The 72,089-nt window shown below is 42.6% G+C and overlaps 1 protein-coding gene across 4 annotated transcripts; it reads right to left on the bottom strand.

The window, feature by feature from the left end:
• Window positions 1–29,737: 29,737 nt before the first annotated feature.
• TPD52 (tumor protein D52) lies at window positions 29,738–70,020 on the bottom strand. Of its 4 annotated transcripts, none has more exons than XM_076329508.1 (8): window positions 69,934–70,020; window positions 41,663–41,778; window positions 39,836–39,984; window positions 38,845–38,946; window positions 37,798–37,824; window positions 33,852–33,893; window positions 32,392–32,440; window positions 29,738–31,272 (listed from the first exon to the last, which is right to left on the bottom strand). In XM_076329508.1, the coding sequence occupies exons 1-8, from the start codon at window positions 69,953–69,955 to the stop codon at window positions 31,156–31,158; spliced, it is 624 nt and encodes a 207-aa protein (XP_076185623.1). In that variant the 5' UTR covers window positions 69,956–70,020; the 3' UTR covers window positions 29,738–31,155. The 4 variants fall into 4 exon arrangements, with proteins under 4 accessions (XP_076185623.1, XP_076185620.1, XP_076185621.1 ...); XM_076329505.1 differs by lacking the exon at window positions 69,934–70,020 and adding an exon at window positions 47,764–48,101; XM_076329506.1 differs by lacking the exons at window positions 37,798–37,824; window positions 69,934–70,020 and adding an exon at window positions 47,764–48,100.
• Between the last annotated feature and the right edge of the window lie 2,069 nt (window positions 70,021–72,089).

The following is a 72,089-nucleotide window of genomic DNA, read 5'->3' as shown; positions in this document are numbered from 1 at the left end:
GAGCAAATTTTGTGTGAAAGGCCAGGTAAGTGTTCATGTTGACTAAACAAGATTATGTTAATAGGTATTTTAGTAAGTTACATAATTCCTGCTTTAATTATATATAAACGAGCAAAAATTATATATATAAAACTTTGCAAAAGCATTATTAGAAGGAACGTATCACATACTGCTGCAATACGGCCACCTCTAAAACATGGTGACTGCTTAAAAACACACAACAAAACTGCAAATTCTAACGGTTCAGTGAGAAAATATTGGTAAAAAGGTGAGCAACAATATGTAAGCTAAAAAGGCTTCCTAACTTATATAATACTGAATAGATATAATAAGATAAAACTATAATTAATTATAAATGTAACTACATTATATTTAAATTTGAAATACATATTAGCAATCAGTATTGGAAAAAAGAATACAGAGAACAAGCCTGGAAGGGGTACAAATAGTTAACAACAGAGCACATGAACAAGGCAATGACAGCAAAAGATGATGGAAGGAAGGAAGATAATGTATTCCCTGTAAGAGACCGGTTACACATTTTCTTCATCTTTGTAAGAGTTTTTCTACAGTGTGGTTACTACTAGAAAGACTTGTGACAAAAAGACTGATCTGTTGGGAATGAAAACTACAGCAGAAGAAGGGAAGCAGCAAAGGAGGAAACCACCAATTTAATGCCGATGAGCTAACAGCAACAATTTGAACACATAAATAGAATGAGAAAATGCTGCTAATATAGTTACTGTGTTCATTCTCCTCACTTACCAAAAGTGAGGAGAATTCCTGAACTCCTGAATTCCTCAGCAGACCTTGAGCCTTTTCTAGGCAAGACTACACCACGGAAATCAAAAGCAATTTTGCACGCCGACCCAGCATAGTGTGCATTTTATCAGTACCTTCAACATGCATTAATAATTAAAAAAAAGTTACTAAGTTTCTATAGGTTTTCAGTCACTTTCATATGACCTGTTTTTTCTGCATCTGCACAAGTTTGAAAATTGTACTTGCAAAAGCATCATTCGTATCACTTGTACTGCTGGTTAGCAATTTCCTTCTTTCCCTCGAGTATTACACATTACGGATAGATGCTATTTTGCTAGCAACGGACAGTAAAAAGGAAGTAGACCACTGTAAAAACAAACATGTAAAACTAAAATCAGCATTACTGCAGCAAGAAATGTTTCCTTTCTATATCACACTAATTACCTTTTTTTTTCCGCAGTAATAGTTCCATGAACATTCAAAGTTTGACATGAAAGCTGTAGGATGCGCCAGGCTGCCAGAACAGCACCGCTCCAGTCAGTGGCAGTACAGGATATGGAAGAAATACACACTCTAAGGAAAACATCGTTAAGTCTCTCCACTGCCACCAGATCTGTATCCTACAGGTGGCCCATACTGCTACTCAGAGACTTTGCTCCTAGTTAGTCACAGACACCAGGTTAAGCATTAATTCGATGCTTGTGATTCCTCTGGCAATGAAAGAGCAAAGGCCCCGGGGAAGGAAGCTGGCTGCTGGGTCTCTCCATCGGGCCAGCCTCCTGCCTGTTGTCTGGTCTTTATTTAGTTTTAAAGGAAAGGGTTAGAAAGGTTATGTCTTTAACATCATCTCTCTAAACCTTTCCATAGCAATCTTGCACCATTATATACACAACAGTCAGGGAAACTAGGGTTCAGCAAGCAAAGGGTGAATTTACCACACACTGACATATTCCCTTGTGCAAGTATCTTCGCCGCACACTGAGATCAAGGCAGCTTACTCAGTGCTTTGTGTGAGTTTGTTTTTGCATTCTGGTTGAAAGATGCACTAATTGTTCAAGAAGCATATCCACATAGCATCAAAATGGAGTAGTTAACTCCAAACTCACCCTCCAGCTTAACGCGCAGTGACTTTGTTTAATACACAAACTGGAACTAAACCAAATGGTGTCTTATTGAAATCCCCCGCCCTGCAGAGCATCTCTCTCCATGCACCTCTGTTTTTTTCAGAAATTGTTTTTTTTAATCTTACAAGATCTTTTAAATAGTTTCACCTATCACTATTAACTTAAATTTAAGACTGTCTTAATAAAATGGATGTGCTAGAAAACAGCCAGCTTTAGTCACCTTACATAGTCTAAAAAGATACACTATTTTTAACTGGATTCCATCCTGCCCTTATCTATAGAGTATTTTAAAAATAATACAAAAAGAGAAGAATTTAAAATGTTTCCCAGATAAAATCCACCCTGGCAACCATTCAAACAGCATAAATATTTTGATACAATTTACAGAAATAGCATTAGGTAATGTTTTATGATGCTCATTAAGCTGTCACGTTCTAAATCACAACCAGCATCAAATGATTTCTTCCCTTCTCTACTATTTAAGTTTGGCAAATATGCACTGTATAAAAGGTGTCAAGTAAAATTGCCACAGGATATACTGGAAAACCCTGCACCAGCTGCATACTCAAACATAAAGGAAGTGTCTGTCTGATCCTACAGCCTGATAATACTGGAGTTGCTGGAGGGTTACAGCAGTCTTTGAAAATGAAGCTTCATTACACTGGCATGGAGAGGTGCAGTTTAATCCTCTTTGGAAGCTGGTCCTGCAATCCTACATTTTAGAAAATTGCTGAAAGCCATTGTGCTTTTGATGGGAATTGGTCATTAACAGTACAGGTGCAGACCATGCAACAGGCAGTGTCAGCACAACCCCTTCCCACATTTTCTGCTTCTTAGGAATTCCATCTGATAATGGCAGAAGCAGGTTGTAACAGCACCTTTTTGCCATGGATTAAGTTGTTGCTCATTTGGAGATCTAAGACAGACGCTTTCCTCTTTAGGACTTCACTTCCTCTGCATGTTAAAAGAAAGAAAAAAAATACACCACTTTCTTCCTATAGCTGAAAAGTTACTTTACCCTTACTTCCCTACAGACCCTCTCTCATTTGTATAAACTCTGGATGCTTTACAGAACTGCTACATGTTGCTGGCATAAAACACAAATTTAATACAGCATTTAAGTCAAAGCGTATCAAGAAACATGTTTTTACTAATTACAGTACATATTTAATAAGTACAGCACATATTGAATAAGACCTTGAAATCATAAGGGTAATAAATACTCCTGTCGCATTAAACAAAACCCAAATAACAAAATGCTGTTGATATTTATAACCAAATACATCCTTGCCTGGTCCCAGTGAGATTTTACCAACAATACCTTTGGTCTCTTAACTAAGCTGATGCATCCTTCCAATCTCAATACCATCAACGCTGATAATGAAATATATTTTTTGCAATCCTATGAAACAGCTTTCCCAAAAAGGATAGGAAGAAGGAAAACAATCAGCAAAAACCAGAAGAAAATAGCTAGCAGGTTCTTCAAATGTTTATTCAATTTAAATTTTGTATCATTACTGTTCTAAGGTTTCTTTTACTTAATAGTTTGTGGTGGTTTGTTTGTTTGTTTTTTAAAGGTTGAAGTTTACTTTAGAAGAACTGATGGAAAAAATGTATTTATGTAGCTACTTCAAATTTTCCAAGTGAGGGACACCTTTTTTGTAGTTGCTTTTTTACTCAAGACAATCTTGAGGGTGGAATCCTTTCTTATGGCCACATGGTGGTAGCACTACAGGGTCTTTCACTTGGACATCCCAAGAAATCAGAACTGTTAGGATCAGGACTGAGCAATTTCCAAGAACAAGCTTTACAGACAAGAACCTCTTGTAGGATTTTTTTCTTTCCAAGTAACTTCCAGCACTTTCAAAGAGCAAAGTACATTATATAAGAAAATAAAATTGCATTATACTATCATGAAAATAATTAAGTTCTGGTGAGAAAAATTTCTGACCAAGGAAATACCGAAAGCACATGTCCTCCTGGAGATACTTCCTTACATAAATGGCAAGAGAGAGGGTTTTCTCCTTTAAAGATGCTAAACTAATATTTTGGAGGAGTTGCCAAATACCTGAAAAGACAATGCAGAAAAACCAAAGATCAGCATCAGAACACAGGTACTTAAAGAGCCATACTCTCAAGACTGACTTCATAAAAATGGTGTCACATGAATTTCTGTGTCTGAAGATTGAATCTGGTTCTTGTGTCCTGAACTGAGGCCTTCAAGAAATCATCTGCTATCTGTAAATTAAAATGCCCATTCTTCTCCTTGGCACAAACAATAAACATTTTGCAAACAAAACAGTAAACAGTTCTACTGATTACATGGCACATACAATATGGTGATAAAGTCACTTTTGTCAGCAAGTGAATTAACAGAAATAACAGTAACAAAGTCTTACTGCAGTCACCAGCGTAAGCTGGTACAGATCTAAATACACACTGCAAGTTCTACCCAGTTACTTTCAAGCTTTGGTAGAAGATACTCTAGCACTAGTTTGACCTTTATTCTGGTGATCAAAAGCAGTTACTGCCTTCCAAAGAGAAGTCAGCGTCCATCGAAATAAGTCTTCACACTTCCTAAGAGGCCAGAGTATGAAAAGATTATTTGTTTTGATACGGCAAACTTTACTCCGTAAATCAATAAGCTGCTGTCTTTACTATGCAAGCAGACCAAAGCAATTGTACAAGCAAAGACGTAAGTCTTCCCACTACTTTTTAATAAGCAGGGAGATCCAAACTCAGCAGCACCTGAATGCTATTGATGACATACACAGCTAGCTAAGATAGCAGTTTTCCATGTTTATTTTTGATTCCATGAGTACTTTGCAAATTTCCTGTTACAAATCCCAGTTAGAAATGAACTGGTACAACTATGTTACATGACACAGCACCTTATGACAAGCTACAAGCTAAACAACAGAACAAAAGATTGCCTGTGACTGCAATTTTTTGTAAATCCAGGTAAGTTTTAGAAATTCCAAATCCAGAAACACAATGAATTGAAAAGGTGGCAAGATTTATTTAAATTATTTATTTTCTTATACAAATATTTTTATTTAGAGGATTAGGACCATGTAGCATTTAAACGCTTAAGAAGTCAGAGACAAATTCAGGTTCCTGGACAGAACTGAGGAGAAAGCGGATTTGAATCAGTCACCTACACCTCAAATAAATGCTCTAAGTCCATTAGATATAGAGTATCAACACTACTACTTCCACTGCCACTACACCCTCAATGTTGTAAATGCTGCCTGTATCATTTTGTGAACTACTACCTTTAGGTCCAAATTTTATTTCATTAAAAATGCCCAGGCTGTTAATTTCCCTCTTTCCACTCACACCCAAAAGCAGTGAGAGGGAAGTATAAACAAGCCTTATGTGGATCTGCTTGTTTATATCATAACAGGCAGCCAAAAATATAACTGGTCTAGACCCTCTCAGCCCCAGGCGTACGCTCCCAGCATTCAACAGACAACTGACTCACTCCGAAGCATCTGCTCCAACAATAGTTTCCTTCAGCCTCGTTTCCCACTGTACCACTGCAACACAGAATCATAGAAGCATAGAATCACTGAGGTTGGAAAAGACCTCCAAGATCATCGAGTCCAACCGTCGACCCAACACCACCATGCCCACTAAACCATGTCCCTAAGCGCCTCATCTCCTCGTCTTTTAAATACTTCCAGGGATAGGGACTCAACCACTTCCCTGGGCAGCCTCTTCCAATGTTTAACCACTCTTTCAGTAAAGAAATTTTTCCTCACGTCCAATCTAAACCTCCCCTGGCGCAACTTGAGGGCATTTCCTCTCGTCCTATAGCTAGTTACTTGGGAGAAGAGACCGACACCCACCTCGCTACAACCTCCTTTCAGGTAGTTGTAGAGAGCGATGAGGTCTCCCCTCAGCCTCCTTTTCTCCAGGCTAAACAGTCCCAGTTCCCTCAGCCGCTCCTCAGAAGACTTCTTCTCCAGACCCCTCACCAGCCTCGTTGCCCTTCTCTGGACACGCTCCAGCACCTCAACGTCCTTCTTGTAGTGAGGGGCCCAAAACTGAACACAGTAGTCGAGGTGCGGCCTCACCAGGGCCGAGTACAGGGGCACCATCACTTCCCTACTCCTGCTGGCCACACTAGTTCTGATACAGGCCAGGATGCCATTGGCCTTCTTGGCCGCCTGGGCACACTGCCGGCTCATGTTCAGCCAGCTGTCAACCAGCACCTCCAGGTCCTTTTCCGACAGGCAGCTTTCCAGCCACTCTTCCCCAAGCCTGTAGCGCTGCATGGGGTTGTTGTGGCCGAAGTGCAGGACCCGGCACTTGGCCTTGTTGAACCTCATACAGTTGGCCTCGGCCCATCGATCCAGCCTGTCCAGGTCCCTCTGCAGAGCCTTCCTACCCTCCAGCAGATCAACACTCCCACCCAACTTGGTGTCATCTGCAAACTTACTGAGGGTGCACTCGATCCCCTCATCCAGATCATAGATAAAGATATTGAACAAGACCGGCCCCAAAACTGAGCCCTGGGGAGCACCGCTTGTGACCGGCCGCCAACTGGATTGAACTCCATTCACCACAACTCTCTGGGCCTGGCCGTCCAGCCAGTTTTTGACCCAGCGCAGAGTCCACCTGTCTAAGCCGTGAGCCGCCAGCTTCTCAAGGAGAATGTTGTGGGAGACGGTGTCAAAGGCCTTACTGAAGTCCAGGTAGACCACATCCACAGCCTTTCCCTCATCCACTAGGCGGGTCACCTGGTCATAGAAGGAGATCAGGTTGGTCAAGCAGGACCTGCCTCTCATGAACCCGTGCTGGCTGGGCCCGATCCCCTGGTTGTCCCGCTCATGCCTTGTGAGCGCCCTCAAGATGAACCGCTCCATAATCTTCCCCGGAACCGAGGTCAGGCTGACAGGCCTGCAGTTCCCCGGATCCTCCTTCCAGCCCTTCTTGTAGATGGGCGACACATTGGCAAGCCTCCAGTTGTCCGGGACCTCCCCCGTTAGCCAGGACTGCTGATAAATGATGGAGAGTGGCTTGGCGAGCTCCTCCGCCAGCTCCCTCAGCACTCTCGGGTGGATCCCATCTGGCCCCATAGACTTGTGAGCGTCCAGGTGGCGTAGCAGGTCATTGACTGCTTCCTCTTGGGTTACGGGGGGTTCATCCTGCTCGCCGTCCCTGTCTTCCAGCTCGGGGGGCCGAGTACCCTGAGGATAACTGGTCTGCCTGTTAAAGACTGAGGCAAAGAAGGCACTGAGTACCTCAGCCTTTTCCTCATCCTCGGTGACAATGTTCCCCCCCGCATCCAATAAAGGATGGAGCTTCTCCTTGGCTCTCTTCTTGTCATTAATATATTTGTAAAAACTTTTTTTGTCGTCTTTAACGACAGCGGCCAGATTGCGTTCTAGCTGGGCTTTTGCCTTTCTCATTTCTTCTCTGCACAACCTAACGAGATCCCTGTACTCTTCTTGAGTCGCCTGCCCCTTCTTCCACAAGTGGTAAACTCTCCTTTTTTTCCCCGAGTCCCAGCAAAAGCTCCCCGTTCAGCCAGGCCGGTCGTCTTCCCCACCCATTCTTCTTACAGCATACAGGGACAGCCTGCTCCTGCGCCTTTCAGACTTCCTTCCTGAAGAACGTCCAGCCTTCCTGGACCCCTTTGCCCTTCAGGACTGTCTCCTAAGGGACTCTCTCAACCAGCGTCCTGAACAGGCCAAAGTCCGCCCTCCGGAAGTCCATGGTTGCGGTTTTGCTGGCCCCCCTCCTCACTTCACCAAGGATCGAGAATTCTACCATTTCATGGTCGCTAAGCCCAAGACGGCCTCCGACCACCACATCTCCCACCAGTCCTTCTCTGTTTGTAAACAGCAGGTCGAGCGAGGCACCTCCCCTGGTAGGCTCACTTACCAGCTGTGTCAGGAAGTTGTCTTCCACACACTCCAGGAACCTCCTAGACTGAGGTACTCCTAGTTGAGTATACAAATGCTCTCATAAAATAATATCACAAACTTGCGCACAAGCATGTGATTATTTCTGTTAAATTATTATTTCTATTAAATTATTATTTCTGTTAAATCTTTTTTAAAAAAAATCAACTATTTCAGAACTGTTTATCACAGGAATCATGTTTAATGGTTTAGACACAGTGATCTTGCAGATTAACAAAGATGCTTTTCCTTTCTCAAGGAAAAAGGAGGGAAAAGAAATGGACAAAAATATTCTGATGTTATGAATTCAAAAACATGGTATTTTACCTACATATTAAAAACTAAGTGTTAAAGCAACTGGGAGACAAATTAAATAGACAAGATATTTTTGAATAATACATAATCATAAGGTGCTAAAGACAGTTTAGAAAGCTTATAAATGCTATTTCCACTAGAATTTGTTTCTTGCTTATCTTTTAGCTCTTTAACTACTGCATTCCCCAGCACAACTGTTCTAGTTCCACCACAGTTGTTCTAGTTCAGGACACACAGTGAAACTTGCCACCAGAATCTACATAAAATCTTCTACAATATGGAATATTCGACCACATTAGCACTGATCATCTATTATGAACTGTATTGTCACAAATAACGTGTAAACTCCCCAGTACATCACCTCATGTATATACATTTAGCATAAATAGTTCCTGCCTAAGGAGGCTTACAATTTACATGGGATTAAAGTTCCACATTCACAAAACTCCCAAGTATGTCAATAAATAGTGCCTGTTTTAATAACTCAGATGATAACGATTTCCCCTTTCCTCAGTGACAAAACACCCAGTAACTTTGGTCATTGTAAGCTGGAATAATGTAGACAGGAATAATGCAAACTTGCAAAGGAATGTGCATTCAAGACAATGATGTCTGAGCTACGCAGATCTGTTTGTGATCATACTTTGGTTCTGCACAATATGTTAACTTCTACAGTTTAAACCACAAAATTCATACAAACTACCCAAGCTCAGTCCAGAAGATGGTCAAGTCCCAGTAGCTAAGCATTTCAGTATGTCGTTCACATACGTTAATCGCTTACCGTAGGTTTATTACTTACTTTCCATCTACTTCTGGTCTTTTGCACACACAGTGAAACTTGCCACCAAAATCTATATAAAGATCATCTTCTACAACATGGAATATTCGACCAACGGCAATTTTATCTTTGGCAGGTCCCATCTGAATTAAAGGAGAGCGTCTCAACATGGATGCAAAGGATTCTGATTTCTCTGAAGGAACCTACAGATAAATAAATAAACAAAACATTTCACAAAACATACTATCTGAAGAAAGAATTAAATAAAACTTGTAACATACAAAAAGGCTTTATCCACTAAGTTACAGGTAAAGATTTCATGTGTCCAGTGCATTTTTAGTTAGACTTCTAAGAGGGCATCCAGTATGTTTCTCTAACCCCAAACATTTTGCACATTAAAGATAAAGCTTTCATTAATTCAGTCACACAAAAACATACCACTTTGCATCTCCTGAAAACATCTGCTAGTTCTACTATTGGTTAGGTAAGCTGATTTAAAAATGCATTCCCAATATTAGGGGATACTCCTGCAAAGAACATCTCTTATCTCTTTGTTATCTCCTCTGTGAAAACCAAAACAGAATTAGTACCTTGCACATATTCATGCAACTATTAAATAAAATAAAGATTTAAGTATTATTAATTAAAGAACTAAACCATTTTGCCAAAGCAGCAAAAGTAGAAAGCATGCACAGGACTGATCTAACACATGAAAAAAAAGTTTGAACCATCACTTCTCTCATTTTTCACTCTACAATATCAAAGGAAATATTTTAATTCAGTAACTAAATAAATAAAATGCCAGTTTCTTCTCATAGAGCTTTGGGAAAATGGGAAAACATAAATCCTCCTGCTCTTCTTCATGGAGACATCTCTGTTCTGTGATCTGAGAAAGCTGACACTCACAGGCTTCCCATCATATAGCTGGGTATTTTCACCTAGCATATCAAAGTGAGACTCATTCTCACATATGCTTTCTCTGATATACTAAATTTGACCACTTTCTAAAGATTACTGCCTTTGAAATACAATTAGTAAGAAAGCCTTCTTGCCAGTAACCAATGAAAGGGGAGATGCATTTTGGAAGCAATATGTACCTGAAATCTGAAAGTGAATCTAATTAAATCATTTTATAGATGGATAAATAGATTCACAAAAAGAGAGCCTATTAATTTTCCCCTTGCATTTAGCAGTAATTAACTGATATAATAATTACTTCATGCAAGATTTCAGACTATTTTCAAGCCAGCAGAAGAACTAAACAGAACAAAATAATCATGCAATTAAAGGTTGAGAGATCTGTTGGCTTCAACAACACATGTTCCCACTGACTACTTCAAGTGGATGCTGAAAATCCATCTATATTTTATATGGACAGAGAATAATGCCATCATTTTCCACTTGTATATTTGGAAACTTTTATTCTTGGGGAAGTCAAAACAAGAGACAGTTTTGAATTCCAGCTCTGCTGGAAGGCACAAACAGCGTAGGTTTTTCTGACGTGACATAGCCTCAGGAATGATAAGCTAGAGATCTGACACCTGGTAAATTTGCTGCTTCAGAAACAGGAACTGTTAAATGTACCATCCCAAGGATAAAGGGCTGCACAAAGTGCAACACGCACACACACACCACAAAAAGAAAGCGGCTGGTGATGGTAAACCACAAACAGAGCAGTAGGATTTTATACAGGAAAGCTAATATCAGATAAGGTTCCAAACATAGGATTGTTTGAATTCCACAATGCAGTTTAAATTCAAATACATGAAAATTAATTGTACAGGATGCATTTATAAGTGCTCCAAGAATAAATGCAAAATAGTGGAAGCAATAAGAGGAAGTATTTAAATGAGATTTATCATATGAGTTGAAGGAGCAGCAGCAATCTAGATGCAACTTTAAACTGATTTACAAGCCATAAACTAAAAGTAAACATTTCAAAATTAACATTCCCTCAGAATTATTCCATCCAGGCAGGAGATTATAAATCAATCCTCATATTGAAATGCCAAAATCTGTTTTAAGGAAAACTGAGGTACAACAAGGTGCAAAATTCAGGGGTGTTCCACTGACTTCCTCACTATGAACCCACTAGAGTTTGCAGAATCACCCAACTGCCTTAGAATTCAACTGCCTGCCCCTGTAAAGTGACAAACACTTTTCCATCATCCTGAATACTCATAAACATTGTTTTCAAAGATGATACATCTCATCCTATTTATACCTTGTCATTCAATACCAAGTTACAGCAGCCAAATGCAACAAAACTCCACTGTCAACTACTCTATCCATTGAGTTGATTGTTCAATTCCCTACTTCCCTAACCAGCATTATCCCATTTCTCCATCCTTCACTCCTGACCTAACTTGATTTGTCTGAGGAAGATGATGCCAACGAAAACAATCATCCAGAAAGTGATAGCTGGAATGCTTACAGTGGAGGATTTTGAGTGGACATTCAGTCTCTCAGATGGAGCAGCTGAGTGCTACATACGAAAACAACTTTCCCAAGTAAGAGTTAACATTATCAAGGGGAGATGCCTGCAAGGACTTAAGAAATACACATAATGTAAATACAGAAGGGCAAGCATACATGATACTGAAGAGACAGACACAAGAACAGTATCATCAGCTGGCAGAGATGCTGGCTTTTACAGAAAGTGATGTTTTGGAATACATCATGCTTCCAAATACTTTACCTGCTCCATCTATGAGACTGAACATCTGACAAAGATCTTTCTGGGGTCCTCCAAAAACTCTGTTAAGTCTTCTTAATTTAGGACACAGGTCTGTAAGTGTTTAAACTAACCAAGCTAGTACTGCCATGCCTCATTCTGCCCTCTCCACTCCCTCCCAGACAGAACTTCTGTCCCCTTATCCCACCACTGAAACTTGTCCTAACCTGGAGTAAGCCTGTTTCAGGAATGTAACAAACAAAAGCTATTTACTTTCCTGTAAGGACAGTTCTCTGTTGGTCTAGTTTCCAAACTAGATCACCAAAGGTCCAAGTGAGTATCAGGATGAACAAATGAGAGTGTGAGTGTGCCCACAGACAAGGGCAAAGATAAGAGCATGGCAGCAACATACAAACTCAGGATGATAAGGACTACTATCACTTCATCCCAACATATTTTCAGTTATCCTTCACAGCAAGGCAAACTAATAAGAAAATTGGTCTAGGAAAAAAAACCAAAAAACCCCAACAAAAACAAACACCACAAAGAAAGGCAGATGTTATCATTTGTAGGCTAACACATATATACTCCACAGCTAAGTTCAGGTCTCAGGTAAAGAGCAGCTTTGTTTTCATATTTCAACAGGATGTAAGGAGGTCCACCTATGGTTTGGATTAATTTAATGAATGCTAGTGGAATCAGACACTACACTAGATGATCCGTTTCCAACAACTGAACTGCCTTTTCTTACATGTAGATCATCTGGAAAAAGCCTGAGCTAGTAGAGAGGATCAAGAGAACTTCCGACTTTGATTTGAAGGAGATTTTCCTAAGTTATCTAGAAAGATTGCATTAGTAATGGCCATTGAACACACTGAGCAACACTGAGCTTTTTTTAAGCAATAATACAATTCACAGTAAATTCCTTCATCTCTTGGCAATTACACTCACCTCATTCTTGTTGCCTTCATACGATGGCGCACACAGTAAGCTCTCTACCCTAAAAAAACTTGTTGCTTGTGAAATTTTTATCGCCACATCGTGAAGATGGGTACACTAACATTCTATGGATTTCTTGGTTTTATCACCTAAAAATGGTTCATTCTAGTTAATAACATCCCTCTCCTTTATCTCCCTGGCAGGAAAAAAATACAGATACAAAATTCTCCCATGTGCAAACTTGCCTGTGAAATAGTCTCTGTACACAACACACAAGTGCTATCTTTACACACTGACAGATGTGCTCATTCCTTACTAGAACAGAGATTTAACTCCCTAAGATACAGATGCTAAGGTACAAAGAAATCCTTGCCCATTCTTCATTGTGGACAGTTTTCCAAGAAGCCACTGGGAATCTGTTTGAATTCTATCACAGGTCTACAAGTCTGCAGTGTTCTCCATTCTGCTTCCTGGAGAGGAACTTCAAGAGCACAGATATCTAATTTACATATATGAGAATCCTCAAGAGACTCCGCTGGTTACTGCCATCAAGGATTCTTTCGTGGACAGTCTAGAAACAGTGTGAGCTAAAATACAGTATTTTCTCCAGTTTTCTGCATAACCTAAAGGAGATCTCATTAAACAGTAATTTATCTCAAGCGTTTAAAAAGATTTAATGACATTTTGAGTACTTTCTCCACAATTTCTAAACCTCTAACTGGATTCCCCACGGTAGCACTACAGAAAAACAGTAAGACAGTAAGATAACAGGGCAATGTACTTGATTAAGCATTCTACTTTTCTGATTCTCAAGGAGTGTTGGCCATGCAGCTGTAATAGAGCATCAATAACACATCAAGTTGCAAAAATTTGAGAATATTACAAAATTCAGAAGCACAAAAGGCACATTCTTTTCAAGTACCTGAAGTATAAAGGTGGTTTTTTTCCTCCTCCTTCTTAAATGCCTAACCTGTTTGATTTTCCTTCTAATTTCTAGGTTTTAAAGTTTTTCACAAATATTTGGATGCCTTTCACTTTCTGTGCACATAGTTCAATATAAAACAGTAGCTCTTTCAATAACAGACTTCTCTGCAAGATGATATATATTAACCAGGGAGTGGAAAAAGTCATAGATTTAAACCCCAGTAAGATCCAAACGAAAGAAGTAACTCCAATGGAGGAATTTAACATACTATTTCTGGAGCAAAGCCTATGACTGTACAAGCAGGGTGGTCCTATCCCACCCACTGAGCAATATGTCTTTAAAACCCTAGCTACGTGTTTTATGTTTACTTGCAAAGGCAAGTAACTTGCATGTGTGTTGGAATGTGAGAGATATGGATGAAACATGGAGAAGTGAGATGGGAGATTGATAATTTGACTGCTACAATTAAGGGGTGAATGACATATTAACATCGAGCAGCATGCAAAGAACACAACCCTCCATAACTATCAGATTTGTTTTCCTCAGCACTGTCATCCATAGCTAGAAAGATTTTTCTGTCCAAAGTTAGTTACACAAAACAACAAAATGGGAAAACTGATTTGCAGTAACAAGTTAGTACAATGCCACAATAGCTAAAGGCCCAACGGCTTGGAGATACTCAAAACTTGACTGAAAAAGGCCCTGAGCAACCTGAACCAAGTTTGTCCTGCTTGGAGCAAGGGGTCTGAACAGATGACCTCCTGAGATCACTTTCAAACATGCATTATTTTATTTAGGAAAGAGAAAAGACTGGGAGCCTGCTATAAAGAATATTAAAACAAAACCAAATACATTAAGCTGCTCTCTGACCAAATATATATTGATAAGGCACTTATTTCAACCAGCAACTTAAAAAAACTTTGCTATCTACTAGCCCACCAGACCTTAATTTTCCATACCTTGTAACTACTAAAAGTGTGCACTGTTGCTTAGATACAAACCTAAATCCCAGGAATTTTTTAGAAGTTGTTGTAGGCATTACTAGGGTAACAGTTCATAGTGATTCACACAGTTCCTTTACCAAATTCCTCTCTAAAGTACTTTTACTATTTTTTACACAAATGAATGCAACAAGCTCTATTTAAGTCAAAACTCCATTGTGCAGAAGAATATCACCTTAAAGGCAACAGGACCAACTCAGGCAATATACCGCAAAACCTGACATCCAACAGTTAATGGCCTTCCATCCAGAAGCAGCGCAACATGCATTGCCAACTCGCGAGTTCTCCTAAATTTATCAAAGAACAAGCATCGAGCTTTGTTTCCACCACCATGGTTTCCCTGCATGCTGAAATTCTTCCAAGAAATGAGGGTGAAGACTCAGGAAGAGCACTGAGAGGACTGATATATGACTACAGTGACTGAAATTTCAACATACAAGCTATTACAGCTCAAAGTAATTTCTCTGGGTGCCACCTTCTTTTTATCCATTAAACTATTTGGTCTAATGCTGAAGACTCTTTATTGAGAAGTTGAATATATCTTATTCTAGTCTCAGAATATAATCACTCAAATTTTAGGCCTCATGCCTTTAACTCATCTCAAACAGAGATGTACAGCTCTCAGTCTCCCCTCAAGCAAATAAGTTCAAGTACTTTCTATACCTCCAACTTTGAACATGTTCACAACTTTGTGCCTAGCAGTAATTAGTGATTTTAGAGCTTTCTCAAAGCAGAAACTCTGCTTCCTGTATTAGTAGGAAAGAAAAGTTTAGAAAAAAATATTTTAAGAGTTAAGAGCTGACACTAACGTTTATTACTTATTTACTTTACAAGACTGTCAACCTCTAGTGCCTAATCTAGATTTCTTACAAACCAACCCACTCTTGCATCTTCAGGGTCATTCCATTGTACAGCTATTGTCTACCAAGACAGCATTCCCACTAAACCTGCAGAGCCCTCCAAACCTCCTGCAGTCACAGATTTTTTGTCTCCTTTTCTAAAGTAGCCCTGCACTGGGCAAAACGCCCTGCACTGCCCACCTCAGGTCTCTACCACTCACATCTCTACCCAAAGGACAGGCTGACACAGAATTGTTCTTTTTCTTCCTTCAAATTTTTTAAATACTGTCCCACAGTTTACATACATCCCGAGATGCAGAAAACATTATCGGTAATTGCCTCAACATATAGCACTAACTACAGTATTATGCATCCTACTCCTTTGCAGAAGGCTTGTGCCTACCGTTATTTTTTCAGACAACACAAGCTACAGCTCTGCAGGCCAGGGGTTCGCCTACTTGTTTATTATCAATGGATATGTAAACAATAAATAGAAACAAAACCTGATAAATACTTGTACTTGTCATATACAGTACATGACTTGCTCATATTTCGTAGTACTGGGAGAAATCAGAAGTCTAAGACGAAATATGACTCCAGAGCATCACTTGGACTTTCACGTGAACAGTAATGCAAAGACAGGAACCATCTCTTCAGTCTGACACATACCTGCTCATCTCCATTCTACCATTTGAAAGAGACATTTGCAAAAATATCAAATTACTAGTTACCCTCTTGTTCGCAAACAGCATTCATCTGAAGTAGTATTAAAGAGGACAATTTGCAAATTGCTAGCTAATATACATTGTTCACACATGAAGAATACATACCATAGACACCAGCTTGATGCTCCAGTGACTAGAAGATGTAGAAGACTATTTTAGCCTTTTTTGAAGCCTGATTTTTAATTCTGCAGTAAGTACCAAGGCAAATATTAAAATGCTGTTATTTAAAAAAACCCAAATGTTTATGGATAAAGCAGACGTGAAACTATGCACACAGTAAAAAACAGGGAGGTTATTCTTATAAAGCTCTGCATAATGCAAACTAGGACACAAGTTTTAGCTAGTACACAAGTAATTAAATACAACTGCCACAAAATTCACCTACTAAGGCTCGTAAGTAACAGCACATCGCCCCACTTACAGCACACAGTTATAATCAAAGACAGCATGAACTCAAGAGTTTGTTCTTTTAAAGTCCACTGTCTGTTTTGCATTTTTTCCCCACCATAACATAGCTCTTTTTCCTCCCCGATTAGCAGCCTGAGGTTTTGTCCTATTAAAAAAACATCAGACAACTGAAGTTCATACTATTTCCCAACAGATTCAACTTACAACCCAAATTAGGCAACCACAAAGACAAGGAAGATCTCTTCTGTTTCCTTTAAACAAAAGACTTTTCCATTTTATTCCATACAGATAAAAGTGAAGAACTAATATAAAATTCTTGCTAACAAAGGGTTTTGAAGATTAACTACTGTATAAAGCTGAAACAAAAGCAAGATTTGTGTTATTTAATAAAACTACCAAAGGAAAATAGTCCAAAGAGAAAGCATAAAAGGAGGATCGGTGATGCAAAGCAGAAATAAAAGCACTGATTTAGGAAAAAAATTTAAGATTCATGACTCCAAAGTCACAAAGGAGAGCTCTGAAAGCAGTCAGGGGAAAACTGGAAGCTTCCCTGCTAGTAAGCAAGAAGATATTGATAGAAAAACTTCATATGAATCACTTCCTATGAGAAGATTGTTACAAGGCCCAATTTCTGCAAAGACAGCACTTGCACACCAGCTTACACTATGATGACCTGAATTCTTTAAGATAATTATTTTAGTTATAAGGATTCTAATATATTCTAATATTAATTATTTAATATCTACAGTCCCATAGAAGAAATATCAGTATAACTAAAAATTCTAGCAGATACCATCTTCGTTAATTTCTGCCCATAACCAAGTAATGATTTGAATTGCACCCTCAGTGGCAGCAAACCCCAAATTACATAGTTTTGGAATAAACATAAATAGTGTCTGTACCCATCTTTTTAAAGGTAAGTTTTGAAGAAAGCAGGAGAGGGGAGTAGAAAACAGAACCACTTTTTAATACAATATGGTACTACAAAACCAGCATTCAAGAAGAGCATGGTGAGCACTAAAAGTTTTTCCTCCAAAACTTTATAATTTGGAGGGAAAAACCTCAGATTTTTATGATCAGAAAAAGCAAAGGAAAACAGCTCTTTTTGGTTAAAAGAGGATGAGAGAAGTTGACTGCTATATTTTCATTCTTACCTTTATTAAATCTTTATTAACTTTCAAAAACCTTGCATACTTAGGGTTTTAATCGTCCAGTTATTTCCCATCACAACCTTAAAACTACAAGCACCCCCAAAGAACCACCAGAAAGCAAAGCAAACTTCTGCTGTTTCAACCAAAAGAGGAACATCCATACATTCTCCTCAGCACAGTGAAGAAATGTGGTTTTATTTTAGAAAGCAAAACAAACAAAACTCTTCAGCCAAAAAGGCTGGAAGTAAAAAACTGAAATTAGGCACTTAAGCATCCCTTGGTGAGAAGTGACGACTAAGTATTTTGGCAAAGCATCATTTAAATTTCACTGTAGATATTAGCATTTTTGGCGACTAAATTACTGTGCAAGTCTAATAGTATTTTGTAAAGACGTATTCATTAAAATCCTGACTTTTTTTTTTTTTAAACACTGCAGGATTAGGCTTTAAGGAGCATAGGTACAGAAGCTAAGGTATCTCCATACTCACCGCTAACTTGAAGGTAAAATCTGGCAGTGACTTTCCTGCATACAATGTGCTAGAAGTCTCAGTGTCCCAGCACGACTTGGACACCTGAACTGAAGTCTCTGGAGAAGAGCACCCTCTCCCCAGTGGAACATCTGAGAGCACGATCTGCTCCGTAAGCCTTCTATGCAGCTTGGACAAAACAATCTGATAATATTTTAAACCTCAGTTGTAAACCAGAGAACTTAAAGCTGCTCTTGCCAATCCATTTGAAACCAGCTGAGCTATAAGCTCTGGAAAATGAAGAATATCTTACTTTATTTTTCAATTTAACCTAAGTAAACTACAGTAATACTGAAAAAAAGCCTCTAGGAAATCCCAGTTAGATAGTTACATTAAGTGGATATCCAAGCTGCCCTCATAAGGCAGAAAACACCAAAAGTAATACTGGAATAGAAACTGATGTTGCTTTCTTACATGCATGTATGATTGACACTTTTTTCATAGAATGGTTTGGGTTGGAAGGGACCTTTAAAGATCATCTAGTCCAACCCCCCTGCCATGAGCAGGGACATCTTTCACTAGGTGAGGTTGCTGAAAGCCCCGTCCAACCTGACCTTGAACACTTCCAATGATGGGGCATCCACAACTTCTCTGGGCAATCTGTTCCAGTGCCCCACCACCCACACCATTCTTCCTTTTGTCCAACCTACATCTACCCTCTTTCAGTTTAAAACCATTGCCCCTTGTCCCATCACTACAGGCCCTGGTAAGAAGGATGGAGACAGACTTTTTACAAGCCCTCTAAGTATCGAAAGGCCACAATAAGGTCTCCCCAGAGCCTTCTCTTCTCCAGGCTGAACCACCCCAACTCTCTCAGCCTGTCTTCATAGGAGAGGTGTTCCAGCCCTCTGATCATTTTCGTGGCCCTCCTCTAGACCCGCTCTGTCTTTCTTGTATGGGGGTCCCCAGAACTGGACAGAGTACTCCAGGTGGGGTCTCACGAGAGCAGAGTAGAAGGTATTTATTTATTTTTAAGTCCACAAATTTATCTGAAAGACAAGCTTGCTGGGGTAAGTGCAAGAGTCTCTGACTGAAATTCAGTGCCTTATGTTAGTCAAAGTCAGTCTAGATGGCCACAGCGATCCTTTCCAGCCTAAAAATCAATTGTTTAATCATCATTTACATAAGTACATGTTATACTTTCAACAATACAGGTACCATTTTTCCAACATCCTATGCAAGCAATAAAATCTTCTGGCACATAACTCCTAAAGAAGATCTGTAAGAGCTGTACTGCTTCATTGACTTCCACCTAGGAAGAACTGTGACTAATTAAGAGGCTAATACACAAAAATATCTACAAAGCTATTTTGAAATGCATGTAATGCAGAAATAACTGATTTTGCTGAAGAATATCTTCACTTTGTCCAAATTACAGTTCCTATTTACCAACCTTTCTCATCCCAAAAAGAAAAAATATGAAAAGGACTAAACTTCAGTTTGATTAAGAATAGGACTATTCACATCTCATAGCATTATCCAAAGGGAAACAAACAGGGTTATAGGAAGTTATAAGGGTAATAGTTGTCATTCTTGGCAAAGAGCATTGGAAGATTTTCCTTGGCTACAGACACATTTTTTAAGCCAACTTCACATATTGAAATTACAGTTTTTAAAAAAGTGTTTTAAATTATATTTTGATTGGACATTAGGAAAGGATTACACTTGTACTTTAAAAACAATGACAGATTCATCATACACTATTTGATATCAGTTTATGTTCATCAACATCCTTCCATCAAGCTCCATATTTTGGTACTCATTGCAACACTGACTGATGAATACAGTATATTCCAAACCTAATTTTATTTTTGCATACAGAATAACTTCTAATTAAAAGTATCTCAGCTGTGCAGAGAACATGCAATATACTTGTATGTATATATTTGTGTATATATTGTCCTCATAATAATGAACAATGTAATATTGTGAACTAAGCACATTTTTAAAAGGGATGCAAATAACAACCAAATACATGTAGCACTTAACCAGTAAAATACCATGGTGAAAACAATCTTTGTCTCATAATTACATTTTTCAAGTAGGATCATGCAGATCTCAAAAAAAAAAAAAAAAAAGAAAAAAGATCACAGGAACAGGATTTGTACGCTGTGCATAATATTCAACAGGTTTTCCTGAATTGCACTTTTAATATCAAAACTTCTTTGTTGTCTAGAAATCTGTTTATGTTGTTAAGGTTTTCTGCAGCTTTTTTATATCTGAAGATGGATATTTCTTAGACTTATCATCGAGATGCAGTACATGAACTGTTCTTCAAACTCATGAAAGAGCATAACTATTCAGAATACTTCATAAAATGATGTAAGTTACCAATGTCTTACTAGATGCTGCTAAATCAAATGTAGCAATACTGTTCATAAAACAAGTGTAAATTTTTTCAATTAACAGACTAACCTTGTATGTCCTACAACAAATACTGCACTATCATAGTAAATCCAAAGACAGGTGATTTTTTCAGTCAATTATAGCTATACCTGCCCCTTATCAGAAAAGTCAAAGGTATACTCTGTTTTGTTTGAGTCTGAATTTTTTGGTATTATATACAGTGACACACATGACTAAAATTTAAAACTATACTTTTTTCGTGCGACTTTACACAACTGTGCTTAGGAGGAATAGCATAAAACAACAGAGTACATCTGGGGAGGGGAAGGACATCACAGCTGTATCAAGAAAATTAAGCATCTACAGCTGCTTCTAGACCCTTTTTTGAAACTTCTTCATCAATCAATTGCCCATTTAAAATATCAGAAAGCAGCAAAGTCATATTGCTAACACACTATAACGCTATCCAAACCACCAAGGCTTACCCAACAAATCTTATAAGTGTACAAGCTGCTGCCCTGGTTGACTCAATACCAACTTCTTTGTGTCTGTAGTAAAAGGAAGGTTTTCCAGTTATCTTCACATTTTGATTGGATACACAGTGCAGAAACTGCAAAACAAGACTTCCATAAGGAATTTCAAATGCAGCTTTGAAAATATGCTGTTGACTAGCCAGAAGGATCATTTACTAAACAATGCTGAGCTAAGAATTTATTTCATAACATAAAATAGTACATAATTTGGTCACAATAAAGCTGCTTATTTTTCTTGAATTTAAATAACTTCTATATATTATTTAAAACATGAAGTATTTATCTATATCTTTCTTTCAAGGATTATTTTATAGCAAAAAATTAGAACATTGCAATGGTATCAATATAAGATTAAGAAAATGAAGCTTTCAGAGAAGTGGAAAGAAAGACCGGATGAAAACAAAGAGGTGAAGACAACAGTACAGACAAAAGTTCATTGATGTTTTGCTTTAAGGAAAAAAAAGGAGAGCCAAGTCTTACTGTAATTTCTTCATCAGTAACAGGAAAGGAAACAAATTCAGATCATTTATAGTTATCTAAATATTTCTACTATTTTATGTAATATATGGAAAGAGATGAAAAAAATCAGGAACCAAGAGGCAATTCCTAAAATGCCCTGAACCTGTATGTCCATGGCTTTTCACGTTCCCCCCAGCTACCTCCAATTCATACATAGTCCTCCCCCGTGCCTGCACCAGTTCCTAAGTCAGCTGGGATCAGCTATCTCAACAGTAAGATTCCCATGCACCTAGCATGCTGCCAGCCACCCCGAGGAGCACACAACCACCAGATCACCTGCTGGTGTGACCACACCACAACTCACAGCTTGCAGAACACCCAAAGTGTCTAACTCTCCAGTGCAATTCTGAACAGCAATCGGGGCAAGTGGGTGAACCTACTGCATGGATTACGTCAAAAAGAAAATCGTACCAGATGAGCACACACAGTCCTAAGAACAGCCCATGGTGTTTTAAGCCCAGCATCTGCCTGTGCAGCTAGACTGCTTAGACAGAACTCTGCATCGTTTCTCTGAGCAACTACATGTCTGTGCCCTCACAGCTGTATGGGGTTGCCATGCTGAAATGGGACGCTGGCAATCCCATACAACAGCACTGTCTTATCTTCAGCCTGACAGTTTCTCCATTTATCATCGCGCTGCCCTTCCCGGCTCTTTTTTCCAGGCTCCTGGAGGACAGGATGCTGTTTCAATAGTCATAGTAGGAGAGTAACTGGGATCTCCCACAGCAACAGTGGATGTAAATATCCTACTGATAACAATAACCACTAGGAAGGATTTCAATTCCTATTTAACCTCTACATTATGGTTCCATGCACCTTCTTCCAGGTATCTCACATGTAGCCAAGAGTAGTCACCTGGCATTCACTTGCTTTTCTCCATGATCCTGGTAGTCCCAAGACAGTTTGAATTTTGGGATTCCACTCTGACAGCCAAAGGCATATCACATATGCCTACCACTCACAGACCTCCAGCAATGCCAAACCAATCACTCGCCAACCCAGAGCTATCTGAAGGAGCGAGTTCCAGAAGACAACTGCAACCCACTGCTTCTCCAGCGCTGTGGTCTTCCTCATGCCAACCAAGGACAGAGCTGTGCAAGGTGCTCAGGGCCTTCCCACATGAATTTGTGTTCCAGAGTCACCGCTGCCTATCACACCTGTGTACAATTTTACCGTACTGTAATTACGTCCTCCAAAGGGGCAGCATGCATCGTTCCTCTGCTGTCCAACAACAACATTAGAAGTCCTGTCTACTTCATTTCAGAGAGTGTTGCTCCAACACTGTGTGAGTTTTACAAAATCCTATCATGGAAGCACTTCTGTCACATGCAAAGCAGGTCATCCGACAGACCCAGCTGTGCCCACAGCTGGGACAAACCCAAGTCAGAAGAGCCAAGTTTTGGTGCCTCATCCAGAGCATTCACAGGCTAGAACTGCTCCTTCACAGAGGTCAAAAGAAGGACAAACAGACTCATTTCCACTATAATGCAAACCAGCACTTCGAGCAGATCCAGCTGAGAGGATGCTGAGAAGCCTGCGATACAGTCCTTACTTAGCACGAACCTGAAAGCAGCAGGATGTGCTCACAGCATAGCAGGAGCAGACATAACCCAAGTTTCTCAAACACAGTACAAGCTGGCAAAGTAAGCCAAGAGAAACTTCCAGGTAAAGAAAACTCATTCCAGCTCCCATAAATCCCACAACTGGCAAGTCCCACTCTCAGTTAGCCAGCAGTTTCCAGTACTTGAATGCTGGCCAGAAGGTAATCTACCTAAAAAAGTAACCTCTGTGCTTGGCATATAGGTTTCGTAAAATGCTGTTACATTTGTAATCAAACCAAAAATGGTTTTAAGGTATTTATTAACACTGGAAAAGCACTTCATCCACATAAAGATTATAGGTGTCCTAAGAAATATTACACTATTAAAATTACAAGTGAAAATTGTACTAAATACAGATAAGTATTTTTGTTCTCAAATAACTGCAACTTCAGTAAAATCATCTTCTAAATGTTGACTTAGGTGGGAAGATAGATTGAGAGAAATATTTCCCATCAATAATTACATTAAAAATAATTCTGATTTTTTTTTTAATGCTTGATTTCAAAACATCCATTGTTACACATTATTTTAAACTGAGGTTGCGAAGATACTGCATAAGCAAGAGATACACACATCCTTTATACAGGATATCCACGTAGCTTTCAGAACAGAAGTGTAATACATTCCCTTAAAATTCTCATTTTTGCGTTTTAGTTTTTAATCTCTCCCCTAAAACATAAATAGATAAGGCAACTCTTTATATCACCTATTAAAATTGTTTTTATTTTCTTCGCTTTATGAATATTGAGTATTTTTTAAAATAGCAACAAGAAACTTAAATACACGGACACCCGCCTCAAATTTCTGAATCCTTTCAGGAAAGAACCTGTGGCTGACTAAGTAAATTTAAAAATATATATGTTTCTGGAAGAATAATTTCCAATCTCTATATTTCAGAAATTAGTTATTATGATGTACTGATACCAACCCAGTCCCTTCCATCTGAACTTTAGAGAAAGTCAGTTACGTTTCTTCTTAATAAATGCTTTCCCTTAAAACACGTATGTTATTTAAGGAACTATATAGGAAACTCCTCAAGCATGCTACTTTTCCTGCGACATCTAGAAACAAGCAATGCCCTCTGCTGTGCCGGGCATGGAGGTTCACCTAAATCCGAGCGCAGCATCCCTGCCCAGATGCCTCGGCGGGACCCGCAGCTGGAAATCTCTGCTTCTGAACAAAGACTATGTTTCTGCTCATGTCACTAATCTCTGACATGCACCTGATGGTTTGTACCCTGTTACTATAAAGTGAAAAGGTACCAACAGAGAAGTTTTATCACACTGTGACACATATTGCAGACCAGTGGCAAAGCTATCATAGTGATAACCCATTTCTACCTAAAAATATATTTGACAAACTGCATGACTTTTTTTTAAAACATTTTTAGGCTATTTATAGTTCACAATGCAGGAAAATATACAATTTATTCTCTATTAGTTACTTCATTCTTACATTTTCTTCAGCTAAGAACGTAGCCCAAAAACCACCTCTCTACCCATATCAACAAAAATCATCATGTCCTTCCTAAAGGGCAAGGTTTCCTATTTTGCTAAGCAGGCAGCTTCAATCTGCAAATAAAGGTAACACCTAAAGCATTTCCTGTCCTTCTAAAAGATTTCTTTAAGCAATTCCACAGAGAAGAAAAGAACTTTAAACTTGTCTTTTTTCTGTTCAGTTTAGAAAGCAAAAAACTTAGACATTATAAAAATGCAGAAGGAAAAAGCAGTAAGCAAGCTGCCTGCTGTAGACAAAGTTAAATATCATGTGGGTTTATCAGAATATTTTGCTTACCAAGTTGCTAACTTTCTAACAATTTTAATCAACATTTAAGTGCCAGCTCTGTAAGTTTCACTATTTGCAAAACAGTAACAACAGAACTGTAAACTAAAGGTGAAAAATGAAACACAAAACCCTAAAAAATTACCAACCCAGCACAGATCACCATCAGACAACTATGAAGCAAGGTCAGCAGTACACATTTGCTGCTGTGCCCAAAAAACTTAAAAAGCTACCCAGGAAAAATATCATCATGCTTTTTGAATCATCTTGGACAAACGCATGTCAACACGCCCATTTATCAAGTTTCCTAACATTTACCTAAAATAAGCCACTGCCTACCAAACATCATAGCATTCATCCGGTTCCAAAAATGAGGGAAAAACAGCTGACATAGGAAACCAGTACAGAAACATCATCAAACCTCTCTCCCCCTCCCGCGCAAAGAAACAGAAACACTAAGGAGCCATATAACATCTCTGTGCTCTTACAGGGTGTAAGTACACCAAAAGCCAGGCAGCGCTTCCCATCTGTCTCCTTGCCAGCAGAGATAAGGAAGACAAGCTTTCCTCTGGCTGCAGCTCAGGTAAGGGATGAGCAAGAGCACATTCCTCCTGCTTAAAAGAGCAGATCCTGCAGATGCATGGCACCCCAGAAAGGGACTGCAGCTAGAGCCACCGCACCCTCTCCTGAGGAGGGCGTGTTGCTCCCCTTAGAAGGATTTTCTCAAGAGGTCTTCTAATGCTTTGAGTTTTTCCAGCAGCATCCAGTACATCCTCCCACAAGTATTACCCAGCTTTATGCCACATTAGCATTAGGGTTGCTCCCAGCTGTGGAAAGTTTATTTACCAAATAACACACTTCCTAGCAATCAAAAATCAGTTCAAGTTGGTGAAAAAGTGATTTCAGGAAAACTACACAGAACCAACAGATTACACTGCAAGTCAGACCCCTTTAATTTTCCTCTGGTTTCAGTATGCCACCTTCCACTGCTAACTCATTCTCAGCAAAACCCACTCCCTCTGCACACTCTTAAAAGAGCAAACAGTGAATAATCATCAACCACGCTTGGGCTCACCGAGCGCTTTGCTAACTGGGCTAAGAACAGCATGAAAGTAGACTCATGCAAATCTTACTTCATCTCATTGTTATGCTTTTAACATCACTGTGTCACTGCAAAGCAAGCTATTGGTTTTCCTCTTGTTCAAGTGAGAAAGTAGTTCAGCAGAGCATACAGAAATCCAGAGTTGTAGTCCAGCTCTTCATTTTACGTTCCCAGTTTGATTTCTGTATTGTATTATTTATATTTGTAAATGTAATTCCATTTGGACAGGATGTTGTGAATACTATATAACATTAGAGTTAGTTCAGAACCTTTAAAGGCTCGATGACAATTTATTTATAGACAGAAACAGAAAAGGACATGTTCCTAGCTTCTCACTTCAACAGAAAGGAGAAAAAAAAAAAATCAACCCCCAAAATCCCCAAAGTAGCATTCAGTATCTTCTACAGCTAGATCAACTGGATCTCTTCCCAAACCCTTCTGTGGACACCCCCTTGGACACCACCTGAGCCAGCACCCTGGGTTAGACAGACCTTCGATCCTAGCACAGCCAGCCTCGTCAGTGTGGATATTCAACGGAAAACAGTGTTACAGATTACACAGTAATTTGGCATGTCAGGTACAGGATTCAGTGACTGAGACATTTCTAGTTCTACACTCCCAGTACTAAACCAGTCCTGCAATATTAATTCACAGCATTAATCTCCATATCCTACCGGGCACGCTCCAAGTAATCCCAGCCCCTGATGTGGTCAAACAGAACTGGAAGAGTTAGAAAAAGAAGAGTGACAAGGATGAAGAGCAGCACGGAATCACTTCCACCTTAGTAAAAAACAGAGGTCAGGGTTTTTCAGCCTGGAAGAAATATTCCAGGATACATTAGTACACATGCACTGCTTTTTTCTGTGATTCCCGAGATGCCTGTTAACGGCCACTGTCACAACAGATAATGTGGAAAATCAGCATGACAAAAATCAATGCAACAGCCACAGAAGGTGACTTTTTTTACAAAAGTTCTACATGCATTTTACCCACTCACACTCATTCTTTCACAAGTTTCATTCACTCACATTCTCATACCCACAGACTCACAACAACAAAGTGGGCTGGGCAGGACCATTTGGGTGCAACACCAAGGACGAAGGATGCCCGCTATCAAGGCCTCACCACATCTTTGAGATTCTTCCTGTTTGGCAGTGATGAACTAGGTTTTGGACAAATCTTTTACACCCTTCAGGAGTCAACAGTTGTTTACAGCGTGGTCCTGTGCTCCAGAATCTCACTTACCACAGCGTCAACAAATAGCAGATTACTGCTCACTATCTATCTCTTCACATTTGTTTTCATGGTGGAGTAACAGGAAAACAAATGGCATATAAGATATGATACAAGCCTGTTGCCCTCCTCCTGTTGTTTGGAAGTAGGGCCTGCTCTTGACAAATCACCTGTACTCCAGGCTTATCAGAGTGCAGGCCTTCACAAGAACATCATGATCCTCAATTTTACTCCCGAGAACAGCATCATAAAATCATAGAATCATCCAAGTCCACCACTAAACCATGTCCTTAGGCACCACGTCTACAAACCTTTTAAATACCTCCAGGGATGGAGACTCAACCACTTCCCTGGGCAGCCTCTTCCAATGCTTGACAACCCTTTCGGTGAAGAAATTCTTCCTCATGTCCAATCTAAACCTCCCCTGGCACAACTTCAGGCCATCTCCTCTTGTCCTATCGCTTGTTACTTGGGAGGAGAGACTGACACCCACCTCGCTACAACCTCCTTTCAGGTAGTTGCAGAGAGCGATGAGGTCTCCCCTCAGCCTCCTCTTCTCCAGGCTAAACAACCCCAGTTCCCTCAGCCGCTCCTCATAAGACTTGTTGTTCTCTGGTTTTCCATGTTAACATACACTATTCTTTCAACCCTGCCCTGCTGTTTCTTTTGACTGCCTCACACACATGCATTTCCACACGTGTTTCATTCATACCAGCCTTCATATTACCACTATAAATCTCTAGAGTACTAGCCCAACAGGTCTTTGGTCTGACCCGCTAAAATTGTTTTAATTAAAGATTTTCCACATCCTCCCTGCCTGCAAAAGCCAGCATACAGTTTTACCCACAGAGCTGTACCTTGCATTCTACACACCCAAAACTATTTGTACACTTTCTATATTAGATTTTTGCAGGAGTACGTTAAAAGAAAAGCATAAGAACCGTCCTCCAGGATATTTAGTACACAGGTTGAAGGGGTGAGAAGAGAGATAAACACGCGAAAGCAGCCAGGTAGGCAGGCAGAAGGGCTGTGCACGGAGCCGGCGTTCAAGAAGGTAAAGCGAAGCCGGTGGGGAAGCACGCCGCCTACACCGGCCAAGAGGCAGAGGAAGGCGGCAGCAGGCCCGCGAGGAGGCACTGCAGGGGCGGCCCTGCCGGGGCAGACAGGCCAGAATCGCCCCCGGCCGCTGCCCCGCCCCGGCCCGGCCCCCCCGCCGCGCCCTCACCTGCCGGGGGCCGGTGGCCGCGGTACCGGCGCCCGGCCGCTCCTCCGTCTGCTGCGGGAGGGTCCCAGCATCCGGCGCTCCCGCCGGTGGGGCACCGCCACACCGCCTCACCGCCGGCAGCCGCAGCCGCCACGGCCGAACCCCTGCCCGGCCGGCGGCAAGGCCCCAGCTCGACGCCGCCATAACTGTCCGCGTGGAGGGCGGAGCGTGAACTCTGACCCCGCACCACCCCCAGGTCACCGGCACGCGACGGGCGCAAGCGCACCGGGCTCGGCTGAGGCGAGGCGGCCGCCATCTTGGCTGAGGGACGCTGGGCTCCGCTCTGCGGGCGGGAGGCGGCGGCGGGGCCGCTTCGTCCTGCCGCCCCGGGGGGGCCAGGCACGGCCCGGCCGCTCTTGCTGGAGGAGGAGACCGGGCTGGCCGCGGCGCCCGCACTCTTCCGCCGGTCTCCCGCTGAGGCGTGCCCGAGGCGGCTTGCGGGGGTACGGGGACAGCGCAGGGAGAGCCGCCCCCGGCCGCCCGCTCCGTCCCGGGCGGGGTCGGAGAGGCGGGGCGGCCCGTAACCGCCGCGTAGCCCGGCGAAGGGGCGAGCACCCATCCGCAGGGCAGGCGGGTGAGGGGAAGGAGCGAGACCAGCGGCCCCCGCCGGCCGCGGCTCGGCTGCGCAGCGGCCCGAGGAGGCGGCCGGGCAGCCCTGCCTCGGGGGACGGGAGACGGGTGCCGGCTGCCACACGGACGCGCGCCGCTGGAAGTAAAACTTAAATTGCGACAGCCGCCCTCAGGCTACGTGCACTCGAGGGGAGGGTGCAGGCAGAGGAAGGTGCAGCGAAAGCTTATGCGAGGCTGCAGCTGCAAAGCCGAGTGTAACGCGTGCAGACCCAGCAATGCAGCTGCGTGGCCTTAGGAAAAAAATTCTCTTCCTTCGTAACCCAGAAAGCCCAAGTCTGGGCGAGATAACCCTTCTGTTCATCAGTTAGATAAATAAAAAAAGAACCCATACAAGAAGGATTATGTTCCAGAAGGACCTGCCCTACATAGTATTGACCCTATAGAGGAAGAGTGCCACCCTTGCCGTGTCATTCCAATCCCCATTCCTTTGTTACGGTGTAGCTGTCAGAGGCTGAGAGTATCTCTCAACCCATTTTCTAAACTTCCCAATGTAATCGGGACAGTAATTTTATGTAAGCCACTAGAAGTCAGCCTGGGCCTAGCCTTCTCTAGAAGTGCCAAGCTCATCGGTGCAGATTCCTCCTAGTACAGTAGAAGGTATCGGCACTACTTTGAAACCGAATTTAAAGAAGTGTTTCAATTAGAAATAAAAATTTCTTACTTATTTATACAATCCTCCATATTCCTGGGACAATACATTCCTCACATACAGATTTTTATTAAGCTTCTCACATGTAATTAAGCATATATACTACATTGGACATGCTAACAAGGTTGTTAGGAGCCAACTTTTTTTTTCCTCCAAACACCTGTAGTGGTTGAAGTTTCATGGATTTCACACAAATGTTTCAAAACTTGTTTCCAGTTCTAAGCACAGTGATAAAATACTTGCCAAAAGTTCTAACCATATGACACCATGTGCCAGAAACATACAAAATATGAGAAATTTGAAGAGTACATCAGATAAAGCAACACGTAGGAGAACATCTTGTAAGAGCTGTGCTGCAGTATGACACTGTGCACCTCTCGAAATAGACTTCTGGGATCTTAAACAGGAATAGGGCTGCGAGTGGTACAAGCCTTTAACACATAAGAAAAATAAGACAGTGTAGCAGACGTCTTTGATGGTCAGCCTACAAGGGAAACAACGTTAGCATTTGACAGCAATTCTCTTGATGCCCAAAAAAGAACCACTTTTGTGCTCAGGCTTATTCTTACAGTCCATGCTTTGTTAGTGTAAATGTGACACCACCATGTGTGAATTAAGATTAATCTATTCACGACTGATCAAAAGTTCAGAAGGGTGTATCTTACCACATTAACATAATGTACAAAAAACAAGACTGAAAATGTCACTGTAACTGAACCAAACCAGCACTACTAAGCATTTTGCTTCCATTTGCGATGGTCAGAAGTTTCCTAGGTGGATAATCCACAAAAATCAGTAAGTTTTCAATGTTATGTATTACCCTATCCGCCTCTGTTGTATGAGGAACACACTCGTAAGACAGTACGTTCCTACCCATGTGTAATCCTGCTATGAATAACTTGTTTAAAGCCTGTTGAAGCAGAAGTCCTTTCTTTAGCTGGGAGTGATCCTCCTAGTCTGTCCCGTGCAGGCAACACTTAACCGAAATAATCACAAGGGAGTGAAGTAACAAGCTTCAGTTTGGCAGCAGCAGTGGATTCATAATGATTAAGTTAAGCGGTAGTTACAGATTCAAAAGAAATTATGTATCCACAGTATATGTACAGTATAATTAATTTCTCAAAAGAGGGTTTTTTTTCATTGCTATATTTTAAAGGTTGCCTTCAAATTACAGATAAGTCCTTTAAATGCTTGAAAGGCATAAAAATTCCCCTACCCACACAAAACCCCAATCAATGTATTTTAGTTTCAAAAATATTTTGAACCCACAAACAAGCTTGGTATCAGTTAATCTGGTAAAACAACTACGTGCTAAATAAAAGCACATCTGGTGGAAAGAGCGCAAAGAATGTTACAAGTGTGCTTAGTTTTTGCTTGCAGCATCTGGCAGTGGGTAGCAGGACAGAGGCAGGAATCTCAGTGGGTCTCCTCCTGTGTCTGTTCTGCAATAGTTTCTGTGGCACTGGCATTGGCAGCAGAGTTGAGAACTTCTCCGAAGTCTCCCCCGGCAGGTTTGCTTCCTCCAACTTTAGACTAGAACACAGACAGAACCTCAACATAAAATTGCAGTTATTTTGCATGCCAAACATGGTTAACTGGATAAAACGCAGTACCTCTGCATGAAAAAGGTTAATATCTCTTTTCAGCAGAGCAGCTTTTCCAGGGCTGAGCTACCTCTACAATACTCCAAAGACAAGTCGTTAAGTGTCATGCAGAAAACAATCACCAGCAGCAGATTAACATAGCAGTCTCCCTTTGACTTTGAGATACACAAAGCATGCAGCAGCCCCGATTCCAGGGAGTCTGAAGGTTGACACACCCTCAGGTAAAAATGGATACAGGTCTGCAGCCTTTCAAGCCACTTAAGCTTTGACAGATTCAGAGTTAAAACTCGCTTCTGTATTGCTCAAGAAAGAACCTTGAACAGTTTTCAGTCTCAGCAGCAGTTCTGGAGATCTTCAGTGGAGCATAGCAACTATCTTACTTTCTCCAGGTAATGTGTTTGCCTTTTCATTTCCCTCTACAGTACATACCCTGTGGGAGGGCAGGAGTGTTAACGCCAGTTAGTTTGCAAGGGAATGCCTAGTTCCCCATGCTATCACTTTTGCATGCTTCTCATCCAACCCAGTGTGCCCACGAGAACAGTCAAATCTGGTTCCAGTTACATGTATTCGTTATTTATAAAGTGATTTTTTACCTGGAGAAGCTATTAATGGTTGTTTCTAGCACTTGAGGCTTTTGTGAGTAAATTTAAATTAAGGGACAAAGACCTAGCATATTTTATGCCAGAAATAAGAGAAACATCCCAAGCTATGCTCCTGTGTAAGAAACTAGTCCTTAGGAAGGCATGGAAATAAAAGCCTAGAGCATTTTGGATACCTAATACCAGGTATGTTATACTAGCTGTTTGTGCAGGTTAGCTAGCTATTAGTCCTTCTAGTTAAAGGCATCCTCCTGTAAGAGGTGCAGGAAGCCCATTTTTTATTCTCAAACCATTAGGCAAAGAAACCATTTCCACAGTACTTAAAAAGATGTCATCTAAGCACCTTCAACAGTTTATCGAAAACTAAAAAACAGGCTACCCAGAGACCACTTAGTCTTTTCTCTGCATCCACAGCTCCACAATCACCAAGGCGTTTTAGTAATGCTTACCTTTAAGTTTTCAACTTTTTCCTCAAAGGATTTGAAAGTAGGAGAATTTCTAGGAAAATAAAACAAGGAACCACAGAATTAAAAACCTATCTGGTTAGTCTATAAATATCAGAAAACAAGCAGACAGTTGCTTTTTCCAATGTCAACATGAGTTTTGTTTGTTTGGGGCTCTTTCCTTGTTTTAAGGGTAGCCTGAAAATAGTTTAGATCTGGATCTCCCCAAGTACTACAAAACTAAAATTCAAACACACTCAAGTTGCAGTTCATTTGTATCTTTGGCAACTAAGCATTGCCAGGCTCAGCGATAAGATCTTTCATCACAACATGGAAGGGAGAACTAGCAAGTATTTTAGGTTTAGGTTATTATTCCCAATGATTTCAAACAGGTTTCTGGCTTAAAGGATTTGTTCAGAAAAGCTTAGTCATCATTTCTGGTTAGCCTAGTACATTATTGCTGAAGAAAGCTTGTCATCAGAGTTTTTTCACTTGCTATAGGAAAACTGGTTTAATTTAATAGGCTACGTGTTCAATTAACAAAACATGGTTCGCAGTGGCATTTTCTGCTTACATGTTAAATTCAAAGGAGACTCCCCCTTGCCTTTTAAGTGCTGGAGACAGCTGTGATTACAAATGATAAGTTCTGCATATGAAGAGCAGGACAGCTTGGGATTTTCAATGCTGAGGGCCAGTATATTATTTATTAGGGTCAGAAGAGTGGCTTTAATGCTCCGACTAGTTGTCAGTGCCATTTGCAAATTTGTGCAATAGCTTGTACACCTTTTCTGCCTTTATGCAGGATGGAAAAAGCTTGCCTTCAGTGGACCAGGACTAAGGATTCGTAGCAGACTCAAAAAAAATTACTATATAAAAATGAAAGACAGGAGGTTTTTTTTCCAAAAGAGGTGTTAAACTTCCCTTCCCCCTTTGCTTGGTAATTGTGTAGGTCACCCACACTTAGCAGCACTCTTTCATTTGGGAAAGCACACAGTGACATATATATACCAAACCAGACTCTCTCAGGAGATGGAGGGACACATCTCCTTGCTCAGGAGATGGAGCAAGGGGAGAAAAAGGCAAGCACTCCAAGTCAGCAAGAGACTTTTTGTGAAACCACAGTATTTTTTACACACTTTCATTGTTCTAAAACAGATGCCAAGCTATTGCCTTTTAAACTTGGAATCATTTAGTAGCATTACATTTCTAACAGGCAGGGAAAAGTTGTTATGGTTGTCCAAACAGCAGGAAAGTGCACTTGGTCACATTCTAGATGTGCGATAACCACCACCATTAAGCAGAATAAAACAAAGTTTATCCTATATTTTAGTACAGGAAATCCATTACAAAATTGGGTGGGGTTTTTAGTTTTGTTTTCAATCTATGTTAGTTGACTTAAGTTCAATTTGACTTGATTCCACACATGAAAATAAATAAACCCAACAGCTGGATTATGCATACATTACCTCATAATAGGCATGCTAATTGAATGTTGTAAGGAGCGTATACTAAATGCCAGCATTAAGAAAAAAGAAAGCAAGAAGTTAGTTTAAATGATAGACTGAGAAGAAATGGGCTTAGAGAGCTGACTTCTGGATACGATCTTTGGTAAATAGCCAAACAGTCTTATATAGTAACTGCTTGGTTTTGCTTTTTTAAATTGCTTAGCCATGCACATACACACAACAGAGCAAAAGCTGCAACAACTTTTTTCCTTTTGGAAAGATTCAAGTGCCATGCTTGTTCATACATATTCTGCTTAGCTGCAACAGGCTGTCTACTCGTTAAGTTTCTCAAGCAATGAGAGACATGCTGCATTTACAGTTTTGACGATATCAAGTAGAAAGCGAACACTCAAGTCTTATCAATCAATTAATCTTCCTACTGAAAAAATTATTCCTACATTCAGAAGGCTTCCATTTCAATTCAGTGTAAGATTTCCATACTCATCAATACATATTATCCACTCGTCAATATAGGTTATCTAGCGAGAGCAGTCACATCAATCTATATTCAAGGTCAGGTTTATGCTGGGGGCAGGGAGAAAGTCCTAGACTAAACCCTGTTCCAAAATTCATGGAGGATTTCTGTAACCTGCCAGTGTCGCTATACAGTTACTGTTTAGTAACAACACACACCTACTCCTAGAAGGTGACTGGATATAGGTTAAGCAGCTCCCAAATGATGCTGTCCTGACACACATCAATAATGTGTGGCCATGTTTCATCCCTTTCCCCAACCCCATTTCTGCTGTGTTTCATCTTCACAGATGGTTTGGCTTCCACAAGCTTTTCCAGAGCACACAGAAGCTGATTGTCTTCTGGAATGTAATTTATATTCCTCGTTCTGTGATGTGGATTACTACAAGTTCTGGTCTTGCTATCTGCCAAGTTTTAGTACAGAACTAGGCTGATACTAACTAGTTCTCTTTGTCCAGTCGTGCTCAGCCACTTCCCCTCACGCTGCAAGAAGTACCTCTCTGCAAGAAGTTTAAGGCTAAAGAGGGTGAAAGTTACCTTCTTTTCCCCATGTATATTTACAATCTGTAGACCTGCTCACACTGAAAAGCAACAACCTATGGTGCATTGCAGATCTTTTAACAAGTGTCTAGGGAAGTTTAGTTTAATCTCATAGAGGTCATTTAATGGAAGAAACTATTCGTATATTCCTGAAGGATTTACTTGCTGTTGTACAATACACTTACATATACTCAGTATCCATTTTGTAAAACGTCACCATAAGATGGTGTATAGTTTTATCACAGAATGATCTGGTTTGCAAGAGAACTGGATTAGATAAGTGCAGTTAATTTTTTTTTAACATCAAATCACCTGTTCTTCAAGTACTGCAAAGAAGCACGATTAAGCCTTGAAAAGCTTTACAAAGAAGAGAACTTGTATTTCTTTTCACAAATTACAGAATGCCACATCAAAGCACTCACTTAACTAGGCCATCAAGTTTGAAGAAGAGAAGCCCTTTTTACAATGCTCACAAGCAAACCCTACCTTTAAAAAAAAAATAAAACCAAAAAAGGCACAATAAGTTGCTCTCCAGCTTTCCATGTATTTTGTACTGCATTAAAAGCTTTCTTATCCTTTACACGATTATTTTTATAGCTACTACATTGCCTCACATTTCGAAAATGCACAAGGAGGTATGCCAGAGTCCCTGCCTGGAAAACTTGGGCTTAAGAGTGCATAAGCACTAGTTATTTGCTTTTGTTAATAGTTAGGTTTCCTGCTGATATATGATGATCCATGAGTCCATGATCATATCAGATTTCCAAAGCAAGCAAAGAAAGTTATTCCGCAATCTCAGAACAGGGCAAAGATGAGGACTTCTGCTCCATAATATGGATGCAGTGGAAGAGGAGCTAAGTGCAAAATCATGATTGCTCAGGAAGTTTGCCCAGAGCTACATCCTGGTACTACTGCTGTTTTGCACATAATACTGATGTCGCCTACACAAGGATGGCTAGCTCATCAAAAGTTCAAGAGGTTCTTATAAAGGAGAATAAAGGTATTAAGAGAAACCTAAGAAGGAACAGAATTCATTTTCAGAATAACAAAAAGCAGAAGAAACAAACACGAAAAGGAAGCAATGATGCACTGACTTCGCACTACCAGTCCTCTCTCTTCCTTTCTATTTCAGTACTTTCCAAGTTTACAGCTCCACCAGCTGCCTTACTCCCATTCATAACTCCCTCCAAAATCACTTTGCAGTGCAAGAATGAAGACCTGCATGTGATGTTTGCTGCATGGAACATGTGGAAATAGTCCAACACAGAAGAAATCATGCCATTACAGCTGAGAAGTCCCTAAGCAAAAACAGTACAAGAAAAGCAAAGCAATGCATATTCATTATTTGTTCAAGTAAGTATCAGGCCCATCAATTCTCATTTCCAGGAAAGAACTTGGGCATCTAAAACTTTCTAAAGTTCAGACTTGTGCAGTCTTAAAAGTAGACACCACTTGAGTAGTCACATAACCCTGGGACCTGAATTCACTGGTTGAATCCCTGATGAACTTAGTCCTCATGAAAGCAAAAAACTCAAAAGGTTTTTAATCTTCTGTTTAAGTGCAACTAAGATATTGAACAGCACTAATTCTTCCCACTTTTTTTTTTTTAAACCCAGCTGCTCCTGAATTTGTAACTATACCTTGAATTTCCATTGCCGTGATTCTCCCTGAGAAGCACACCAACAGTGTGGACTCCTCTGGCCCTGTTACATTCCCTCCCAGTGGCCCAGTTCCTGATAGAGAGTACTCAAGACCCACGTAGCCACTAACTTGAGTAATTAGCACACTCTTCTTCTAAGGTACTAAATTCCTGAAGCCAGAAGAGAGCTATGAGTCTGTGCTTGTCTTTGTCAAATGCAATAGTCTAATACTAGTAAGGGAACACGATAGCCTTAAGGAAGAAAGGTGAACCCTGTTAAGTGAGTAGCAGAGCTCTGCATCCAAAAGGTATAGAGACATCTTCCAGGCTTCCTTTGTCTCACTGAGGCTAAAGGGGAGGTATTTCAGACAGGCTTGCTATTCTTATAGTTGAGCAAACTGAGCTCACTTCAGAATCTGAGTTCTGATAGCGTGCTGTGCCGCTGCCCATCTCCTCCCAGGCACTGCCCCTGAGGCTATAGCTCCTAGTTAGTATTCTAGGAGCCAGATCCCTACAACTTTATAGAGATCCTACTGCTGTCTTTAGCTACTTATTGGGAGAGTACAGAAAAGATGAAGCCAGACTCAGAGGTGTGCATAGATGGGATGAGAGGCAACAGACAGAAGTTGCTACACAGGAATTTTAACAACTGAAAACTTAACATTGAGTATTTGCTTAGACTAGGCAGATAAAAAGCAATGCAGACACGATAACTGCAATACTCAGTGTCTGGAGCTGCTAAAGTAATCAACTCAAAGACAAGGACTGTTTCACCGGACAAACGATGAACAGAGAATGCATAAACTATTTTACATTTAGACTCTAGTGATTTGATTAGAGTCACAATGCTAAACAGCCATTGTAATAGACACAAAAAAGGGGAAATTTCTACTCTGTCAAGGCACAAACACTGTACAGACAAAGAGAAGGAGAAATTCTGCATGCCATTGACCTCAAAACCATATTCTGTCTCTTTACAAAAAAAACTTGCAGAATCATTTTAACAGATTCCTTTCTTACAAGGAAGAGAGATTAATTGATTATTATGTATTCTGAAGAGTTAATGTTCTGGGATAGTTACCAGGTGAACATGAAGAAACATCTTCCCTGACATTAAAAGAGCTTCAGTTTTACATTAACTAACACTGGAGAAAAAAAAAAATACCTTCTACAGACAAAACTTATTTAAAGATTTTAATGGAGACAGTCTGACTACATGCTTAGTTTCAGAAACAATTCTTGTGCCCACCTTACCTAAAGGAATGTGAAAATGCCTGTAGTCTGCACAATGCCAGAGTAAGCATTAAAGAGAGAAAGGAAGTTCTGATAAATCTGAAGAAAAATATGTAACTGCTGCACCTCAAAGTGTTTTCTCACTAGACTTCAAAAAGCAAGAAAGAGGTTAATGGCAGCACTTTAAAACAGAGGGCTGATTTTATTACACTGCTTTCCAAGGCAGCAATATTCTGTTAGAATGTATGAATTTTTGTTTGTCCAATAATTGAAAAATAAGTTTGATCCATTATTCACAACAGATTACAAGCAGAGATGAATAGTTGTATATATTCCACTAGTAAAAATTATATAATCAAAGAATTGTAAGCTAAGCATATGACTGGATTGCATCCAGGAAGAGTTTTGCATGCAGCTCACAATAGCGCTAAAAATGACCACCAAACTTACCTAATTTGCATGAAGGTCTGTGTCATTTGACACAAAGTCAAAGTATGTTGTATGCCAATATTTAAGAATTAAAAAGTGCCAATAGGCTATTAAAAAGGTAATAAAATCAAGCCACTGCTATGAGGTAGAACAGCTTACAAAGAAATAAAACACACCTGAAAGGAGTCCACACACAAGACAAAAAAAAAAAAAAACCGCAAAAAACCCAACTACCAAACCAAACCACAAACAGTTAAAGACATTAGTTGTTTAAATGTAGTATTCCACAAGCTGAGAAAGTCAGAGAACAGAAATGACGATGCTATGTGCATCACACAGAGGCAGGCAGAGACACTGCCACCTGCAATCCTACCAGAAAAATAAGAGCAGCAGTGGAGGTAATAGCATACATTACTTCTCTTGCATATATAAAATACACACCACAGAACTCTTCTGCATTAGTGAGGACATACAAGCAGATTTTGCAGCAAGTCGCTCAGCTCTCCTAAAACAGATGCTGAGGGTTCTTGACACATTAACTTTTAGAAGTGCTAGGTACGTTAACAGCATAAATTTCTTTCAGTGATTACCTGCTTAAATCAAAAATGCAACTACTTGGGAAAAGCTAAAGAAACCTACCTGACATCTTCAAACTTCTTGGTTATGACTGAACCAACAGATGAAAAAGCAGCAGAAGCCTTCTGTCCAGCCTGAGACAGGGTTTCTGATGTTTTCTTGTATCTGTGTTCAAACAAAATTAAGTCTGTAGTTATTTTAATAGAACACATAAGGAACCTTTTCGTGTATGTAAATTTGTATCAAACCCAGAGATATACTTCAACTTTGGGGTCAAATGAACAAGCTACCTAAAGAGATTATTTTGACCCACTGCAGTCCCTTCTGGCTACAGCATCTCTGCCACCTCAGACTTCCCATCAGGTTCACCAACATGCACCTACTACCCCACCTGCAGAACAGATGCTATCTGCTATTGTAGGACTTTAAAAAAAATTTTAAAAAAACCCCAACCAAACAAAACCAAAAAACCCCAAGGAAACACCACCATGCACACACACTGAAAAAGAACAGAGGTCTATTTTTTGTGCCAAGCATCTCAAATCTTGTACTGAATGGTTTTGTCAGTAAACTTCACCATAAAAAGTTTGAGGTACATCCTCTTACATTCTGTGTAGTCATTAATTGCAGAAGGCAGTTCACTCTAGACCTTAAGCTAACAGCTGTGTTTGGCAAGAATGTTAACTGTGACTTCGCACTCTTCCTGCATGAGCTCAGTTTACAACAATTTTTCAGGCTGGAAAAGAAGGGTATTCTGTTGGACTTAGGACACCTTGGTATCTCAGTAATGGTATCTCAGATCTGTCAGACAAAAAGTGTATTAGAATCACCCATATTATGGTCAATCATTCTTATTTTGCATGAGATGATATGGCTAATAGTGGCATTCTTTAAAGAAATCTATGACCATTTATCCAGGTAAGTTTTAGTGCAACTTAACTTTGCGTTATCTACACTCATCTCATTTCACAAGAACAGAGGGTTTAGACATGACACAAGAACTACACAGTTTTCACCTCAACAGCTGAGACAATCATCGTGAACTGGTACATACGCTGTGGTTGATGTAACATCTTGCCAGCTTTTGGTAATGTTCTGCCTTAGTTCCTGTAATGAGTTAATTCCCAGCTTTCTCTTGATTTCTGCTAGATGCTTCTCTTTGGCAGCTAGCACTTGTGAGAGCGTCTGAATTTCCTCTTCCACCTGTGGCAGCAGAGTTGATGAGAGGTAAGTTAACAAGTGATATACCCAGCCATTAACTATGTATTTATTAAAACATCTACTAGGCATCAGTAACGGGAGGGCTAACAGGTTTTTAACATTGCCTCATAGTTGTTTCTAAACACTAAAAGGGAAATCCAGCATAGTCTACAACAAGAGCTAGTGAGAAAGTAATCTACCTGCAGCTAGCTCTGTTACTGGAATATGCACAAGGAAGTTGGTAACTAGAAGACTGTATAGTTAGGAATCATTACCTTTACACAACATTAGCCTATGTGAAGCTTGAAGATTAGTCAAACCTGGGACAATCGCCAAGCCTGAATTCTCCTTCCATGTCAGAAGAGATACCAATGTATGACCAGTATCAGGAAGTTCAGAGCATGTCTGATCCATACACAAGTTTTGTCTCCTTGCTTGAACAGAAAGGTTCTTTTGTGGCTTAAGCCAGCAACTGCAGGCTGGATCCAGCCACAGGAGTGCCTTCCCCAGAGAGGGGGTGGAAATGGTGGCAGACTGAGCAGTTTAAAAAAAAAATCAAACCAAAAAACCACAACAAAAACACAGCACCTGTTCAGCAACTAGGAAACTGTATTGTTTGTATACTTCCTTCTTTACACAAATGGTCACTTAAGCCTCCCACAGAAGCATTACCAGATCACAATCAGAGATGTCAAACAGTTTTACGATGCCATTCTGTGGGCTAATACAGATGTGACAGAGGCACTAAGGCCATATGTACAAAGGCAAAGGTATATATCCAACCCTACCTCCTCATCCAGACTGGACCACCCTACTTTAGAGTATCAAGGCTGCCCATTCATTTAAGCTCCTTTGAGGAAATGCCAAGATCTTCAATGCACCTTTGTTTTGGATACCTGTCTGAAGTCCAGCGTGATGTACCCTAGCAGGACCAGATATCCCTCACCATCTTCAGCTGATTGGTTTGGCATGAAATAATACTCAGGACTAACAAAAACCAAGACTGCATTAAATGTGCTTATTTCACAGCTAACCTTCATTTGCCAACCTTACACTTAAGTTAGTGTCTTTTATTAGGGTCCTAAAGTCACATAGAGCTACAAAAGAAAAAAGACCAGCAACTCAATAAAGCTTGACTTTGACAACTTTTGAAATGCATGTATCAGGCTTGAATATTTGACTGTCCTTCGAAGAGTGCTACTTCAACTCAGTCTTAAAAAAATTTCTGCTACATGAACTACGGACAAGAATAGTTACATGGTTAGACATTAGCAAAACAGTGTCTACATGGATATTACTATGAAGCATCCTTCATGAAAACAACAGCTTTAGTTACTCCACACCAGTTGAGACAATACTTGGTTTTGGCTTCCAACCATGTTCTCTTTGACAGCTTATTTACCCCCTTCTCGCTTGAGGAAAAAAAGGGTTAGGCATTTATGCATCTTGGTTTAAGATCTGTACACTCAGCACTTCTAGCTTAATTCCCAATAGCTAGAACTGGCTGTTCTTTTCTCCTTGACACCTTTCCTTTCCCTCCCCGCAATACACAGGAGTGCCGTACCCGGCTTTAGACACTCACAGAATAAATATGCAAAGCATGAACTGTATGTTCAAAGACAGCATTATCCCAGATTTTCATTCTCAAAACCAGTTTAAGAGCTATTTGCAAGAGATTTACCTTAACAAGCTCTTTTCTTAGCTCATCCTGTTCTTCTTCTGAGAGTGTTTCTGCCATACCAACTGTAGCAGCAGCATCCTCTCCAACCTCAGGTATAGAGTCACTTCTCAGCAGCCCTTGAGGTGAATAAACCATTAAAAGTCAGATCATCACATGTCTGCCAGATAGCAGCTAACGTTAATATACAGCCCTTTTGTGCCAGTGCACAAAGAAAACTGATGAGAGAACACCAAAGTCACACTCCCTGAGTCCTGTGGCATACAGGAAACCAGAGACATTTTACTGGCTGTTTCGTTCTATCAAGTTGTATTAAAGCTCAGTAATTGCTACTGCTGCTATAATAGGAGACTGGAAACATGTTGAGAACAACGCATCCCACTACTATGATAGAAACCAAGGCGCAGAATGCTACATCCCAACCAGTGGTTCCTATACAACCTCTGCCCAGGAGTCCATGCGCTCTCTGCTCTCACTCAAGAGGCACAGAAACTCTAGAAGCGCTGGAGGAGCTCAAGACCAATACAGAGCCTCCCTCCCTCCCTGCTCTCTGGATCAGATTAAAAAAATGCCTATTCTCAGCACACTAGGAGTGGTCACAGCAACAAGCAAGCTCAGCAACAGCAGAGAAAAGGGTTACACTGGAAGTACGAACTCTTCCCCCATACCCTGCTCAACCTCTCTGTCCCTAGAACTGGAACCACTGTGGCTAGAAAGTCACAGATATTGTGGAACTAGAAGTAAGCTGCTGTTTTGCGCCTGGACATTAAGACAGATGAGAAGCCCGGAGAAGGAGCTTAGGAACAAAAAGCCATCACTCCAAACAAAGTAGTGGAGTGCTTAGAAGGGACTGATGAGGATGTGCATCCACTCACACTGCTGCCTCTTCCCCTTCCAATCCAGAAACCAAAACTCTGCCAAATTCCTCTGTATGAATCCCAAACATCCCTACAGTCTTCCTCAACTCGAGGGTAGGAAGGCTCTGCAGAGGGACCTGGACAGGCTGGATCGATGGGCCCAGGCCAACTGTATGAGGTTCAACAAGGCCAAGTGCCGGGTCCTGCACTTTGGCCACAACAACCCCATGCAGCGCTACAGGCTTGGGGAAGAGTGGCTGGAAAGCTGCCTGGAGGAAAAGGACCTGGGGGTGCTGGTCGACAGCCGGCTGAACATGAGCCGGCAGTGTGCCCAGGCGGCCAAGAAGGCCAATGGCATCCTGGCCTGTATCAGAACTAGTGTGGCCAGCAGGAGTAGGGAAGTGATCGTGCCCCTGTACTCGGCCCTGGTGAGGCCGCACCTCGAATACTGTGTTCAGTTTTGGGCCCCTCACTACAAGAAGGACGTTGAGGTGCTGGAGCGTGTCCAGAGAAGGGCAATGAAGCTGGTGAAGGGTCTGGAGAACAAGTCTTATGAGGAGCGGCTGAGGGAACTGGGACTGTTCAGCCTGGAGAAAAGGAGGCTGAGGGGAGACCTCATCGCTCTCTACAACTACCTGAAAGGAGGTTGTAACGAGGTGGGTGTCGGTCTCTTCTCCCAAGTAACTAGCGATAGGATGAGAGGAAATGGCCTCAAGTTGCACCAGGGGAGGTTTAGATTGGACGTGAGGAAAAATTTCTTTACTGAAAGAGTGGTTAAACATTGGAAGAGGCTGCCCAGGGAAGTGGTTGAGTCCCCATCCCTGGAGGTATTTAAAAGACGTGTAGATGAGGCGCTTAGGGACATGGTTTAGTGGGCATGGTGGTGTTGGGTAGATGGTTGGACTCGATCTTAGAGGTCTTTTCCAACCTTAATGATTCTGTGATTCTATTCTATAACTTTTGCCTTCACAGCTTCAGGGAAAGGCAGGAGAACGATATTATTTGTATTGCTACGATGCACTCACTTTAAAGATTCATTTATTCTTAGTCCTTAGTGCTTGCAGTAAGATCACTTTAAACACCTTTTAATGCAACAAACAGATTTTCCAGCAAAAGATTTCCCATTTTGCACTTTGTAGCTGACACTCAAACATACCATTTGCCAGAATTAAGGAATCCTGTCCTAATTTGCAAAGAGACCAGTTTGCAGAGAGACTGCATGCTGGAATGGTTGTAGATTCCCAGAACTCATTCTCTATCCAAGAGGTAAAATAGCTTTATAGATAGTAAAAAAGAAATTAAATAAAAATCTAAAATAGAAGAAAAAAAAACCAGAAGGATTGTTTGTTTGTTAAGGAGAGAGGGTAAGAGAGTGTGTGTGTATGTGTGTATATATACACATATATATATAATTCAGTCAAGTTGAGGACATTAAGTAATGTTCCCTTACTAGTCACTATAGTAATTAACTAGATAAAACTCCATCCTCATTTCAGCAGCTTCTGATGGCACTCCATACTACCATTTGGTCTGGGAATCCAAAAACTCATTAATGTGCAATGAGACCACCACTATGATTTTGTTGTGAGGCTTGATGTCGAATAGCTACATCACAATTAACTGAAAAGTCAGGGGAAAAAAAGATTCTGCAAGTCTGTAACTAGTTGTAGGTATTCTATGAAACATGCTCCTAGCAGCTGTCAAGCCTAAGAAGAGGCCTTGTTCTTAATCAAGTTACTGAACTCAGGTAAAGCTCAATTCCACAAATTCTTTCCAAAACAGTATGTTTTCTGCCTGTATTTGTGTCCAGAACACTTGTCCTCTAGAAGCACACTGCTACATGGGCAGAACATTTGTAAATGGTAAGTTACCACAGAGTACACTGAGAAGGAAGCATACAGAAAGCAACTGAAATCCCATTCTGCATTTATTTATGAAATCTATACCATGTTTTCCCCAGAGATTTGCATCTGTCTTCTACACAAACATAATGGAGATCCTACAGGTTTCCCTATACACTATTTTCTGGCAGAAATCTGGGGCAGGAAAAAAGTTCGAGTCTAATGCCCGAACCAAAGCACAGCACTACAGCACCAAAAAAAAAAAAAAAAAAAGGATTACGGCTCATGTCTTACAATCAGATAATTTTTGTTTTATACATCAACGTATTTCCTTTTCTTAACATCAAATGGTTAAGAACACCATACCTTTTTATCAAATTGCTATTTATCCTATTAATTACATATGCCAATACCGAAGGAAAACTAAATTTAAACTGCATTTTCCCCTGACACTCTATGACCCTTAGTACATTGGCCTCCGACTCCTGACCTTGTTCTCCGTCTGCAGGCCCTTCAGGGACTACAGAGCTTGCTGTTGCAAAAGCCATTTCAGAAAGTTTGCAAGTACCAAAGACCACGCTGACTCCAAGAGCATTAGCACATCCAGCCAAAAGTCTCTTCAATCTAGTTATGAAGAGTCATCTGGATTATGTCACCAAAAATAGATCAAGTGAATCCAGCAGTAGGAAAACGTGCTGGATTGTCTCCCGCAGCAATAGCTTCTGTTTTGGGAATGTACCTTCTCTTTGGAAAACCAGTGTTTTAAGGGAGTTTGTGCTGCTTGTTGCCTACATTGAACTTAAGACACAATGCTAAGAAGCAAGGGAATGATCTCTCCTCCCTTCCCATTTCTAGATCTTTTAGGAAGACAGGAAGTCACTGCTACTCAGTAGTCTATACCTCACCCTGTACATCTAACCATGCCTTCCTTTCCTCTCCTTGCCTTCTGCCCCCCTCCCATTTGTTACTTTTTCGTTAGCTCCATTTAAAGTATGCAAACACCTTCCCATCAGTCCTTCTTCTGGCACCTCCCCTCTCATCCCCTGTTACTGTTCACCACTCTGCTCGCAGTGCTCCCATTCCTCAGTTCACTTCAATACTTGCAGGACAGAGGGTTCATCTGTACTATGGGAAGGCCGTGCTGGGCAGCCTGTCCAAGAGGCAGTTGTCTACACAGATGATAACCCACAGACCTCCACAATGGTGTGGCTACAACCCAAATATACCCCATAAACTAGGGCTGACAGACAGTAAGATCCTGGCTTTGAGCAAGCTTTGCAACAACAGGTGCACAGCCCACCTTAGATATTTTTGTGGAGTGCGAGGCAAGAAACCAGGGAAATAGCAGTCAGCCAACAGATGGAAATACTTCAGCTCAATCTGTTATTAAGAGAGCATTTCTCACTTGTGGTCTTCTCTGTTCACCAGCAGAACTGTTGTTATTGGCTTCCAACTTGTTACCTTTTGTTAGTTCTCTTGCATCTTTAGAGTTGCAAAGGACTTAAAATTCAGCTGTTTAGTACTCCGATTGCTATAACCGAGCTTAGCTGAGCATTTCACATCTCAAACTCTTAAACAGAGTAAAAATTCTATTGGGGAAAAAAATTGGGAAGACTTATCTAGTATTGGGAAAACTTACCTAGTTTTAACATCAGTTTTTAGGTATCTGTATTTCTAAGATTAACTTCTTATCCCAGCAGTTTATTAGATCTACTTAATGAACCAAATAAAGACATGAACAAGTTAGTTGATTAGGACTCCACAGATCACATTCAGGGAAACGGCATTTAAATCCCTATTACTCTGCCGGGGTAGGCAAAGCATTAGAGTCATTCAATTTACACTCAGGTTTTCTGGTTTGGGGTTTGCTTTGGTTGGTTTCAATCCAAGTTCGTGTTCTATTTTGACCAGAAGTTTCTACCTCTTTCTGGCCTGAATTCAGAGATTAGCAGCAAACATTAGCAGTTTAAGGAAGTACTGGTCATTTCAGATGAGCAGCCTTTGGGGGAGGGAGGGAAGGTTGGCCTTCACAAAGCTTTATCTTTAGACAAACATATTCTGTGTCAGACACTCAGAATGAGCATTTTGGCTATCACTATACAGTTGGCAAAGCTGAAGGAAAAAGGCACTTGTTAGAATTCAGGAGAACAAGCTGTTACAAGATTATAAGATCACTCCAACATTTGAGTAATGTACAGTGCTACAGAGGATATTTATTTTGCAATATATAAGAAAAATAAAATTTAAGTGCTTCCCATTTATCTCAGTGAAAAAGCCGAAGCAAGACATATTTCTTCAACTTGGCAGAGAAAGTTCTTGGGCTTCTCCCAAACACTAATCATATATTCATTCAAAGTGAATGAAAAAGGAAAAAAAGCCCAGCAAAGGTTGGTGCTTATGGTGATGCATCACCACCAAATACAAAGGACTGCTCCCCCCCCCCCCTTTAGAAAAGGTGGGAAATGTAGTAATTGCAGAAGTGAAAGCTGACCACTGTTCCCCAGAGGCCTCTAGCTCATCAAGTTCACAGAGGGGTTTTAGTTCACACAGAGGTGCCTCAAGGGATGCACATTTCTTTAAGATTTTAAAGAATGAGCCCATAAAAAAAAGTGAGCACCTCTGTAACTTTGCTTTGTCACACCTGAAGGAGGGCTAAGATTTCTATATTTTTAATTACTCTGGAAGATCACGCCTGGCAGCACAGAATGGAAAGGAAAGGTGATAAAACCAGACTAGGATGTGTTGGGAGGCACGGCTGCAGGTGTTCTGTACAACAGTTCACCAGCTAGAAAGTAGTAGGGTTAAGCACTAGACGGATGCCACTGCAGCACAGCACGCAACAGCCGCTTCCTCAGGGGAGCACAAGTACAGTTAGTATCTGCAGGTGTAAGATTTACAGCATTTTAAATGCTAGGTGGAACAAAGTAAAGGTTTTAGGGGGCATTTTCATTAATTGGTGGTATTTTCAGTACTAAGGCAAGAGCCTTCTGTACTAAGGTAAGAGATGATGGACTATCCAGAGCTCTGAAGTCATACTGAGTATGCAATTCCTACCTCCCCCCCAAAAAAAAGCTAATAATCAAACTAGGCCAATTACTCCAATCTTGCAGAAGTTACCCTTTTGTTCCTAGGTTTTTTGCTCACTTTGTTTTCCCTCAAACTGCCTTTCTACTGAATTAAGAAATAACAAATAAGGTAAAGCTGGTAAATGCATAGTACGTGAGATATTACCTAAATGACACACCAAAGCTAATAAACTACCACAGTTAACAGCAGGTCAACTTTTACCTTCATTTATACCTGCATTTCAGCCAAATTTTATTGATTCTTAATTTGATAAGTTCCTTTTTACAGATATTAATCACTAAGCATTCCATGCAGAGGTTTTGAAAGAGAAGGAAGTTACCAGACTTCGCCAGTGTAGGTGATCCAGGTGGAGAAAGGTTTATGCTAGGCGACAGGTAAAGATAGTTTCTGTTCACTCCAGCATTGAAATCGAAGGGTGATTTGTAATCATCATACAGATCCATGCCAGAAAATTCAGAGTGTGCAGCCGTCCTCTTCTTCCACCAAAGCATTCATCTTCACTTTCTGGGGCAACCCGGACAGCAGGATTCAGAAACCCTCTGTTTCTTCACATGACACTCACTGTACCTCCTCATAAAATTCAGCGCTCTTACACCTCAGTTAGATTTGATAGAGCCATCTAGCAAGTGATTTCTTAGCCATCTCGTAGCTGCTGCTGTTTACATGGCACGAAGTTAAGTTCCTGTAAATTTATAACCAGGGCTGGACTTAACAGACCGTTCCTTTAACAAACATTCACAGCGCACCATTCATGGCTTCTGGAAGAGCCTTGGTCCTCTGCAGAATTGCATCAAGAATTTTCAATCATTTAAATAAAAAAAGGTCAGCTGACTGCAGCTACACCAGGATATCCTTAATCTTCTAGGACACAAAAGGATTACTAGCAGTAATCTATCCTATATACCATCTGTGTAGGACTTTTTCCTCTGATTAATGGAAAATTCTACGTGCATAACTATTTCTCCAGCTGCTTCCACCACTGTAATAACCAGCAGCCAGAACACAGTCCCTGCTGCCCAGGTATCACACTGTAGTGTGAGCTCAGTATAGGAGAAAGCAGCACTCATCTCTGAAGGCTATGCTATAACCACCACCTAGGTTTTTTTAATGAATGTGCTATTGTGCATTATGATTTTTGCCCATGAGGCTAAACATATCTGGGTATGAGGCGTTTTGGGGTTTGTTTTCTTTTTTAAAAACGATTATTGAAGTGCACTGCCCTATGTCCTTGGTGCTTCAGCCAGTGTCATTTAGAGAGCCAGTTATACCAGGAACTGGTAACACTGGAATGCATTGTCCTGATGAAATGTACTTATGTTTTGACACGTATACCATAAAGAAAGATCAACTTACATAAGCCATCTGACTTCATGCTGGGGCTATAAGGTTTAGCCCAGAGAAGCAGAAGTGCTTCTTACCTAAAAGAGGCACTCAGCCCAGTTTTGCAGTGCTTCACTACATTTTTTTTTTTCTTCCTTCCAAGGTCAGCTTCTTTCACTGAAAAAACAAGCTGACTAGCAGTGTAGATCACCTTCACAGCTGAGCAACAATTTCCTCCCAACCCCACACCTTCACCTGGGCTCTTCACTGCAGCCTGCACACAGAGGAGCATAATCAAATGTAAGTTAATCTTTTCCTCCACCATAAGAGTGATGTTTTAAGACAGAGCTGATCAGAGATATTACACCACCCTCTGCTCAAAGCCGTAGAAGTGAAGGAGCCTTGCAGCATACCCAAGTCAAGCCTGGGCAATGTATTCCCTGGGGATATGAGAAGGAAGCGTACCACTTCTGAAGTTTTAACTTCCCATTTCCACTGCAGTCAGCAGGCACAGGAACAGACCCTCCAGCTAATTAGAGAGCAGTTCCTTTAGGCTGCAGACCCACATTGGCTTCTGGTGCAGACTACCTGCAGGTTCATAACAATGAGAGTGCTGGAGCCTGAAACACAGGTCTCTGCTATTTTCCGAACCCACTGAAAAGAAGAAAATATAATGCCCCTCTGCATTTCTGACATCTGGCTGTGGCATCTGCCAGAAATACTGCAAAGTTCACCTGACAAAGGTCAAAGCTTTGGGCACAGATTCTAGTTAAACCATCCAGAGGCAGCAGAGAACTGTAACACAGCTGCAGTAATAATATACTCTCTATTAACCAAGCACACTAATATGAATAGCTACCGATTCTGCTTTGCAGCCTTCCCTCGTGTAATGAGCTCAGCAGACAGGGACTGCCTTCTGTACAAAAGGCTCAGGCAGTAGTTGTACTAACTGGATTAGGCAAAATGACAAGTTACCAGATGTGGTACACTGGAAGAGCTGGGTGTTTTCTACCATCGCTCTCCCGACACAGAAAGAGAGGGTGAAGGTGAGGCTACCCCCCAGGGCTTTTTCCCAACCCTGGAGAATCTTTCAATGTAACACCAGTCAATGCTAGCAAACTACGACAACTGAAAGTAGCTATTACAGGAAAAAGAACCCCTTATGAAGATCTGTTCATCCCTGCTAACAATCAGGAATCCCATTTCCTGGCCAAGGGCATTTACTGGAGTCAACACTTACATTCTCCTCATATACAGGAAACTCCCTGCGTTCAGTTTTACTCCATACCATCCACTCAAATCTCGTACTCTTCCTGCATCTTTATTGTGCAAAAGTTGTTTCATGTCCCTAGAGACATCTGGATTGCCAGTCTAAGACCGCTGACCTGACCTGTCACCGCTACAGACAGAAGTGTGTATGGGCCAAACTCTCCAACACATCTTCAATGTAGTCAGAGAGACAAGTACAGGACATTGCCCACCGCTAGAGCATACCTTTGGCTTACAGGGAAGATTTGCTGAATTACAAATCTGACCCTCCACATGAGAGGCTGAATTCTGCTTTTGCCCTGGCTTATGCATAGCCTGAGCATGAGTCCAGAAGTCAACCGAGACAATTCTTTAGTTTTTAGAAATATTACAGTCCTAAGATCATTGCCAAGAGAGGGACCATGCAAGCACTCCTTACTTCAAACCACCCTCTTCGGTCAGATTAATCTAGCTTATAGCAGCCATACAGCTGGGTTGCTATAGCAGCTCCCAAACAAGCCGCCTAAACACATTGGCCTCCTGCTCTCTTACCTGCAGGAGTTTATGGGAGCGTCACTCCTCACTCATTCTCAGCTACAAATCCTACCTGGCGATGAAGGAAGCTGTGTCACTGAACAAGCTTCTTCCTCATCACCTAGGGAAGTTTGATGGTCCTCACCCTGAAGTACAAGCCAATCCGGCTGTAAGGAGAAAGGACAGCAGTCCATCCTTCCAAACCTGCTGTAAGACAACTTCTGGGCTACCTGTCATCCCTAACTCATCCGCTTCAGGGAAGACAAGTACTCCCCTGCCAGCCACAACAATCCATTTATCCGCTTCTTCCCCAGTAGCTCCTTAGCACACCCAGAGATTCAGGGCGAGCAAGGCAGCACTCCCACTATACTGCCTAAAGGCAGTCTGAAGAAGATAGGCCTTGCTAGCTGTTGGTGTGGTGCACTTGGAGGAGGAATGAATTTCTCTCCAAGGGACTTTCCAAATTAAAGTGATGGCCCCAAGAAAACAAAGCAGGATGGGGATGACAGACAGCAGCCACACGGAACCAAAAAAAAAAAAAAAAAAAAGGTTTTGCCCTGCAGTGTGAAGCTTTTTGACGAGTTTAGCAGCTCCCGACAGTCTGAACATAGCTAGGCAATGGCAGGAATCAAGATTTCTCTACGCTATGAAAACAGGCTCATTATAAGGCCTTTCTAAAGGGCCCTCTCATGACCAAAATATCCCCCTGCATGGCCTTCCTCTTCCTCACGGTAATTCAGAGCACATGCAGCTGGCTCGAGGTGGAACTGAGGCTCTAGAGCCACACCCTGCTAGAGGTACCCTGCCTTCCCAGTACAAGACATACATTTTAGAGCTGAGCTTAAGTTTAGACTTCTGTTATGTGGCTTAGACTAGTTATTGTGCATGCTCGAGTATCTTTGTTCTTTGCCCTGCATAGCAAATTCAATTGTTACAGGTGTACCTTGGTTGTAACTGCAGGTATCAGCTGCAAGCCAGTACCTGAAGAGATCTTGAAGCCTAAGGACATGACGCACCTGCTCCAGAGACAAGTAGCAGTGGGGTTTTGCTCACTACGCAAGAGATTAAAACTGAAGATTTTGCTGTTCCAGAATGAGTACTCATTTGCCCTTAACAACTCAGGATAACTAAGAGGTTGGTACTTAAGTCATCTATGCCATTTTAGAAGCCGGTGTTTGAGACACTAGCATGAAGGTAGATAACTTCTGTCAAGGATGCTTGAACCAATTACTGTGACATTCAGTTGAACTTGTCAACGTGGCTCAGGAAGACTCGGCAAGCCTCAGCAAAGCATTACCATCACAACTCCTACCATTAATCATGTTGTAATCTCCTCTGTTAAGGTTAGAGTGTGCTTAAAGCTTTCCCAGGTAACTACTTAGCATTAACAGTCAGCACAGATTGTGCACGTCATGAATCATAAGGGAGGGAACTTCCTGCACAGCTAGAAAAGCTGTTAAGTTTGAGCGAACACTGTTAACCAGAGATTTGCCTGCCTAGTCTCAGACATCATTCTTTCTTCAGATACCACCTGCTACCCAGGCCTGCAGCTTCCACCTTAGCCCAAGGCTCAAGCAGCAATTTAAGTAAGGCAATATAGTATTAAAGCACTTCTACCTTGTCGGTAGCTAAGCAAGGATAAGGTGTTATGGTAGTCTTGCAGAGAAGCTGCTTTTCCCACATTCAGGTCTAGCAGAACAATAGTTTGTTTATACATGCAAAAGTTATAGCCCTCTTTCCCTAAAGAAACCAAACCCAGCTCAAGTACGACTGAATACCATCTCTGGGCTTTGAAGAAACTAAGCTATGTATTCAGTAGTGTTTCATACAGAGTTAAATTCAAAATGGAAAAGCTACCAACTAATGCCTCGGGATTGGAGGAATGCAGAGACTACCCTAGGACAAGATCCAAACAATACTTTGGATAAAGCTACCTAAATAACCAATCCACAGGATCTGTGCCTAATCAAATTAGAGTTCTGCTGCTACATAGGCACCTTCACCATCTTGGATGTCCTGCGTTTGTGTCCTGTTTAAGCACAGAGATGCCAAACTTATGCACCACAGCCCATACTTTTGGCAAGCCTACCATGATTCCAGCACTTAATTCAGCAAGCAAAAGAGGATAGGGGAAGATGAGGGGAAGAGTTTGTCGTCAAAGAGGGGAAAGAGGCACTTGCTGTTTTGGGGGCATAGCAAAAAGATCCAATCTCTTATTTCAAGATTGGTAAGATTCAACTGCCTGATCAGCCTATACCTGGTTTGAATTTGCATCTTCTGCAGTCTGCTAACAGGCAAGACTGACTGGAGACCTTCCACTAACTGTGGCTGGGGTAAAGACTTCCAGCCAGGTCTTCCCCCACCCCCATCCTTCCCACGTAGATCCCAATCAGGCAGCAACAGTCAGGCTCCTCTCCCCACTTCAACTGAGTTTTATAGGGCATAAGCCATTTTAAGAGCTATAAAGCTACTTAAGCATCTTAAGCCAATCTAGGTTCTGTAGCATCAATTTGATCTTCAAAGTCTTACCAGTTTACAGACAAGTAAAGCCTTTCAGCACCTGATCCAAGGCCTTAAAACTGCATTAAGAGAAAAAGATGCCATGAAGCAATAGGACAGAAGCCCAAACACAAGCAAGCCTTAAATTAATACATTCGTGCTCCTATTTCCACGTGTGGTCTCTCCCCTCCCTTTAAGAGCAGATAACCTCTTTCAGCCCCCGAGATTTGTGCATGACATGAATGGAGCTGCACAGCTATAGCAGTTGCTGAACAGTATGCGTACAGGCTTCTGCAGCCCTGTTAGTAATGGTCAGCAGACTGTGGCTTAAGGGTTTAGGCATTTGCTGTCTTCTAGCAGAGTCCAACTCAACACCACCATATTAATCTCATTACTTCAGCCTCCTCCCACATGCTTTCTCTGGACTACTCTCCCTGATGCAACAGCATTGTCCAGTATGGTTCTCTGTATAGAAATATCTTCTCCAGCATTTTCTTAAGACTAAATGACGCCTTCACTTACTCATATCAAGAAAACCCAAACAAAAAAAAACCAAAAAACACCAACAAACAAAACCCTCTTAGAATGATTAGTATTCTCCCAAGATTTATCACCCTGCAACACAAACACTTCTGAGTGTTACAATTAAGGATTACGGGGTTGCTAGTATTGCTCTTTTCTTAAACCAAAGTCTCGGCCCACAGCATTTCAGACAGCTGATGCATGCCTTAGCAAAGGCAGTAGTTCTGTTCTTTCCTCCTCCCAATCCAATTATAAACTCAGACTAATTTCCTGAGATCTTGTGAGGGAGTAGATCCACGCTCCGGCGTATTTTGCTGCTAGACAAGCTGATATCACAGTAAGACTCTTAACCCATTCATATCAGACAGAAGTCTCTCTATTTGCACAGGGTCTCCACTACCTTTTGAAGACATCTGCTCCATCACTTAAGATTTTCGTTAGGCAGAAATCCCTGACTTATAGCAAAGTTTTGTGTCTCAAACAGTGGTCAAAGCAGTCATGTTTGTCAGCTCCAGCAGTAACAGGTGAAAAGCGTTCCCAACCTATGGGAAGAGTCCAGGCCAAAGGACGCAGCAGCCAGCACCCCAGAACCAGTGATCAGGTAAGGCATTGCATTGACTTTGGAGAAGTCAGGCCAAGCTCTGCAAATACAGAGGAACATTTCCAAGCAAGATTAACAGAGTCAAAACACTGTCAGGTAGATTTTAGAGGAATGTATTTAGTTATTTGACTTCAGCCGCTCATCCCAGTTATGCTGCCATTCTCTAGAGACTCCAATCCCTGGTAAGAGATTGAACCTGTCAAAAACACTGGAGAAATAGTGCTGAGCTGCAGCCAGGTGACAGTTGGAAAAGATTAGGAAGAAAAGGCTGTAGTGCATAACAGGATTGTTTTAAACAAAGTTTTAGTATGTAACCTTGCAATCTAATTAAAAGCTTTACTTGAGGGAGTTTGATTGGAGCGACTCCCAGCCTCCCTCAGAAGACAAGTCTGCTCTTTTGCACTCTTAAAGCAAATCTCCCTCTTTCAACACTGCACCCCAGAGCTTCCATTTCTGAAAAGCAGTTGCAGAAAAGCCCACCATTTCCACTCCACAATATCAGGTCCCACCATGAAAACGATGCTGAAGTTTTAAGAACAAAGCAGATCTGATTACGTTAGGCTGAATCATGTACTGTGATATCTGAAAGGATAATCACCAGAAAAACCACCATCTGTAGTCTTAACAATACCAGCAAACACTCTTCAATGCTTGAGGTACATACTAGTTCCTATCATGTAATTACCAAGTTCGTGCCTGGATTTGGTGTAGCACAGAATTTGCACCATTTACTATCAAGGACAGAAGTACAGAGTACAGAAGTACATAAGCAACCAAGCAGCAAGCAATGTGATGCAAGCAATGGGGCTTAGGATAAGTACTTCACAAAATCCATCCTTGGAGATATTCAGAAGCCGTCTGGACATGGTCCTGGGCAACCAGCTCTAGGTGGCCCTCCTTGAGCAGCAGGGTTGGACCAAATAACCTACAGAGGTCCCTTCCCACCTCAGCCATTCTGTGATTAAAACAACAGCTGTAGAAAGTCACAGGCTGATCACCCAGATCCACCAAGGTCTGCAACCCTGAAGAGACTGGGAACACGAGGAGTCCTGGTGCCCTGCCCCAGGTGAGGTTTGTGGCCAGGCCTTCATCTTGTGAATTAGATTTGCAAATACCTACCTGATGACAGAAAAAAGTTCAATTTTCTCCCATACTTTCTAAACTGAGGTATGGACAGAGACTTCATAGGAGACTTGGCACTTCCACACATCTTCCCAGTGTACAGGAGTATTATGACAGCTGACAAGCAAGGTAAGAGCATTTACAGCAGTAGAGACTATTTTGATTTCACTTAGGAGTCTGCAGGAGAAAGGTAGCTGACCAGTCCAGTTGGGCCAGATTCTGGGAAAAAAAAGTCCTGTATTTGCATAAAAGGGACTGACCTACATTTTGCTCACAAGATGAACAAGTAAGCAAGTTCTTGGGCCTGACACGTGATCCCAGACCTTTAACACAGAAGCAGCTCTTGGCAAATATGTTTTAGAAAGCCATCCACTTCTCCCTGACCCCCCTTCCCCCAGGAGGGAAGTGAATGTATGCCTCTGCAGCAGGAAGAGTTCACGCTTGTATACAAAGAAAAGCTTGAAGTAGACAAATTAGCTATCAGTGTCACTATGCTAAAGCTACCTTATAGCAGGAGCCTCTCCTCCTCTTACCCTTTAATCTATCGATTAAACAGAGCCGAGGGAAACTCGGCTGAAGTTAAGTCTTTGAATTCGCTTCTCCGACTCCTCAATTTATTCTTCACCCACTCCAGCGCAGCTTCCTTTATTTCTCCAGCAACTTTCCCTAATGCTTGCTCTCAGGTTCTCCTAGCAAAGCTCCTCAGTCCGGACAAAAGCTGGCACAAAAGCTTCCAAACACGTGTCGGTTCAGCTAGAGATGTTAGCTTGCCCTTCAAAGGCACTGGAAGAGTCACTTCTGTGCTCGGGACATCGTAATTTTTAGCATTGTCGTACAAGTCACCCAGAAATAGTCAGAGCACAGTAATCTGCAGGGGGGGGTCCCACAAAGGTTGCATACATAACACCAACTGGAGTGAAATCTGTTAGAAGCACTGCTAAGTTTACCATCAGAATACAACAAAGTATGGAAAGCTCCATCTTGTCAAAACAGCCTTCTCCTCTTGACATAATTCCACTCCAGACATCCCTAACACTAACAAAGGAAACAGCTAGCTGGCTGCGCACTCCTGAGATCCCACCCATTTTTCTAAATGCAGGTAGTGTTCAGATGTCTGCAGTGAGGTTGCCACGGCGAAGGTTTGATGGGACTTAATGGAAGCATCATTTAGACTTCTCGTTACACATACATGCACTGCTCGGTGGCAGCCTTCATATAGAAGCCCGGCAGACCACCTTTTGCCAGGTTGTTTGGATACCTTACTTCCCCCCCCCCCGCTTAATCCCCTCCATTGGGCTACCTTGCCCTCCTCTAGGCTCACAGCATCAGCTGGCTTAAAACATCCAAACAATGTACCAGAACTCAATTGAAGGTACTTGATACTAGCCTGGAGCCATTTCAGTAAGCTACAAAAGTGAACAAAAGCCCAGGCTTCTAACTTACCCTTTTCATCCTCAAATCCAACTTTAAGCTTATTGCAACTTGGGAGAGAATTACGCCCCTCCAATAAATGCATATTAAAATGTGGAAGTTAATTTGAAAACTTACAGCTGAATCTAGCCCTTATTGTACACACTCTTACCAAACAGAAGTGGCTACACACAAGTTCCTGGGACACCAGTTACTTTTAAGTGGTCCCTCCTGAGAAGCACAAACCTTTCTAATTTCTCAGGTCTCACAGCTCCTTGCAGTCACATCATGCTCTTGGAAACAGCAAAGCTGTAAAAATGTACATTTTTGGCCAGAACTTCCACACACAAGTTACTGGTTGCATGGTTAAGCTGCACTCCTGCTGTAGTCTGGCTCCCTCCTCAGTTATCCATGAGAAAGATAAGCTTTTTGCTTAAGAATTCAACATGATCATGGCAACCACCAGGTTGATACTCTCTTCCCTGCTCAGGCCTTGACTAACCAAGTTGAAGATTTAGACTGGTGCTGTCAAACAAGTGTAATTGCGTAACACTTAAAGTATGATTTCTCCAACACAAGCAACTACAAGTAGCAAGCTGTGTAGAAATCCTATTAACATTTTTGCTCTTGGCTTATCTGAGAACATTGTGTGAAATGTCCATGAAACTGTAAAACCCTGCCTAGCCAGCAGAAGTGCACTGCTACAATAAATATGCAATCATATATGCCCCAGAAATCTCTCAGGTCATGAGAACACGCCCCTGATCCCCCTTCCCCAACCAGTCAAATCACACCTTTAGACTAGTAGTGCTTGTTGCCACAAACCCTTCAGAGAACCCATGAGGTACTTAAAAACCAACAATAGACACCGAGACAGTTACGTAGCTTATCCAAGCAGATGAGCCCATAACAAAGACAAGCCCATATTATTCATCTACGTTTCTCAGCCACTGCAGAATTTCGGTAAGCCCACCTAAACTTAAGAAAATAAGACCTAACATAGGAGTGCTAATGGCACACCAACAGATTGCTGGTATAAAGTGCTCTTGCACACTGATGCAGCAGTTCACTATTACCAGGTATCTCTCATTTGAAAACACAGAATAAATTGCGTTGTTTTCTCTGCAGCATCAAACAAGATACATTACCTATTCCTTTACAGTCCAGCATTTTACCAGTCACCCATCCAACTGTGTAGTGCTTTAAGTGTCGTATTCCAGATGGAGTCTGGCTGCTACTTGCCCGTACTGCTACACAGCATACCCAGCTGGGCAGCACCAATTCCTGCAGCGCTTCCAAACTGATTTGGAGCAATGGCTGTCACTAGCAAAGGGACCTTGAACCGCATTCTGCCAGGGCTGCACACTGGTCAAACTCAAGACGTGGGGCTTGAATATTTCTGCACTGCTCTTAATCTCATTTAAGAGACAAAAGGGAGAATCCTGCAACCGTGCATGCAGTGAACCAGGAGTAATTCACTAACAAACCAACCGCACTGACTGGCTTATTTTTTTCTAACATAATGCAGATAATGCATCTACCTTTAAAGTATTACGATCACTGAAGTTCCCATTATATTAATAAGTACTCTGAGATTTTATCAGATTGATATGTCCTTGAATGACTTTTAATGCTGCTTGAGCTGAGTAAATCCTGTTAAGAGGCATTTGCTCCTACTCCAAGTCAGACTAGGACAGTAAATTAAATGAAACTGTTACCCTACAGAGATACTGCTGTCACACAAATCAACAGACAGTCATAAAACACTAATCACTCCAAAAGCAGAGGAAGGCAAAGAAAAAGGTCAAGAAAGTTTGTCCAGAGACGATTCCCCACAAAGAGATAAAGCTTTCAAGGATTTCCAGGTCCTAGAAGAACTTGAGCATACCCCCTTCCATCAGATCAGACTTTGGACACAAGACATGGCTTTTCACATCTGGGTGACATTATAGGCAATCTATGTTTGCTTTTTTACAACCTACACAAGTTCAGATCAGAAAAGTACTAATCTCTCAAGATTTCCAAGCAGTATTCATATATTTATGTATGATCCATTTGTGTCCCCGTCCATTCCACACAAAGGTAAGTTTTCCTAGACATCAGCATGCTTGGATAAGCTGATCTCCAGGCTCCTCACTTATATTCCATAGCGAAGTAAGTTGAGCAAGTTAAACCATTTATTTTACTGAAGTATATGAGTGGACAAAACTGGAAAGACATATCTAGATGAACACAAAGTTGGGCACACAATTTTCCTGATTCTGGTACAGCTGACATGATGGAAACAACAGGGGGAGGGAAGAAGTGCAGTGGGTTTGAAGGATCAAAGTTTGAAGGGTGTATCTTGAAGGAAATTGAGCTTCAGCCCTAAAAGCGGGGGGGGATGAAAGAAGGGAAGGGGGTTTTGTCGGGGTTTTTTGTTCGATTTTATGTGGATTTGGTTGTTTTGTTTGTTTTGGGGGGGTGTTGCAAAGAAAGCACACCTCTACTGCTTTTAGTGAGCTGCTGGTCCAGAACTGCACTGCACTGTTTCTACAAGTTGCCTCTTCACGGTATTTGACCTGGAACTGAACATCACTGCAAACCCTAATAAAGCTTTGCACTGCTAAGTGAAGTCTAAGTTTAGCATCATTCCCTATTGCACAAGCTAACCCATCACATACCCCATTTCACAACTGTAAACGTCAAACAAAAAAATACATATATTCGTAGCCACTCTAAGTACTGGTCATGCTCCAGTCCGAGTTTAATGGATCCGTTCTGTTTAATGGATTAGCCTGGTAAACTTTTCAGACGTTATGCTTAAGAATTGGTCTAGCTGATACCCAGCAGGTTACTGTTACATCAGGTTTGACACACCATAGCTTGGCCATCAGCACAGAAAGTGCTCAGAGTAATTCAGACCTTAAATAGCTATTAATAATGCAATTCACAATTTTTTGTTCTGCATTGTCAGATAAAAACTGGATCAGGATATTGAAAAGGGGAAAGTCCAAGCACTGACTTGCATACTGCTTGTTCCCAGCTGTCAATCCCCAAGTGTGCACTTTAGCTAGGGAGCTGTGATATGGCATTATTATTAAGGAGCCATCACACCCCTCAGAAACGCTACTGCTACCACCTTGCATGAAGGGGAAACAAGACCTCTCGTTCCATTGCCTTGGAACAGACAGACTACAGAAGTTTAGTTATTTTACTTGATGCTCGCTTTGTCCTTGATTTAGTTCTCCCTCCCAGAGAGCTTAAAAAGTCTTCTCAGCTCCTCTTGATGACACACAGAGGTCTTCCTTTGACTTCTGTATCCCTCTTCCCATTCCATTTTTTCACTTTCTCAAAAGATGCTTCTTGAATAGGAAAGTACTTTTCATTGGGGACGGGAGGGAAATATGTTTCTGTGATTCACCAAGGTGAATTTTGCTCTTGAATTGTAAATAAGAAACAGAAGCATATTAAAGACTTCACGTACCAGTGTGCCAGAACAGAATTAAAGATCACTGTAAATTTATTCCAGTAAAGCTCTCCCTTTTGCCATTTACTCCAAAAACACTCCCTCACCACTGCAGGAAGCACTCCATAGGTTGCTCTGCAGATTCCACTGACACTCTAGTTGCTTTCCTTCTTATACAATCTCCAAAAAATCTTTCACACCAAAAAACCTGCTCAGTGACAGGCATGTAAGCCAACCGAAACCATTCAGCTTCAGAGCATTAATTCCCACAGTTTTCACTTGCTACTGTTCAGAAATATGCAGAAACTAATTCTCCCTATCACCGCTGCTCTTGTCAACCATAGCACTCATGTTCATCTGCAATCCACACAGAAAGGTATGAAAGCAGGATGCCCCAAATACTCTTTAAGTATCTTTAAGAGCCCAAGCTTGGGGCTGAGGTCCCCATACACCCTGGAGCAGGAGCTGATGGGGAAGATAGTGTGCAGGGGTCCAAACATGGCCTGAGACCTGGGAGAAGCAGGGAGCTGGACTCATGCTGTGATCAGTCTTGCTCAGTAAGAAGATGAGGGATAAGCAACTGCTTGGCAGGCAGCAGCACAACCCCAGCTTGCCATTTCAGACACATCACCTGGCCTTCTTCAGATGTCCAGACAGTTATCTCTTTGGGATCCTCTGCAGTAACTTTGGCTCCCTGCTCCTTTAAGTGATTCTGGAGGTGGTGACGGACCACATGGCAATGCTCTGGATACAGTGGGTGGACACATCCAGGATGCATCCCTTGCTTGAGGGCCCGTATGCTACCTACTCGGGACACTATAGCTGTACAGCACCTGAAGAGTCTGCCTAGGCAATGGACACAAAGGGCTGTCACAACCCAGAGGACAAGAAGGTAAAACATATACCTGCCAGGCAGGCACCAGAGAGGTCCCAGGAGAAGAGAAAGACAAGAACTCACTGCAGGTCTATCCTTTTACTCAACATCAAATCCCCTCTAAAAAAAAAAAGTTTTGGAGCACAACGCTGCAAGTGGCTTGTCGAGGAGATGAAACACACAGTGTGAATGGTGCTTTTAAGAGCTCATGGCTCCAAGCAAAGCATGTTGCAGTAAAACGGCCTGTTTTCCTTCTGCCAAGACAGTGACATCTGGCAACAGGAAAGTCAATATTTAAATAAGGCTCCTTCCCCACCCTGTGCACTAGCCTGGTACTACTCCTGATGCTCCTCATCTCTCAACACATCAGCTGCTCAGCAAGCCTCTTCAGGGACTGCCTAGCACTGATTTGAGTGGTACTATGGAAACAGCATGCAGCAGCATGTGATCCACTCATGCGGACTGAAGCCTGTCTATATTCAGGCATAAAACTAAGCTTTGCAAACAGTAATCAAAGCGCACAGAAGAGTCAGCAGGTTAGTTAAAAACAGCGATTGATTTGGGGGCTTCTGTTCTGCCTTCAGCCTGCTTCTCGAGACTCCTCAGATGTAGGCAGAACACTTGAGCTGCGCTGAAGGGATTTGTCTTCTACAGAGCAATACAGCGACTAGAGAGCAAGACGCACTTCAGCCAGTGTGAGCTGTGCCCATTTCATACTCCCGACCCTTCTTTTGGGTTGGAAGTACTGGTTCCTACTTACAGGACAGCTTCTTTAAAGATGCTTATAGGCAAAGTCCTTGTACAGCTCCACTCCCGGGAGCCTGTGTGAGGAAAAGCAGGGGACATATCAGGACCCTAGACTACTCCGCAGAGACTACAGGGGACCAGAAGATGCAAGTTTAGAGAAATGGCCTTCTTCAAAGGCAGCCCTTCCTGCCAGTGGCTGCAGATGTCCACGAGTATTCCCAGGGACCGGACTGCTGTAGAGCACTGCAATGAATGTCAGACAGCGATGACTCACGTGAAAGCATCAGGGAGGTTTTTTTCAATTCTGCTATCCTGATCAAGTTAATCAAGACTTTCTAATGCCATGATGTGACACATGTTTAGGCAGAGAACAGTCAAAGAGAGAAGGATGAGTAGGATTGCTTTTTGCTCATCTTAGGACTCCTGCTAGTAGTTTAATTAAAGGACTTTAGAAAAAAGTAAACAAAGCAAAACAGACATGAGCAACATCCCCAATGCTTACAGCTGAAACGTGCAGTTTTGCCATGCTAAAGAGCAGCTAAGAAGCATTACTTACAAAGCTTCTTTTTCAATGTTTTGGGGATTTTTCCTCACGAACCAAGACCACTGCCAAGCATGGGCTCTGATCCTAGCAAAGCACAGGGGAAGCACCTGACTGAAAACACCAACTCCAGCCCAGGTTGCCTCCCTCGGCACATCTTTTCATCTATATCCCAGGCTTAGGGGGCTCTGATGAAACTCCACTCCCCTCTAGCTGCTAGAGAAGGGAAAGCAAAACAGGAAAAAAACTGCTGTTCTGCCTCTGCTAGCTTCTCCCACTACCCCCAACAAGCTGCAGCTGCTCACCAGCCTCTTTGTTACCCCACAATACCGTATTGCCATTGCTAGTAACAGGCCATAAGCTTTGAACCGAGTTTGCAAAGCCTCAGGACTAAAGGCTTGTCAGGCTTGCTCTGTCTGAACTCTTCTTGATTTGCCTGCAGCTTTGTTTTACTTGGTGTATATCAGAGAGTAGAGACACGGGATGTGACAGTACAGGCATGGTATGATAAGTAATAGGACACAGGGTTGACACCGGAGACCCCACAGCTGTAAGAAAGTCATCAATCGCCAATGCAGGTCTGCAGCCGGACAAAACTATTTTAGAGGAAACAAAGAGAGCAAAGAAATAACATCTAATGTACATAAAAGGCACTTTATATAATAGATTTGGATGTAACATGGAGCTTGCAGAACAGTGAAAGAAAGAGCAAATGTGTAAAAAGCAAACATAACAGAAGGACCCCAGTGGATCCTACAGTGAGAAAGAAGCAGCCATCAACATCCTATTCCTCCCAGCAAAGGAGTCACAATACTGACAACTTGCTATAATACCCCTGCCACCACCAAAATGACACTACCAACCTCAGAAGCCAGGGGAAGGATGAGAATAACACCAGGAACAGGTGTAGAAACTAAGTGCATACAACATTTTATTATTACTAAGACCTCATCTGCATAAATCGTGTTTTTCTGTAATAAGATCTAAACTAATAATCATTCTTGAATTAGATCGTTAAAGTTTGAATTACACTAACAATAAATTATTGGCTTTTTTTTTATACATATATACGCACACACACACAAAGCGTGCTTCCTCTTTGCCTATGAAGTTTTTAAGCATAGCACACATTTGTTGTGCTGCCGGTAGGGTACAAGCAGGAGAGGGGCAGTTCCGAAGCCTGTCACTCCAAACCATGTGGCACAGCATGTTCCTACAGACCTCAGTTCTGCAGAAATTAATGGAGCATCCCAGTCTCGGCCAAGGCAGTGTATACATTTGCTGGAGCACTCCACTGTCAGTGAGCATCCAAGGACATTTACTGCTCTGCTCTCACACTCCGCAATAGAGAAGTCAGCTTGTGAAACAGGAAAGCTGCCTCTTTCAGTGACAGCATTCACACCACAATAGTAGCGCTGGTTTCTCGCGCTGGTTTCTTGCTACATAGCATCAATCCACCCTTTTCTGTTCATGAGCAAGTAATAGCACAATGCGCATTTTTCTGCACACCAGCATTTGCTGGCAGCCAGTGTACTTTCTGCTGCACTGTCGTCGTCCCCCAGGGGCAACTGGATGCAGACTCATGCAGACTATTGCCACCACTTGTAGCTGCAATAGCAGAAAAATCCATACAGCTGTCTACACCTCTGCCAGAGGTAAGTGTTTTCATAGCAGGGCAACCATATTCAACATCAGTTACCCTAGTTCATGGTATCACTCTGCCAGACTGCCAAAGCCAACACACAGCTGCATGTTCTTTCAGCTCCCTTAACCAGGGGCAGAGAAGGAGGAAGAGGAGCAAGAGGAAATGGCAGCAGTGACACTGAACCTTCGGGAGAGATCCAGATCAGAAAGTTATGGGTAGATGGTCTATTACTGCAGCCCTTTTCAAAAGAGAAGGCTTGTGGTTGAAAGCCTACCCTCCAATACAAGGTTTTTGAGTGAAGGCTCCCAATCTCTCTGGCTAATACACACCCAAATATGAGGGACTTTGAAGATGCTCTCTACCTTTAACAGGAGAGAAAACTGTCCCTCTGGAGTCTTAAATTGAAGCTGACACAGAGTGACGGTTTTGGCTGAACAGCAGCATTTCAATTTAGTGCTTAATCTCACTTAATGCTTGCTTTCCCTTTCAGTCACCCTTTGTTTGACATTTTTCTGCTTACTCACTGCAGGATATTAAAAGGACAAGGGTAAACACCTCCTTTCCTCCATATAGCAAATCTCAAATCAGAAGTGCCCATATTACAAAGACTCCAGTAGAAGCAACAGCGGGGTCATCATCATCGTACCTGGAGGTGAGCTTCTCAAAAACATGAAAAACACCACACCCATCAGATGTCTGCTGCACAGGATTTAGCAACCGACACTGTTGTTCTTCCCTATTGAACTAAGAACAGAGTTGTTTGGTTTTTTTTCTTTTGAAAGCTGGTCAAGAAAACATTGGCTTTCAAGAAGACTCCCTGCACTGTATCTGCTGCCATGGAAACATCACTTCTTGAAGAGATACAGCTGATATCCTCCCTTACCTGCAGTAATGTCCAGTACCCTCAGGAATCAGCAATCCACAAACAACTCACTGATTTTTACGTGGCAAATCTAGTCCCTTGACTTCACACAAGACTTCTCTGTACTGGCTGAGGGGCTCCCTCCCCATGAATATTGTCTGGACCCCTTCCTGTTAAAGGAGCAAATGGTCGTGAAGGAAGAGGACAAAGCCTACCCAGCATCCCATCCTTTACAACACTCAGGGCAGCCAAAGCAGCTTTCGGGGTGCCCTCACCCAGGAGGATCAGTGCATGGCAGAAAGCATCAGAAGCCTCAACACCCGTTTTCCCTCGCCACCTGTCTCCTCCTGGGACTATGCTGAGATCTGGCTCATGAAGCAGAGGCTGATAGTCAAAGGCTACTGTATTTAGCAGCTGTAGAAGACAAGGAGAAAAAAAAATGCACGTACAAGACTGACAGGAGCAAGAAAATGAATACAAATAAAATTCCCAAGGCAGACTAGTGCAGTATGTGGTTACTGCCAGCCCCTGCAGATGGAAGGGGCCATGCTCAGAAGTCTCCAGGCACAGCTGAAAGCAGCTCAATAGCACTCGTGCCCCCGCCAGCTTTAGGAGAGGTGTTAACATACGGCAGCCAACTTCAGCCATAAAAATCAGCTGTTCCCACTTTACCCACAAAGCACCCAGATCAAGCAGAGCAAGGCACTTGCCCAGCCTGCACCAGCACAGTTCTTAAACTGCAGCCAAGACACAGTGCTTAATTTTGAGCCAGCAAGGTCAGACCGAGCCTCCGAGGTCTCCCGTTGCTTAGATGGGCATTTGCAGTGGGAGAAAGGGGAACCCGTGGACTGTTTCACAGGGCTTCAAAGTAGAGGAAACTGGAAGAAACAGGACTTGCATCAATTTCATGTCATTGGGATTTTAAAAGCCTCGAGCAGTTATAACTTGGCCTTATTGGAGGCTCAAAGGAAGCAGATCCCTATCTAAGCTCTCCCTACCCCAAAAGATCTGAGAGCAAGCTTTACTCTGGCTGGGTGAAGGATTGTCTTGACTGCATGTGACAGCACTGGTTATAGGGAACAGGGACAGAAGATCCATGCATATCACAAGCAACAGACTCTTTCCACTGTTGAAGCGCCAGCCAGGCTCCCTCCTCCACCTCCTCCTGAAGCGGGTGCAAGCATGAATGAAGAGTTCAAGTTACCCTTCAATGCCCAAACACTGGAGAGGGCAGGAACAGCTGACACTGCTCCAGCCTCTGGCTGCCCACCCCGTGCCGATGCATGGGCAGCTGCTCGTGCATCAGCTGCTCCAGCGTCCCTCCAACACAGTGCACCGATCCCCTGCATTTCAGTACCTCATTCATACACCAGCTGAGATGGGAGGATAGCAATGCCTTTAAATAACTCGCATAACACCACGCTGTCAAGCAGGACCCTCAGCCTGAGTCAGAACAATGAGATTCCCCCCCACTCACCCAGAGTTTTTCATGCAAGAGAGAGGAAGACTTGCTGCTGTTCAAGGGACCTACTGATGTAACTGTTCTGCTATTTTTTTCCCTCTTTCCTCTTCAAGTTACTGCTACAGACACTCAGTTCAGTGAAATCATTCTTCCTTTGCAGTTCTGACAACAGCTGTCCACTCTTATTTACTTACAAGTGTTTGATTTCACAATTGCACATTAAGGAAAAAAAATTCTCACCTACAGTACTGCAAGTACCTAGTGATAAAGAAAACGAGTAAAGCAGTACAAAATGGTGCAGCTTCATCCATTAGGACAATGGGGGAAATCTTGTCCTCCTGCCAGCGACAAGTTCTTTCTGCACAAAAGGAACATTAAAGTCCATTTTGTCAGTCCCAGAAATGCAAGTCAAGGCTCTAGGAAAAGAAAGGCTTACATACTCTCTCAAGAAATCATGTGTAGTGTTTTGGGACTCCTAAGTCCCACAAAGCCAGAAGATTTTGAAAGACAGCAGTTACATAAGTGAAGAGCTGCTGAAGCGTAACAGGAACCCCCTAAACACAACATTGGAGATGCAGTATTACTAGATAACTGTTTGTGCCGTGCTGCATGTCTTCACGAGACTGCTCAGTGGCATGGACTCCTCATTCAGAGCACATCAGCACATTGTTTCCACTGTTGGGGCGGCTTCATCCTTATTTTTCCAGTGGTGAACCATACCAGCAGTAACAGTGGCAAGCCACAGAGAGACTCTTTTTGCAAGCAAAACCAGGTACACGATTTTTTTTTTTTTGGGGGGGGGGGGGGGGGGGGGAGCCAGAATCTTTGTGAAAACATAACTGCAGTTATTAGTCCATTCAGCAACTGAGTCCACACAGTGAAAGACCAGATTTTTGTTCATGGCAACTTAACGCAAAGCAATAGAACAAGGGACTCCTCATCTCAGGAGAATATTATATCTATTTGGCTTGAGCCGATACTACTGCTTTGGTGCTTGTAATTACAGAGCAAGAGACCCCAAACACTTGCAGCCCAAGCTTTCCAGAGCAATTGGAGTGCACTGAGCACCACGTAGAGGCATACAGCCAGGCCAAACATCCTTTAGCTGAAAACAAAGACACTTCAAGTGAAAAATTGCTCAATGGTTCTGATGCTGCTGATGGTAGGCTAGTAACCACTGTTTAAGGACTGCTGCCATACCTGACGGCTCAAGAGAGAGGGAAGACTTAATCGCGTTATACACCTGGAGTATTAGCCTTGCCTAGTTTGGCTGCAGTCTTAACTATAATCTAGATTTTCTTCCCGCCTCCTAAATTTCACTAGCTGAGAAAGCTGTCATCAGAACGATGAAAAGTGCAACCTCTGACTCACACTTTTAAACAAATTAATTTCTGGTTAGAAGAGGCAATCCAGGATGTTTAAGCCTGAGACACAGGACTTGGCAGCCTGGATTTTAGCCTAGTACGTGGCCTTGGTGAGTAATACCTTATCATCAAGCACAATTTCCAATGCAAGCACTCCAGTTTGCCAGGGAAATGGGCCTTTGAAGGCTAACTAGCAGGGTATTAGAAGCCATTAATTGAACAGGCACAAATGTGTTGGCTATTCTAGATTTTCCCACTGTACCTGCATGCCCTCACCTCACCCAAAAGAGAAAAAAGCATAATCACCTCCAAAAAGAAGGCAGAGGAAGAAGGTGTTGCACCATGTTTGCTCCATTAACAGTCACATAACACATTATTCTGATATACAACCTGAGGTGCAGTACCCTCTCCATACAAAGCAGTACTTATACAAAAATGAGTTCAACAGCAAAACAAGCCTCTAGAAAGTGTCAGCATTGTCACTAAAGCTTTTCAAAAGACCACAGTATTTTACTCTCCATTAGAAGTTGTTCAAGACCCTGCAGTTGCAATAAAGGTGTTTGCCTTTTAATAGGCTCAACACAAAGAACAAACTTCAGGACAAATACTGACATCTGTGTTAACGCTCCTGCAGTTGGAATTAAAATCCTGATCGAACTGAGAGTTGTGCTGTTTTCTGGCTGAACAGTTCCGTTTATCAGTCCCCAAGAATAGGGTTTGGGGGTTTGTTTTGTTTTTAATTTACATATATTGAAAGTAGACACAGGACTTCAGAATGTGGTTCAGGTTCAGCCCCTCACCCAATTATTTTCTGCTCCAGCAAAGATAACTTGCCTTTTTCTCTATATACAGAGAAACTCAGAAGTCATTGCTAATTGTACAAGTGTACTGCAGCAGCCTCGAAACACTTAAATGAGAGCACAGACAGATCAAGGTTGGTGCCTGAACCAGCTCACCTGGCAGAGCAGAGAGCTTGACTGCACAGTCAGGGGTTACACTCCCAGCACCTCGTGTGCCTCCAACACCACTGCCACCACAAGTGAACGCTTCCTACCGTCCCGAGCACGCTCAGCAGGAAAACGCTGAATGAAATCAGTCCAACAGTGCAGATGCTGAGCTGGGCTGAGCTGAGCAGCCCTACCAGCTTACTCAAAGTAGCTTACTGACCCCGGTCTGCCTTACTTCGTCTGGTGGAAAGCAGCTGGTGTGTAGTTCAGTACTACACCATATAAAAGACTCCAACTGATACATGGATCAGTAGGATATATGTAATACACCTTTGTGGCAGAGGCTTTTATAGCAAGAGATCCTGCTTTACCCACATTCAGGTCAGACCTCATCAAGGCACCAACTACTCTCTTGGGCAGCAGCCCCAGCGGGTTTTTTGTTTTAAATAAACCACAAAGTTTTAGGGAGAGCATTGTGACCGTGGCAATTCAGACAACAGTCTTCCCCAGGCAAAATGCACACCGGTGAAGCACCATCGCCTTCTGCAGCTGACAGAGCCATACAGGCAACCGCCCGGAGGAGCCACCCCTGCTACCACTCAGGAGCCGAGGAGCAGCTGCCAAAATGGAGCTGCCAGCTACTGGGGAGCCCTGGGATGGAGAGAATTAAGAGGGAATAAACCGTACGAACAGTGCTGGTTAATCAAAAGTTACACACTCGTAAAATGGAAGCGCTCTACTTTTACTCCTGGGTGAAACCGGAAAGTTTCTTCTCCCCCCTAACCCCGGTGGGAAGGTCGGGATTTACTGCCCGTGCCCGCCGGCCGGGGAGTGGTGGCACCCACTGGGCGGAGGACGCGGGGGGGAGGAGGGAGCCGCTCCGGGCTCTGCCGCCCGCCCCGGCGCGAAGCCAGCACCCCCCCCGGTTCCGCATTTTCTGAGCTGACGGCGCGACGGGAGGCGCAGCCTTGCGACAGGCCGGGGGGACGCTCTCCCGCACCGGCCCCGGACTCCAGCGGAGCTACCTCAGCCGGGCGCGCTCAGCTCTCACAGCGGACCCCCTCACGCCCGCCACGGGAGTTACCTCGTGAGGGGATTTCCCCCCCGCCCCGCTCAGCCCCGGGGGCGCGGAGGGGGACACAGGGTGCGGCGAGCCGGGCCCGCCGCGGGCTGGCAGGGCCGAGCTGGGCAGGGCAGGGCCGGGCCGGGCGTGCCGGCGGCGGAAGGGCTTGCGAGAGGAACCGCCGTCCCCCCGCCGCACGGCAGCGCCAGGCACCGCCACCCGCCGCGCGGTACCGCCTGAGGCGAGGCGAGGCGAGGCGCGGCGGCAGCCCCCGCCCTACCTTGGTCCCTCGGGGGCTCCATGGCGGCCCCGGCGCCGGTCCCGGCTCTCCTCGCCTCAGCTCGGCAACGGCCACCTCCCCCCGCCGGCTGCTGGTTGGCAGCGGAGGCACCGCCCGCGCCCGCGGGGGCGGGGCCGCCGCACGTCAGTCAGCGGCCCGCCCCGCCCCGCCCAGGTGAGGACGGCCGGGGAGCGCGGCCCGGCCCGGCCCCCGCAGCTGGTGCGGCGGCAGCCGGGGCAGTGCGGGCCCCCGCCCGGCCCCGGGCCCGGCAGCCACTCCGACCCGGAGCCGTTTACGTGCTGGAACGTTGAAGAGATCAGAACCGGCCGAACGAATTCATTGTGTGTCGGGTCTTCGCGTGACGTGACCGCCACGCTTTTAATGCGGTACTAAGAGTCCTAAAGCTGGACCTGGGGGCTTGTCCCACCACAGCCCCCGTTTCTGCAGCCGCAGTGCTTTCCCCCCCGGTCAAGCCCTTACCTGCGGTATTTTTCACTCTCCAGGGCAGCGTCTGGCTCTCTGTGCAGTGCTTCTGCACCCGGGCGGCGTGCAACTAGTGCAGTCCTGCCATTTGCGTTTGTTAACGCAGCTTTGCACAGGCTGGATGAGGAAAGACAAGAACAACCTGCTGTCTGTAATTAATACGACGAGCAGGAAGAGGCTGCGTAAGCGCAGGAACTGAAGAGATCAGTTGTGCTGCTGTGGAAGCTGCCGTTGTCGGCCGTTCTCCCTTCTATTTGTTATGCATTCGCTAGCAAAGCACGTGCACCCTCACAAATTGCACCGCGTTACAGAAATTAAGCTGTGATTTTATTTTCACTTTAGAGATTGCCCTGCGAGACTCGCTAGCACTTACACCAGGCAAACCGATGCATTGTGGCTGCATTAAAGAGACTGCAACAGTTTAAAAGAAAACCAACTACTTTCCTAGCTGCAATCTCAGATCTTTCTATTAAAATACCATTAAGTGCAGAGAAGTTTTCATTACATAGTTTGCCCAGCGAGCTGCGTTACAAGACTACCAAGAATATTAAGCTATCAAATAGATCTTTTACTCCACCCTTTTCAAATCCCTGGCCTTGACATCTATGGAATTGTTTGTTCGAAAAGATCAATGCTTGTGCAGAACTAGCGGCAAGACCTCCATGGCGTGGGCTGTGTGAATAGCCAAATTGTCACCAGCGATCAGCATGCACGGTCACATGCTAAAGCAGAGCACAATAGCGAGCCAGGAGGTGCCAACCCAGGATGTCCTTGCTGTGGATGACAAACAGCAGCAGCAAATCCAGGTATTTTTCAATCTATGAACCAGCTGAGGAACGTGAGCTTTTGCTAAGGTAAAGGAACACTTGCTTATATTCTAGGATCTGCATAGTTGCAGCAGGAGGTTGTTACAATGGTGCCATAAAAATAGCAAGTAGATCAGAGTATATTCCTGCATGTTTATACTTTGTTTCATCTCATAGCCCAGAAATTAGTTTGCTCAAATACATGATTCTCACCACAAGCTCATCCCACGTCTCAGTTATGTTATATGATTGTTTCAAAAAATAAACTCAAATAGATATTTTAGAAGCTACATCTGCTTTCTTTTTTTTTAAAGGAAAAAAGAATAGATTTTTTCCCACAGTACTTCACTTGAAGTCCCAAGCTTTCCCACTGAGCAACTGATACATGATACATGATCTGTAATCACACTGGAAGAATATCAACAGCATTAAAATTTGCCCTCCTTTACTCTGCATCTACTTTAGCAGCAGCCCTGGCAGTGCTGAAACGCCTATCGGGAATCAATTTGCAGAGCAGTGAAGTTGTCAGCATCTCACTGCTTCTTTTAGGGGCAGGGTTATTTCACCATCATATCCCAAAAAGCAAGAGCTAGCAATCAGGAAAGGGGTATTATCTGGAAAGCTGATTCAGTACCCTCTGCCAGTGAAAATCCCACCAGCCCACGTGAGTCCATGGCACTGCCCTGAGCGGAGCACTGCTGACTCGCTCACCACCCACCCGGCTGAGGAATGCCCTGTTCAATGCAGGTGTAGCCTTAATGTACATGGCCTTGCACCAATTTTGCTGAACTCGGTGTCTAAGTTCAGAAATGCCCCCTTCCCAGTTCCCCGAGGCACTCTGCAGTTCGATTTCCCTAGCAGCTGTGG

Source organism: Aptenodytes patagonicus, chromosome 2 (assembly GCF_965638725.1).
Source record: "Aptenodytes patagonicus chromosome 2, bAptPat1.pri.cur, whole genome shotgun sequence".
Taxonomy (NCBI): Eukaryota; Metazoa; Chordata; class Aves; order Sphenisciformes; family Spheniscidae; genus Aptenodytes; species Aptenodytes patagonicus.
This window is presented reverse-complemented; position numbering and strand designations above follow the sequence as displayed.

Bases quoted from the DNA above. Each gene is read 5' to 3' on its own strand.
- TPD52 (XM_076329505.1), bottom strand. From the start codon at position 47,935: ATGCTTTGGTGGAAGAAGAGGACGGCTGCACACTCTGAATTTTCTGGC. The intron at 33,894-37,797 runs GTAAGGTGGGCA...GCTGGCATTTAG, and splicing joins GCATTTTCACATTCCTTTAG to TATACGCTCCTTACAACATT. The intron at 32,441-33,851 runs GTAATGTATGCA...TTATTTTCCTAG, and splicing joins ATTAGCATGCCTATTATGAG to AAATTCTCCTACTTTCAAAT.